This window comes from Malania oleifera, chromosome 12 (assembly GCF_029873635.1).
Source record: "Malania oleifera isolate guangnan ecotype guangnan chromosome 12, ASM2987363v1, whole genome shotgun sequence".
NCBI classification, from domain to species: Eukaryota; Viridiplantae; Streptophyta; class Magnoliopsida; order Santalales; family Ximeniaceae; genus Malania; species Malania oleifera.
In genome coordinates this window covers 13,525,884-13,597,972 of record NC_080428.1, presented here as the reverse complement: position 1 = coordinate 13,597,972, position 72,089 = coordinate 13,525,884, and the positions used below count along the sequence as shown (strand labels likewise).

The 72,089-nt window shown below is 36.0% G+C and overlaps 1 protein-coding gene across 2 annotated transcripts; it reads right to left on the bottom strand.

Moving 5' to 3' along the window:
• Positions 1-42,986: 42,986 nt before the first annotated feature.
• Positions 42,987-71,107, bottom strand: LOC131144379 (E3 ubiquitin-protein ligase DA2L-like). Of its 2 annotated transcripts, XM_058092990.1 has the most exons (10): positions 70,640-71,107; positions 70,008-70,403; positions 69,290-69,341; positions 69,166-69,211; positions 68,988-69,069; positions 68,726-68,870; positions 68,499-68,595; positions 45,051-45,117; positions 43,446-44,021; positions 42,987-43,342 (listed from the first exon to the last, which is right to left on the bottom strand). In XM_058092990.1, exons 2-9 carry the CDS (start codon positions 70,197-70,199, stop codon positions 43,461-43,463), a joined length of 1,242 nt encoding a protein of 413 aa, XP_057948973.1. In that variant the 5' UTR covers positions 70,200-70,403; positions 70,640-71,107; the 3' UTR covers positions 42,987-43,342; positions 43,446-43,460. The 2 variants fall into 2 exon arrangements, with proteins under 2 accessions (XP_057948973.1, XP_057948972.1); XM_058092989.1 differs by having other exon boundaries at positions 42,987-44,021.
• Positions 71,108-72,089: the final 982 nt, after the last annotated feature.

The following is a 72,089-nucleotide window of genomic DNA, read 5'->3' as shown; positions in this document are numbered from 1 at the left end:
GCTTCCCTCAGTAGGATTTGAATGGGGGAAGGAGCAAAATAAAGCCTTCGAACAGCTCAAACAGTATCTCGGCTCCCTACTTCTATTGACAAAGGCAAAAATAGGAGAAGACCTATACTTATACATAGCTTTGACGGCAAATGCGGTCGACTCGATCCTAGTTCGAGAAGAAGGCAAGTATCATAAACCCATATACTATACTAGCAAGGTGCTGAGTGGACCGAAAATAATTACAGTACAATTGAAAAGGCACCTTTCTTCATCATTTATGCCGCACGAAAGCTAAGGCCCTACTTTCAGGCCCACAAGGTAATTGTGCTGACCAACCTACCACTAAGGCAGATTCTTCGGCGTTCGGAGAGATTGGGGAGGATGATGAAGTGGTCCATTGAATTAGGCGAGTTCGACATACAATATCTACCAAGGCCTGCTGTCAAGGCACAGGTTCTAGCCGACTCCACTGCCGAAAGACCCCCCAAGATAGCAAGCAAGTCAGACATATGGACACTATATGTTGACGAGTCCTCTAATGCAGCCGGAGGAGGAGCAGGGTTTATCCTCATAGCACCAGATGGTACAGAGACTCTTTATGCGTTAAAATTGGAGTTCTCAACAATGAACAATGACGCTGTGTATAAAACTTTGTTAGCAGGACTACACTTGGCAGAAGCACTAGGGGTAGCACATATTAAGGTTTCCAGTGACTCTCAGTTGGTGGTAGAGCAAATGAAAGGAGAATTTGAGGCTAAAGATCAGAAAATGAAGAAGTATCTAGCCAAGGCCTAAGAATATTCTAAGGCATTCATTCAGTTCGATATAGAATGTGTGCTAAAAGCCAAGAACACCAAGGCTGATGTGCTCGTGAAATTAGCTGCAGCCACCAGCTCGGAATGGAGAGATGTTATTTACCTAGAGCGAGTCAGAAAACCCTCATATAAGGAGGATAGTGTCAACTTGATGGCCTTTAAAATCAACGAAAGGGACTGGAGGGCGCCTCTGGTGCAATATCTCTGCAATGGATCCCTACTAGAGGACAAGAAGGAGTCTCTAAAGGTGAGGAGGAAGGCGGCAAGGTACACACTCATAAACCAGGAGCTATATAGACAATCTCTAATGCTGCCATATCTTTGGTGTCTGAGTAATAAAGAAGGAGAGTACATACTAAGGGAAATCCATGAAAGGGTATGTGGAAATCATCTAGCCAGTAGGGCTCTAGCTCACAAGGCTCTGCAGTAAGGATTTTACTAGCCCATAATGAGGAAGGACGCGGTCGAGTTCATCAAATGATGTGATAGCTACCAGCGGTGCAGGGGAGTACCTCATGTTCCGTCCAATCCTCTCTCCCCTCTAACCAGTCCTTGTCCTTTCGCTTAGTGGGGACTAGACATCTTGGGACCTCTATCTCTAGCCACCGGCCAAAGGAAGTTCTTGTTGGTGGCAATCGATTACTTCACTAAGTGGGTAGAGGTCGAAGCCTTAGCCCACATAATCGAGCAAAATGTCACATGATTCATTTGGAAATCGGTGGTTTTCTGGTTCGGAATCCCATTAGCCATAGTCACTAATCACGGGAGACAATTCGACAATGAGTGATTCAAAAAATAATGTTCTGACCTATCCATTAAACTTTTGTTTGCTTCAGTGGCACAGCCCCAAAGTAATGGTCAAGTGGAGAACATAAATCAAATGATATTGTACAACTTAAGGACACAACTCGACTCTGTGCAAGGCAGGTGGGTAGAAGAACTCCCCTCCATCATCTGGGCATACTAGACTACCCGAGGAGTAGCCATAGGGGAAACCCCATTTATGCTTGTGTTTGGTGTGGAAGTCGTCATCCCCGCAGAAGTAGGGATCCCCTCTTGGTGAAGGCAAAACTTTGATGAGCAAAACAATAGTGAAGAGCTCAGGGCGGAGATAGACTTGCTAGAAGAGAGACAGGAGCAGGCAAGCCTAAAAATTGTGGCATACCAACAAAAGGTGGTGAAGTACTACAATACCCGCGTAAGAGTGTGGAACTTCCAACTCAGAGACCTAGTCCTCAGGAAGGCGTGAACCAGCCCACTAGAACCAACGCCGCACAAGCTAAAACTGACCTGGGAGTGACTATACCGGGTCACAGTGGAAATAAAATTAGGGACGTACAAATTAGAAGACGTAGAGGGAAAGAAGATTAAAAATACATGAAACTCTGATATGCTAAAAAAAATATTACCCTTGAGCGTTTCACACAACGTAGTAGTAGAATTTCCAATACAACAGTTGTAACGTCAATAAACTCAAAATGCATTACATCATTGTTGAATTAAGCTACAGATGAAATTATTTTAGCAGATCATCTTGACTTGCTCCCCTCTCCAGCTTACTCTTCCTCCCCCTCGTCCTCCTCATCCATCTCTTCCACGGAGTCGGGACTCTCATGACCGTACCCGTGTGAAAACACACCATCTAGGGGAAGGTCAGGGTGCATAGTCCTCACCTGCTCTCGGCACCTCCTAAATCCTACTTGACAAGTTTTGGCAATGTCCATGACAAACTGCGCTGAATCCTTGTACTCCCTTACTGCAGCTCGGGCGGCATCAGTAGCAGCAGTAGGTACCTCCTTTCTATGGATCCGTTCGATCTCTACCTAAAGGGCTCGCTCACAAATCTTGGCATTGCGGAGCTCATTTTGGGCAACAACATATTTTTTTCGGGGATCCAAGGTCTGCTGATACATCTCAGCAACCTTCTCTTCTTGTGCCAAGATCATCGTTGCCAGCTGAGAACAAACAAAGGGGAGAACAAGTTAAAAAAACTCCAAGGAGAAAAAAAAGAGCGCAGTCAAAAAGCATAAATTAAACAGATACCTGGTAGGTGGTGTGTCGGATCTTCACCGAAAGGACATTGGGTAAAGAACATTGGGCTTGAACAAAATCTTCCACATGGACCGCCCTGCGTAGTGCGGGAGCAGGATGGGTCAGCTCATGGAAAATTTCCTCATTATAAACCATAGGGATCGGGGGATGCGCTGCTACAACGTTCTCCACAGCAGCAGCCTCACTATTGCCTACAACGGGCGCTTCCCTATGAGACGACTCTTCTTCGAGCTTCCTTCTCTTCTTCTTACTCCTGCTCGCCCTTTGCAATAGGGTACCCTACATATAGCCCCTGCATACGCAATAAATAAATAAAGGGGAGAGAATGTCACCTCAAGAGAAGCAGACCAAATGCAAGATCCCGTATAATTCAACTCCCCGGACACAAAGAAGTACCGACACTTCCCAAGTAAAGAGTTTATAACTGGCCAAAGAATTGAAATAGTATAGCTCCTTATCTACATAGTGTGTCCTCATATGGAAGCAACTCCGAAAGAGAGGCATCGTGGGCTAATAACCTGGTCTGAACAGGAGAACGACAAAGCACACAAGAGAAAGGTAGGAGTTCGAAACAAGCTATAAGGGGGCTATGCGGTAGAAATGTAGTACATCAAAAATAAAAGGGGAAAGGAAGTCTAAGACCTAAGTCCAGGTAGTCCGTGTACAAGTAGAGCTTGTTGGGGCTCGGATCAAGGGTCAATTCCGAGATGGTGGGCATCCTAATAATAATGTTCACGAGAATAGCAAAAAAGTACCAAACATTTTGTATATCGGAGGAAGATAGGTCACATCGAGCGCTACTTACTGTGGCCGAAGCTCTCGCTGGGTTTGAGGAAGACTCCATCACAAAATCAGAATGCATAAAAAATGACACAAAGAATTCGTGCTAACAGATCAAACAAGCGAGCCTCCAACAAAAACAAGGAAGACAATGTGCCAAAAAAGATCAAACGGATAGACTTTGCATGAAAACAAGACATAAACTATACAAAAACAGATCAAATAGGCAAAGTTCTAACAAGAACAGTGAAGAACATGAAGAGCAAAACAAACATACAATTCAACACAAAAGCGGAGAAAAACAACCAAGGAAAGGGGCTGAAGGAGAGAGTACCTAGCGAAAAGAAGGAACCTTTGGATGAGATGAGAAGCGAATGAAGGAGCTCACACCTTTATAGAGAAAAATCTGCATGGATCCCCGAGGAAGTTGGCATCTTGAGGAGGCTCAGCTGCAGAAAAGGGATGTGCACCTCGAGGGAAAAAATATGAAAAATCCCTGCACATACACTGATGTGGTGCTAATACCAAGAATTTGTAACTTCCCAATGTACATTCTATTTAGCATGCATTCATTACACTTTTGCAGGAAGGAAGACATCGCGAAGAGACTAAAACGTCGCTTTGAAAAAACATCAGACTAACACCCCTATAAATGAGCACAACTCATTAGGCAGGTGAGGCCAAATTGAAGGTTGTCAGATTGACACCCCCATAAATAAGCACAGCTCATCAAGCATGTAGTAACCTAGAAAAAAAAATAATAGAATAAATAAATAAATAATTATTAATTATTAATTAATTAATTATTATTAAGAAAATTAAGATTAAATTAAGAAATTTGAGGATTATGGGTATATATATGTATGTATAAAAGTATATATAAAGTTATTATATAAAAAGTATAAAGTAAGGATAAAGGGAAAAAAAAAAAAGGAAAACTTAGTGTTTAAGTTTCGTGGAGCAAGCACGAAGAGGAAAGAAGGAAAAAAAAAAAAAAAAACTCCTTCACACGCGTAGAACAGGAAGGAAAAGGGGAAAAAAGAAAAACTATCTTAACTCAAGCTCCCCACTTCTTTTCTCTCTATAATTTCATGGTGGATTCTTGCCTAATTGAAAATCTGAAAATACCACTAGACTCCATTCTCTGCCACCGACATTTCTACCGAAGTGGATTTGTCGTAGGAGCAACGTAAGCATATCTCCTAGGGTAAGGCAAATTCTCATTCTTACCTCAATTTTTCTTAAATTTTAAGTCAAATTGAAGATCAGACACCACCACGAGAATCTAGGGATGATTATCTACAAGTCTAGTGGAGCAGATTTCTCGTGGGGTCGTTGTAGGCATAACCCAAAACTAAGATAAATAGGTTATTTAGAAATTAATTATTATTTAATTATTATAAATTAGGAAAGGTTAAAATAATATTTTATTGGGGCTGATTTGATTGAACTAGGGTTTGGGTGAGCATCGTGGGTGTAATTTTGGGAGCCCTACAGGCGTTGTTCAGGCAATCAGGTAAGGGGGAATAAAATTATATCAGTATTTTATTAAGGTGAAATGGTTATTTACGAGCATATGAAATTTATTATTTATCTATATGATTTTTTTAGAACAGCTTGAGTATTGGAAAATGATGATTTTGTTTAAGGTTTATATTTGGGATAATTATATAAGATATTAAATTCGTGTGAAAAATTTTTCCTAATAAATTGAATATGAATTATTATAGTGTTTGGATTTGCATGTGGAAATGTATTGATCTGTTGGACTACTGTGTAGGAATGTATTGATCTGCTGGATACCTGTGTGGTAATGCATTAACGCGTCTGTGTGAACTAACTAGTGTGGTTATTCGTATGCATCTCAATATAACATTGGCATGAGGAGGTTGTTATATTACCTAGATATAAATCATGATATAACGTTGGCAGGTTGAGGAGCCCGTCATATTGTCGTTTCTATAGGGCAGGTTGAGGAGCTTGTTCTACTGATGTACTATGGGTAGGTCATGGGGATTGGATACTGGTGAATAGTGGTGCTTGTGTGGGCCACATGTCGCGAAAGCTGGAGTGGTGCCTGTGTGGGCCACGTTATATCCTGTGTGGATAATGGCGCCTGTGTGGGCTATGTCATGTATCCTGTGTGGATGGTGGCGCCTGTGTGGGCCATGTTATGTACCCTGTGTGGGTAGTGGAGCTTGTGTGGGCCACATGTAGATAAGAAGTACATAGGTGCCTGTGTGGGCCACGTACTGACATGTACGTAGTTTCTCTGTGTGGGCCACATACTGAGAACTTTGGAAGATGAAGTATAAGTTGCATGATTCCTATGTAGATGTGTTGTGCGCATGTGAATTTTGTTATAGCATAATAATAATGATATAGCATATTGTGAATGCATGTGTGTGCATGTGGCGAGGTAAACATACCACCAGGGGCTTGTTAAGAAAGGCGAGTGTTCTGCTAAGTAGTTTCTTGGTATCAGTGCAAAGGGATGTTACTTGTATGGGTGGGTAGACATCCCGATCCTCGGAAACCTTCGCCTTTAAAATAATAAAGATGTGTATACTGAAGGCGAGATAATTTTCCACCTGATGGCTTACTGAGTAAGGTGAGTGCTCTGGTAAGTAGTTTTTAGTACTAGAGCAGAGGGAAGCTACTTGTATAGGCGGGTAATCTTCCTTATCCTGGGAGACTTTTGTCGACATAAAAATTATGTACTTGTGCATATTGGATGTGTGTATGATATTAGATGTCAGTGATGTTATTAATGATACATTTTCTCAATTATTATTGATGTTATTTGAGAATCAATTTATTTTGATATATAAATATTAAAACTCATTTGTCACACGCTGTTATAATTTATTCCACCTTTACTGAGAAGTGTCTTACCCTAATGGATTAACAACTTTTCAGGTTCTTCTGGAGATCGAGTTTGAAGGCCTAGGGTAGGATTATTTTTTGTGGTTTCTTTTTGGGATATTGTGAGATACTAGTATATATATATAGATATATTTGTATGAGGTTATGTTTTAAATACTGGTTGTGGATACAGATATCTGGATGTTGAAGTGTTCGTTTTTGGGTTGTTATATAGAACTCTGGTATTTATTTGAGGTCATTTATTTATATGTCGTTACGTATATGTTAATTATGGTATCAGATACAAGTGATTTGAACACGTGACACCTGGGCCCCACTTGGCGGGTTCGGGGCGTCACAAAGCAGGTAAGGCCTAACTGACGAGTATGACTTGTGAGACCATGCAACCGCCTAACAAATAATCACAACTCATTAGGCAGAACATGCCCAACTAACGAGCACGACTCGTGAGGCCACCAATAGCCCAAAAAATGAGCACAACTCATTAGGCAGAACAGGCCCAGTTGACGAGCATGACTTGTGAGGCCACTAAATAGCCCAACAAATGAGCACAACTCATTAAGCAGATAAGGCCAAACTTATGAACACTGCTCATAAGGCCACCTAGCAAATGAGCCAAGTGACCATACTAATAAAGAAGTGAAAGAACACAAATAAATCTTAATAATCACTTCCAAACACAATTTAAAAACTAAAACTTTAATTAAAATTTTACTAAACAAAATACAATTATTCAATTAATTAAAAGTAAGAACAAAATAAAACTAAAAGAAGAGAGAGGGAAAAAGATAAAAAGGAAGAGAGAGAGAGAGAGAGAGAGAGAGAGAGAGAGAGAGAGAGAGAGAGAGAGAGTAGAAGAGCAGGCTGTGGAGTTCAGGCAGCAGTAGGGGCTAGCCGTGGGCTGAAGTTGTAGTAGCACAACAGCAGGCTAAAGTTACAGCAGCACAGTAGTAGGTTCAGGTCCTTGGCAGCAGCTGCAGCAAGTTGATCTCAGTTGGCGGAGCTCACGTACAGCAACAAGAAGGGGAGGATGCAGTAGCAGGGTTAGCAGGAGGAGGCAGGGTCTTCAAGTGGCTAGTCGTGAACTGAAACTACAGCAACAACACCAACAGAGGGAAGGGCACCAGCAGCAAAGAGGGAAGGAGGGAGAGACCAAGAGGGGGAGAAGACGGAGAGAGAGAGAAAGAGAGAGAGAGAGAGAGAGAGAGAGAGAGAGAGAGAGAGAGAGCTGCAAGAAGGGAGCAAAGAGTTAGAGAGAGTTGGGGTTGGGTTCGGTAGCACAGAGAAGAGAAGAGGGAGAAAGAGCCGAGAGGGAGAGAGAGAAGAGACAGAGGGGAGCTGGGGGCTCAAACTGAAAGGAGAAAAGAAAAAAATATATATAGGGAGGGGGGAAAGGCCAACCCTAGCGCACAAAGGCCCTTCAAGGACCTAGTCCTAGCTGCATGGCCAAGTCACATCAGGTATTAATTTTTTTTTATTTTTTTCTTTTTTCTTCTTTTTCTTATTTTTGTTTCCTGGCGAACAAGCCCAAGTTTGACCATCTTAGAACCCATATCACTCAAATCTTAAAACACAAAATTTTTAGATAATCTTCTCATATTTCTCTAGAATTTTGAATCGTCTTGATCGGAACTCGGACAAAAACATTATGTATGAATTACGAAGCAGTGCTGGTTTTAGCTCCCAGTAATTGTCCTACGATAAAAATACAGAAAATTCATAATTTACTCAACAAAATCTAAATATTATAAATAGGACACAATGTTAAAATATTGAGAGTAATTAGGCATTTAATTAAAAATATAATTCGTAATACATGAATTAAAACACCTAATTACGTAGTTTAAGTACGTAATCACACCCCCCCCCCCAACTAATGTTTTGCTAGTCTTTAGCAAATAACGTGAACAAATTCCAAGATGGTATCCCCAAATACTAACTCCAATCAAACATAAAATGAATGCACATGCGACACAACCATACTGTTTCACATATAGGAATATAACCAAATTTCACACCAGCTCATTCATATTCAATGCACACATCTCCGAAGCACGTCACTCATGCAAGTTTCATCATTATATAGCAATTAATAACTGTATACTTAGATGAAGTTAACTAGCATTACAATTCGAAATTAATGCAGTCATATAAATTTGAGTATAAACAGGTGAAATTTTTAGGAATGTATGATGTGTGTGACTCGTTACGCCTAGGATACCAGTGAATACCTATAGAATGGTCGTTTTGACTCGGCCTAATTGGTATACCCTAAAAAAAACTCAAAAAGGATAGGTTCACTTATCATATGTGAGGAGGAGTGTCGTGATCAAACATCTCACATATTGCAAGGAACAAATGATAAATGTATGAAGTAGACTAATCTGAAAAGGATCTAGTCTATTTGTGAGGTGTCGAGTATAACGCCCCAACCTAGGTCTGCCAGGGAGCACTGCATCTCTCCTCCTCCGCCTTGACCAGACAACAGGGAGGCGGGCCTTATCGGACTAATGATTGGCCCCACAGATCAACACGTGACCATTTCAGTGTGTTTTGTCCTCACTCACACACTTCCTGAGAAAACTTTCCAGGAGGTCACTCATCCCAATATTGCTCCAAGGCAAGCACGCTTAACCGTGGAGTTATTATGGGAAAGCTCACGAAAATAAAGGTGCACCTTGTTGATATAGATAGTAACATATAGTCTTCTAAGCCTTTCATCTATGGGGTATCACATTCTCCCCCACTTATAGAACTCAATGTCCTCGTTGCGAACCCACATTTCCAAACCCAGGCGATGTGAATCTCATCACACTTCCGGCTAGGTGTTGGCTTTGATACCATCTTTAACGCCCCAAACCCTTATACCCAAGTCCGATGCGTTATACCTGATCATATCCTGATAAATCATAATCCATAACCTACGCTGCGGAAAACATAATCATAATCTCTATATAACATGACACCAGAGTTTACTAATTCTATCCATAGACCATAATATCCTTCAACACCTACATTTCCATAATAATTACATATATCTCCAAAACATTTCATTATGTTCTCAAACATTCTTTACTCAACAACCCCAAAATATAAACATTTACATTCCCCAAAATTAACATAGAAATATACCCTTTTCTTTTTCTATTTCCCAATAATGCTATAAAAACCTTGAGCTTTCAAAGCTTGATCTCGAGAAAATCCTAAAAAAGATAAATTCAAATTCGAGTGAGACACATCTCAGTAAGGGAAGAAATAATATATTAAAACAGTGTGTAGCCAACATGAGTTTATAATCAACATAATATTTAACATTTGAAAATCTTAACATAATTTCTGAAACCATTTTCTGATCCTATTCAAACATATGTAAGATATTTTACTCACGAGATTACCTAAGGATAGGGGTGATTACCCGCCCATATAAGTAGCACCCCTCTGCTCTGATACATTTGGCAACCCAAAGGTCACAACTAAAGCATACCAGGGCACTCACCTTACTCAGTAAGCCTTCAAGTGATAAATTGATCTCGTACTCACAAAGTTCATACAAAAGTTCACCGGCAAAGGCCCTAAGGATAAGGAAATCTACCCGCCCATACAAGTAGGCTCCCTCTGCCTTAGTACGTTATGCGGCTATTGTCACATTTGTAGCTACTAGTGCACTCGCCTTACTCAACAAGCCCTCAGGAAAAAGGTACACCTCGCCCAATGGTAACATGTTCTACGTACACGCATACTTCTAATATCATAATACATCATTATTTCTATCATTATTCAATCATACACATCTATTCAAATTCATGGCTTAACATTACATTGCATTTCACTTTAAGTGACTCTTTCCCATTTTACATTATTCACATTTCACATTTCATTTCCATTTCATTCCTTTCCCTTTTCATTTCATTTCATTTCATAGCCAGCATCTTTCAGCTGTTTTACCCAGCATCTTTCAGCTGTCATACATTTACCCAGCCACTTTCAATTGTTTTACCTAACATTTTTCAGCTGTTTTACCCAACATATTTCAGCTGTCATACATTTACCCGACCACTTTCAACTATTTTACCCAACATATTTCAGCTGTTTTACCCAGCATATTTCAATTATTTACCTAGCATATTTTAGTTGTTTACATGGTTGCATTAACACACACAAGCAGCATATTTCATTTAACATTTTCATACTCAGTTCATTCCCCGTATATCATGCATCTCATACATATAACATATTTCCACACAGCATTCCTATTTACTCATGCCACACAATTTAGCAATAAAATTCATACATTGCCTGAAAATAAGTCAACCCACAATTAACATTCATATACTAGAAAAATAATTTTAATTTCTTGCATAATTATTCTGAAAAAAATATTTCACTTTCATCAGTTCAATTTCACATATACATATCTAATAAACAATCCTAAACTCGGAAAAATATAATTTAAATGGTTGGCATTTTAAACCCATACCAAAACATATACACGTACATATAACACAATTTATTTTTTCATTAAATTCATAAAAATTCTGATTTAATATATATTTTTTCCCTACCTGATTTCTTGCACTATGCCAACAAGGACCCCGAAAAGATGTCTACAGCGCTCACCTGGACCCTGAAATTAAATTCCTAGTTCCAATAAATTATTCCTGAATAAAATATTATTTAAATATTTCCTAAGGTCATAATTCCTAAATAAATAGTACTACCTGCAAATATACACAAATTGCCAAATTTCCTAAATCCCACTCTTGGTTTGGAGTCAGGCCTAGAAAACCTCAATTGGAAGTTTAACTACACCAAAATGACGACAACCGTGATTAGGACCACGTGGTGGTACCCAATTATCGATTTAACTGCATATTAACAGTGAAATTGGAAAATTTGAGAAAAATTATCTTTCCCCAGGAACAGTGCCTAAGTCGTTCCCATGAAAAATCTGCTCCAGTAGAAATGTCGATAGCGGAACCAGGAATCCAACCGCACCTTCTGTTTCCCAATACACCACAAACTCGTCGAGAAATTGAGAGAATGAGAGAGACAGAGACGGAGGTGGCTGGTGCAGGAAAATATTTCGAGCGGGGGGGAAGCGATTATGTTCTTCTTCTTCTTTCTTCTTCTTCTTCTTTCAGTTACTCTATATATATATATTATCTTATTTCAATTAGTTTTTTTTTTAAATTCAATGTAAAAATGTTTAATTTAATAACTAATTATTTAATTATTTAATTATTTAATTTATCTTAATTTAATTTAATTTCTTTAATTTTAAATTTTTTAAAAATTTAATTTTTAATTAATTTTTTCTTCTTCTTTTTCCCACGCCATTCCTTTCATTTATTTATTTGTTATTTTATCTATTTTTTTTATTTCAATCATTTTAATTTTTCGGGTCTTTACATTCTCTCCTCCTTAAGAAATTTTGTCCTCGAAATTTGTTGTTCGATCTTTCATTTCCATAATTCTACGATTTACTATATCCCACACCATAATCTCAACAACATAATTATATACTTTAAATCCAATACACATCTAAGTTATCCATATAAGGACCAATCTCACGACTAGGAAACATCACCGTCGATGGATTTACTGTGGTTTTCTGAAACCGTCAATTGAATCAGAAAATCATAGAAGTCCGCCAAGGGATTTCTGCCTCCAAGCTATAAGACAAAATCCTATACTTCCCTACACCAAACCTACTTCTCAACACCTAACCTAATCTATCCATCTAACATCCTAATCCTAGTTGTTTCCTATACTCTGGTATAAATCATCTCTAACCTAATACTCTAACATTTTTATATCCAGGTAATGTGAAATTAATCACACTTCCGGCTGGACACTGCTCTGATACATTTGGCAACCCAAAGGTCACAACTAAAGGATACCAGGGCACTCACCTTACTCAGTAAGCCCTCAAGTGATAAATTGATCTCGTACTCACATAGTTCATACAAAAGTTCACCGGCAAAGGCCCTAAGGATAGGAAAATCTACCCACTCATACAAGGAGGTTCCCTCTGCCCTAGTACATTATGCGGCTACTACCACATCTGTAGCTACTAGTGCACTCGCCTTACTCACCAAGCCCTCAGGCAAAAGGTACGCCTCGCCCAATCGTAACATGTTCTACGTACATACATACTTCTAATATCATAATACATCATTCTTTCTATCATTATTCAATCATACACATCTGTTCACATTCATGGCTTAACATTGCATTGCATTTCACTTTAAGTGATTCTTTCCCATTTTACATTGTTCACATTTCACATTTCATTTCCATTTCATTCATTTCCTTTTTCACTTCATTTCATTTCATATCCAGCATCTTTCAACTGTTTTACCCATTATTTTTCATATGTCATACATTTACCCAGCCACTTTCAGCTGTTTTACCCTGTCATACATTTACCCAACCACTTTCAGCTGTTTTACCTAGCATATTTCAGTTGTTTTACCCAACATATTTTAGCTGTTTACATGGTTGCATTAACACACACAAGCAGCATATTTCATTTAACATTTTCATACTCAGTTCATTCCCTCTATATCATGCATCTCATACATATAACATATTTCCACACAGCATTCCTATTTACTCATGCCACACAATTTAGTAGTAAAATTCATACATTGCCTGAAATAAGCCAACCCACAATTAACATTCATATACTAGAAAAATAATTTTAATTTCTTGCATAATTATTCTGAAAAAAAATATTTCACTTTCATCAGTTCAATTTCACATATACATATCTAATAAACAGTTCTAAACTCGGAAAAATATAATTTAAATGGTTGGCATTTTAAACTCATATTGAAACATATACATGTACATATAACACAATTTATTTTTCCATTAAATTCATAAAAATTATGATTTAATATATATTTTTTCCCTTACTTGATTTCTTGCACTACGCCAACAGGGACGCCGAAAAGATACCTGCGGCGCTCACTCGAACCCTGAAATTAAATTCCTAGTTCCAATAAATTATTCCTAAATAAAATATTATTTAAATATATCTTAGGGCCATAATTCTTAAATAAATAGTAATATCCGCAAATATACTCAAATTGTCAAATTTCCTAAATCTCACTCTCACTTTAGAGTACGGCCTAAAAAACCTGAATTGGAAGTTTACCTACACCAAAATGACGACAACTGTGATTAGGACCATGTGGTGGCACCCGATCGTCAATTTAACCGCACATTAACAGCAAAATTAGGAAAATAGAGAAAAATTACCTTTCCCCAGGAGTAGTGCCTAAGTCATTCCCATAAAAAATCTGCTACAGTAGAAATGTCAGTAGTGGAACCAGGAATCCAACGGCACCTTCCGTTTCCCGATCTGCCACAAACTCGTCGAGAACTTAAGAGAAGGAGAGAGACGGAGATGGAGGTTGCTGGCGCAAGAAAATATTTCAAGGGGGTAAACGGATCTGTTTTTCTTCTTCTTTCTTCTTCTTCTTTCAGTTACTTTATATATATATATATATATATATATATATATATATATATATATATTTCTCTTATTTCAATTAGGTTTTTTTTTTTAAAATCCAATGTAAAAGTGTTTAATTTAATAACTAATTATTTAATTTATTTTAATTTAATTTAATTTCTTTAATTTTAACTTTTTTTTAATTTTAATTTTTAATTAATTTTTTTTCTTTTTCCCATGTCATTCCTTTTATTTATTTATTTGTTATTTTATCTATTTTTTTTATTTCAATCATTTTAATTTTTTAGGTCTTTACATCGGGTCCTCCGCCCTAACATCTTCTCACCTACTCGTCATGTCCAATCAAGACCACCCTACATCAACTTATTCAAAAACCAGACGTGAATACATTTGAGGCATTAAGCGATTGAAGAGTCTTCATATGTGGAGAACATGTGTCGTGTCCATAACTTTTTATGCATTTCTATGGAGTAGGTATTAATCTTTCATTTCATGTGCATTTCTAATTTTCTTATTCTTTCTTCTACTCATTCTTCAATTTTTGTCTTTTCTTGGTCAATGAGAACAATCATTACACTTCTTTTATTGTCTTCATACCACCAATAGGAATTAAGCTCGAACGTAGTCCATGAACTAAGTCTATTTCTAGGGGTGGTTCAGCCTTCACATCTTGAGTAGGCTACAAGACCTAAGTTTCTATCTCCCCACTGGATGTCACATCTAAGCTAGCAAGTAAAAAACCGAGACTAGTGTACAAAGAGTATCTAAAAAAAAAAAAGTTGAGTTTCATGAACTCTAAGCTGACGCCAAAAACTCAAAAGAACGATAAATGGCTCAACAATGCCTCACAAGGTGTCATAATCGTCACGGGCACTCTCTCAGTGCTTATAAGGAACCTTAAGTGCTACAAGTCACGTGGACGTGTACTTTTAGCCTAATGAGATACCATGCAAATACAAGAGTTTATATAGCCAAATTAACACGAGTGTACTACCAATCAATTCCTCATGGAATTATAAAATCATATAAAGAGAAACTACACATAAATGGCTCAAGTGTGTAATTCTTAGGTCATACGCAAGTATGTGAAGGGTATAAGTCAGTGTTAATCATGGCATAAGTCAGTGTAATTCCTCAATACTCTTTTTTTTCTTATTTTTATTTTATTTTATTTTTACAAAACCTAGCAGGTAGACGTGCATAGTGTCACATGCAAATTGTCACCCCCCTAACTAAAGTGGAACATTGTCCTCAATGTGAAATCATAAGAGAGATAGAAAATATGTGCATAGGAGAAGTAGGGCGTACCTAGGTGGAGAATTAATGGAAAACAAAAACTGAACTATAGGAAAATGTACCTGAAAATTAACTAAAAATAAAATAAGGTAAAACAAAATGAAAAGAAGGGAAAGAAAACATAATAGTCTTTCTGGCGGATTCTCTGAAGGAATTTCATCTAGTAGGTGCAGGTCCATAAATTGAACCAACGAGTCTCCAAATTTGAGACCCCACAATGAATCTGCCTTGTTACCTACACAAAAGTTAGCCTCAAATAAATCAATATGTTCTAAGGTACCATACAAAACATGTGCAGATTACCTTCCTTGTTTTAACAAGAAGGGATCATTATTCTATATATTTTCTAGGGATTTCACTTCTTTAAGAACCGGTATTTGAGACACAGATGTCAGAACAATTACCTTTGTTTCTTCAGAAGCATTAGCATTAAAAGTTTTACTTGGTTCCTTGAAAGTTAAATTCTCACCATTCTGCTCACCCTCTTTATCGAGTGTACCAATCATCTTACCATTGTAGGGATTTGCTTCAGCATTGGACTCCTTGACATTTATTCCAATCAGTGATGGTTCCACAGCTACCAAGCTCTGAGGATAAGGTACCACAGGTTGGTACTCCTTATTAGACTCAGCCTCCTCATTAACTAACTTCTTCACTTCTAGGCCCGCTTCCTCTACTTTTTCTTTGACTTCATCTATCTTAGTCGTAACTTCAGGTGCTGGGACAACTGGTTGTCTATCGATGAACATCTCAGGTTGGGAAACTTCTTTCCCACTTCTCAAAGTAATAACGGCCTCCGCTATCTCAAAAGAAACATTATGTATTTGTTGCTGTTATTGCTGGAATTCTTGAAGACTAGGCTGAGGTTCTACCAAAAATTTCCATTTTTCTAAGATATCCAACTGCGTGCTCATCGCATTAGCGGTGTTCCACAATTCATTTATGGTCTGAGTATACTGATTGTTAGTTGTGATTTGAATCTGCATAAACTATTGGAAAGCATCCTCAAGAAACTTTTTCGGTGGAGTAGGTGCTACATTAGATTGAAATCCTGACGGCGCACAGCTCTGAGGGATCTGTTGTGGCTGATACTGAGGCGGAAGAGCATCTGGATAATATGTTGCCTCATATTTATCTCACCACTGATAATAAGTTGTACTACCATGGGTGCCTGATCATATCGTGTATTCCATTGTTAGACACTTTCAACTAAGTAATCAAAGAATGATAGTGTCTGATCCAGTTCCTTGCTGAAGAGTTCTCCATTGCACATGGTCTGGACAAAGTGTTTGTAATCACGAGTAAGAGCTATATAGAAATAATTAACTAACCTCCATGATTCAAACCCATGATGTGGACAAGTACTTAGCAAATCCTTGAACCTCTCCCAACAAGCCCGAAAAGTCTCGTCACCCTTCTGCATAAACTGAATGATCTGTTCCTACAAAAATTGAGTTCTTCGTGAGGGAAAAAACTTACGTAGAAATTCACGTTCCATATTAGTACAATTAAAGATAGAGTGACGTCTCAAAAAATTAAACCACATCTTCGCCCTATCCTTCAAAGAGGCAAGAAATAAACAAAGTCTAGTAAATTCATCAGTTCTAGCACGAGAGAAAAAAATATTGTAAGTTAACTCAAACTCCGTCAGGTACTGATAAGGACACTCAGATTTCATCATGTAGAACTGAGGTATCAATGATGTCCTCCCGCACTGCATCATGAAGTCAAGTTCATTATTAGGTAAAATAATGTAAGATGGTGCAGTGGTGTATGTAAGCTGCAAAAAATCCATAAGTGTGTGTGGTGCAGATGCAGTCATATGTATTTTTTTTTTCAAAACTCAATTTTTTTTTTCACGAGAAGAATTAAAATGATAGGAAAAACACTAATTTGAAACTAAGACTGACATTCCCCCGCAACAGCGCCAAAAACTTGACTCACTCGAAAAAATGAGCAACTCGAAAGCTATCCCAAGTATAGGAGTTCTGTCGTGTAATATTTAGCCCAAAGGCCAGATCGTCTAGTAAATACTCGTGTTTTCACCGGTTGGAATTTATAGGGTTTTGTTGTTTCAAACCATTCGAGTTCGTTTTTCCGAAAAAAGGTAAGAGAATTTGCTTATATTAATTATTTTCAAAATCTAAACCAGTTAAACTGTAGCTTATGATTATACGAATGTGATGTATACTTATTTGGAAAATTTGACCGGTTGAATTGTCGATTTTTTCGAATTTACGGTTTTGGGAAAATTAGGTATGGTCTCCATTTCTCTTAAAACTCATTTATTTGTATTAAATTAAAGGTTGGAGATGCTTGAACTCTTATTTTTAAATTAAATTATATCTTTTCAAACCATTTATTATACTATTGCATATTAAATAAAATGAGTGTGGCATGAGATGTTAAATGGAAATAAACTGAACTTGTGGAATATTTGGTATGAAATATAGGAACTGGAGTTCCAATTTGTTTTCAGGAAATAAGTAAAATGATGTGCCAGTTAAATACCGAGCTATGTGCCCCAGGTTTAATACCGAGAGTTATGTGGGCCAAGGTTAAGCTGAGAGATATATGTGTTGGGATTAAACCAAAAGCTATGTGTGTCAAGTTTAATACTGAGAGCTGTGTGTGCCGGTTAATACCGATGAATAAATGATTTTGTGAAAAATACTGGAATTACTTAAATGCTTAATAAATGAAAATAGGTTACTGTGCTTTCGTGATAAATTGTATATATGATTATGAACCCTTGAGGAACTGGATACCATGAGAGTATGGTATCGTTACTAGTGATTGATACAGTGCAACCACACTGTACTATGAAGTGTGGGTATTTGGATAGTCGATTTGGTATGAAGGGTCGTGGCGTACGGACCAGGGTGGGGTTGTCTAAATCGAATGTAACTAAGTGAATTGACTAGCCTGGTGGGCCGCCATTGTTAGGTTGGGTCTTCGAACCGCACAACACGTACCATGGGGAAGTAAATGGTGTTCATATGACGTTTTAAAAGAGGGATAAGTTCGATATGCATATACCTTATTTAAAAATAAAATGAGTAAAGTTACAGTTTTGAGTACCGAGCATAGGGATTGTATAGTGTATGGGCATGTACCCTACGCCAACCTCGAGAACTTTCGCTCGTAATGAGCTGAACTATCTTTTACATAAATTGTATATATCTTCTATATTACAGGTTAGAGAATGTTTTAACTGTGTAATCCATTTCAGTTAAACTTACTATTGTTTTTTATTGGAATAAGCTCATGTGACCACACACTGATGTAATCTGATCCACCTTACTGAGAAATGTCTCACCCCAAACATACAAATCTTGTTTTAGGTCCTACAGGAAATCGGACCTAGTATTCTAGAGGTTTATGGAGCTTATTATTCTGTTAGTTTTGTAGTACTCGTGTAAGTATTGGGCCATTGTCAGGTTGTCTTTTTGGGTTGTAATAGAAATACTGGAGGTATTTATGTAATAGTATTGACTTAGAACTCTAGTATGGTGTTTTGAGAATGAATGCTTTTCGCTACTTTATTGTTTGTCAATCAAGGATAGGGCAACCGTGAACCCTTTGGGGTTGGACCCTCATATTTGTGGTATTAGGGATGTTGAATGATACAGGATAGGTACAAATCACACCTCGAGCCCCACCTCTGGGTTCGGGGCATGACACAGGGTATGTTGTGGGAGGGCCTATTTGTAGGAAGTCCAGGGTACAATCTCAGGTTGCATTTTCCATAATTGAGTCGATGTACTTGGCAGTGGCTGAGGCTGTTAAGGAAGCATTGTGGGTTAAAGGATCGTTCAAGGAGCTGGGTATTTAACTAGGTGGAGTTTCTGTTACCACGGACAAGTTCAAGCTCGCTTGGACTTGGTTTATGTCTCCAGATGCTAGATGGGAGGCGGTCCCAATCTGCTGTCTCAGGTGGAGCAGCGGGTTATGCTTTCATATTTCTCCTAAGTGATGAATATTCACTAAGATGGAGATTATTGGAGATGTGGGTCATATTAAGTGGAACATATGCACCACCAAAGCATGGTGAATCAAAGAACAAAGTAGCTGAGTTATAGGAAGAAACCTTCGATTGATGTGTTTAATTTCTATACAAGTTTTGTCACACTTTCACTCTTATTTTTATGCTAATTTGTGTTTAATTTTGTTATTTATTAGAGTTTTGATTTATTTTTTTTATTTTTGTTTACGAATAAATAAATTAAAGGAGTCATGGGAATTAAGGAGGAAACTTTCCTTTTCAAATTCAAATTCTCTTCATCAAGAGTCCTTTTCAAACTCAAATTCTTCACTTAAGTTTCTTGAATCACCCTTCCATATTTGGAGCATAAATTTTTTTAGAGAACTCCAAAAAGGGCAATCTGGGTATCTACGGAAAGTTAAGAAAAAATCTCACAACTTTTGTGTTGAAGATTTTCAAAGATGGGAAGATCTCGAAAAAGAAAATCACACATCAAAGTGACGGCAAATCTTATTTTGGGGAGATAAGAAGGGAGGATGACCATAGATTTATAAAAGGAGGGGATTAGAAGCTAGGAAAAAAAGGAGGATTTTATTCACCGTTAGAGAGAAATTCGAAGGTTGGAAAAAGAAAAAGAAGAAAAAGGCTGAATTTAAGTTGTTGACAATTGAGATTCTTGATCTACATACAGTTTCCTTTTTAATTCTTTCATCTTCTCTTTGTAGAATTTGAATTATGAATTCTAGAATTATTATGATTTATTTTGATTTTATTGTGAGCTAATTTCTATTGCTAAGGCTATAATGTAACCTCTCCATGACAATTCTGAATCTTAATTATATGTGATCATAATTTTATCATTCCTTTTGAGTATGCATCATTGAGTTTAATGCTTTCAATTATCTGGCCAATAGTTGAGTGATTTGTTGTGCACGTTAATTCGAGAGATGGTGCATGTAGTTTAGCTCCGTATGATGTATGCCATGAATTGAACAAAAATAGGAATGTGCCAACATGATATGTGTGGCTTTTATGCAAAATATTATTAATATTAATGTACAAAATATTTTTAAATTTGCATAGACATATTACGAATTATCGTATGTTGGGTAATTGTCAGCTTTGGTGCAATCCCAAGAGGGGGGTGAATTGGGTATTTAAAAATTATCGCCTAGGTCAATCGGTTTAACAACAATATTAAACAACCTAGGATCAGACTATGTAATCAATAAATAAACATACACGTGCAGTAAAGTAAAGTGCGGAAAAAGTAAATGATACACGCGATATGTTATCGAGGTTCGGCCAAAATGCCTACGTCCTCGCCTTGGCTAACAAGTACAAGGATTACCACTATAAACTCACTTAACGGGTGGAGCGGCACCTAACAACCAGGTTAATTAGCATAGGGCTGATCTCAACCTTTACAACCAGGTCAATTAACACAGGGCTAATCTCAACCTACACAATCCTTCCGGGCTGGATTACTGCCCCCTCAGGCCACGCCTGGAATACAACAGATTTTTCAATAAAATTTGTGTACAACAAATGTGCTTCTCAACTAAGCAGATATGTACTACAATATGCACAATATAATCAATGCACTACCAAAAGATAGGATTTGATAAGCTCAGTGTAGTCCAAGTGTCTACTCTCAAATATTTATGCAAATATTGCAATCAGTGCATGAGAGTGTAAATGATATGATCTTTGTGTCAAAATGATGATTTCAATGACAATGTACAAATAAAGATCACAAGCACATTTCAAATATCTCAACAAATAATTTTTCTTAATATAAACCACAAGAGATATTCAAACAATGGTTTGTAAAATATTTATTTGATCTTTGTAATAAAATGATAATCTCAATCAAAAGGTATAACAACAAAGATCTTTTAGCACTCAAGCAAATATCTCAAAATAAATTTCTCAAAGATAAGCACAAGAGATATTTTTGAAATTGGTTTGTAAAATAGTATTTATCTTCAAGCACACTTCAAATATCTTCAACAAATATTTTTCTTAAAATAAACCACAAAAGATATTTGAAATTGATTTGTAAAATATTATTTCACAACCAAAATACAATATGAACTCTTGAGTATTGTAATGAAAATGCCAAACTCAGAAGCTCTAAGAAGTTTTTCTACGGAAGGCTTATTTACGAAATCCCCTAGAAAAACCAGAAGCTTACTCTCTATGAAAAATAAATCTCAATCAGAACAATCAAGAGAGAGTTTAAGCTTGATGAGATAAAACACAAGAATACTCTTACAAAGAAGTATTTTCAATATGAATGAGTAAGAGGAGTAGTATATGGCTTGAATATGAGATTTTGGCTTTTTGAAAATCAAAGGATGTTTGCTAATTATTATTGTTAATTTCTACAAATGAAGGGGTATATATAGAGTTCCCCAAAAATATAACCGTTCAGGACATGTAGAGTATTATTAGGATTGTTTAAAAACATTTTAACACCATTAACTCTGTTTAAAAACTTTTACCCTCTCCAACTCGAGAACACCGGTCGACAGACTTGAAGTTCAGTTGACCAAGTGACTGAGTTCGGTCTACCAGGTAAAATTTGAACTGGAAGTTCGGTTGACCAAACTTAGTGTCCTAAGGGTGATTTTCCATTTTCGCATGGTTTAGTCAACCAGGTGACTTTGAGCTATGAAGTTTGGTTAAATTTGGTCGGTCGACCGAGAAGTCAAAGGTTGACTCGATGGGAGTTCGATTGACCAAGTCCTATGAACTTGGTACAGTACGGTCAACCGAGCTATGGTCAAAATGTTGACCTCTTGACTGGTTCAGTCAACCAAATCATTTACATTGTGCAAGTTTGGTTGACCAAACATGCATTTTTAATGCATTTCGATTCCAACTCCCTTATACATTCACCCTATTCATATAAGCATATATGTTTATGCATGCATGTGAATCCTGGGGTCATTCTAGGTCTTTTTTAGGATACTGAAAAAATCCGACGTCGAACGCATGCTCTACGGACATTTGGCTTCCCTATGGTCATTTAAGCTTATCCATCCTACCATGCAAGTAAGACCTAAATTATTATATACCATATCCTATTTACTATTATAGACCCGAATAAAACTCAAATTAAATTTCAACAAAATAAAAGGTTTGGGTATTTATCATCTTCAAGCCCATGTGCGTGTACCATATGATACTTCTTATTGGTCCTGCACATAAACTCATCAACCATTAAATATCAGAGTATTTGTCATAATCAAAACGAGATATGACCTATAAGGTCAACAGTAATTATAATTTTACTCGAGAGAGGGTCTTAGATAAGTTCAAATAATTTTCCGTAAAAAGGATGATAATTGATTGATTGCATGATTAGGATTTGGGATTGGATTGGTTAGGTGAGTCAGATGCCTTAGTGCTTTCTTCTTAGGTGAAATCTTCTTCTCTTTAAGTATTTAGTTGATTTTATTTTATTTTATTTTATTTAGATTTAAAATCCACCACTTTTCTTGATTTTCAAATAGTTTAGAATTAGAACAATTTCAATAGTTAATAGGTAAATAGTTCTTATGGGTCGACATCCTTCTTTATCACTATATTACTTGTTACGATTTCAAGCACTTGTGAATTTTCACAACATCAATGATTGGATCAACGATTGCAATCAACAGAAGGAATAGCTCTTAGTAGATAATCGTCAATGGTTTCATTCCATATTGTCGATGGTTTATTGAAACCATCGACGATTTTGTTCGGCGTTGTTCACGAGATTTGAATTGGGAAGATCTGTAGATTGGGGTTTTCAGAAAAATTTTCTCGGGGGATTGCTACAGGAGTGTTTTAGATATAGTCTATGTCTCTGTAAGCATAGGGTTGATATATAAAATATATTTGCAACCCTTGATGTAAGCTTGACAATCTGATAGTGAAAATTAGTCATTTGCTCCCATGGACATGGGCACATATTGCCGAACTACTTAACTTATTATGTCTTTGATTTTATTGCTTTCCTTTATTCTCATTGTGATTGTTTGTTCCGTATATTCATTGCTGAGTGCTTGCATTGCTTGTTTTGATTCAAGTTGTGTGTGTTTCTGTTGCGCATTCGAATCAACAAAAATGAACTACCATTAACTACCAATGATCAACTAGCAATGCCATTGCTTAACATGTGGTAAGCTTAAGACACATGGCGTGCCCAAATTTCCCAACTAATCATTAGAGGACAACTTAAAAATTCAAAATTTGCGAAGTTCAGCTAATCGCCTTATGCTGTCTTCTTCCTTATTTGTATTTTTGACCTAATTTTTCATATATTTAGCTTGGTCTTTATTTTATCAATTGGGTGAAAAATTACTATCATTAATTCTATTGCTTCTTATTCAACTAATTTGGTGAAGTAGTCAATTGTCATTATTGGGTATTGGCTTCCTCTCACTGCTATTGGTAAATGTTTGAGAAAATCTAGCCCCTATTGAATGAATAGCCATGGGCTCATGAGCAATGAAAGCTAAGTAGCATATTTCCTTAGTATATCCAAGCACCTTTGACATTTATCACATCTCTATACAAATTGTCATGCATCATCCTATATAGTAGGCCAATAATAGTCCTATCTTATAGCTTTATGTGCAAGAACTATACCTCATTAATAACCTCTGGATATGCCTTCATAGATTTCTTTTACACGTATTCGAGCTTAAAAGGTTTGAGGCACATGAAGCAAGGCATAGTAAACAACCTATGAAACAACACATCGTTAATTAATATAATTGAGCTGCTTTACTCCTTAGTTCCAATCGTTCCTTAAGAAGCTAATAATGGGATCTAGCCAACTAGGCTCCTCTTCCACAAGGTTCACCTCTTTAGGAATGAAGGTCAAATGGTTCAAGCATTCCATGTTGTTCTCAGTTTTTCCTCCTCTAGTTGAGTGGATGCTATCATCACCAGCACATTTTCCTTTTAGTTATTTCTTCGACCTAAATAACATATCTCAAATTTTTCACCCTTAACTTTACAGCAAGTTTCAGTCCTGCTACAAAGCTTTATACTCATCATCATTGTTATTCACCTCAAACTTTATTTTCAATGTGACTTAACTTTTTTCTCCTTCAAGAGTGGTAAGTACTAGTCTTACTCCACTGCCTTGGAGTTCAACAATCCATTTATATAGAGCACCTACATACAATACCTATCATTATATATTCTTCTCAAAGTGACCTATGCAATAAAATCAACCAAGGTTTGGACCTTTATAGTTAGGGGATGGCTGATAGTGAATGTCAAACTTTTTCAATTCCACATACTACTTTATTATCCAACTAGAAACCTCAAATGGATGAAGGGTTTGCCTAAGTGGTTAGTTAATAAGGATTGTTACCTTGTGTGCTAGGAATTAAGGTAATAGCATTGTGATTAGCACATAAACTATCTTGTCTATGGGTGGATAATTATGCTCTATGCCTTAGAGAATCCTGCTTATGTAGTAGATAGGCCTCTGTGGCTCTTCTTCTTCTTTCAGAAGTACCTAACTCACCACCTCCTTATCTGCTGCTAGGCATAACAAGAGATAATCTCCAAGTTAAGGCTTGGTTTGGAGAAGTGTTAAGCCCAGGAATTCCTTTAAATCATATAAGGCCTTATCATGCTCATCTCCCTATATGAATTTCTCTACACTTCTCAAAGCTTTGAAAAAGGGTAGACATCTCTTAGCCAATCTAACTATAGATCGATTAAGGACTTTCACTCTTCTTATAAGTTTTTGCACATCCCTTTTGGTTTTCGAAGATTTCATATCCACCAATGCTTGGATATTTTCCAAGTTTGCTTCAATTCCTCTTTGGGTGATCATGAAGCTAAGGAATTTTTTGGAGGCTACACCAAAATCACTCTCGTTTAGGTTTAGTTTCATCTAGTTTTTCTTTACTATTGCAAATGCTATTCTGAGGTGGTTAGGGTGATCGTTTTCCACTTTGCTCTTCACCAACATGTCATCGATAGCTTCCATGCTTTTACTAAGCTTCTATTCAAACATGTGATTGACCAACCTTTAGTACATTGTGCTTGCATTTTTTATCCTAAAAGGCATAACCCAATAGCAATATAGTCTTAGATTTGTTACAAAGTCAATCTTCTCCTCATCTTCTAGATGCATTATAATCTGATTGTACCTTGTGAAAGCATCTATGAAGCTGAGGAGTTGATGTCTCACTATTCAATCAATCGATTGATTTATACACAGTAATTGAAAGTTATCCTTTGGGCAAGCCTTATTCAAATCAATATAGTCTATACAAGTCCTCCATTTATCATTTAACTCTTTCAACAAGACTACATTTTCTATCCACTCCAAGTACTTGAACTCACAGTTGAATCCTGCATTTAAAAACTTCTTCACCTCTTTATTTACTGCCTCAGCTCGATCTGGTGCAAAACTTTTCTTCTTCTATTGAACTAATTTGCAGGTCAATTCCATATTGAGCCAATGTGAAATTATCTTTGTATTGATTCATGGTATACTGTGTTTTGTCCAATCAAATACATTTTAGTACTCCCTCAACAACTAAATTAGTGACTCTTTTGACTTGCAAGCTAACTCCTTCCCAGCTTTTATTTCCTTATTTAGTTCTTCTTTCCAAGGGAAGATCGACTCTAACTCTTCTATGTGGGATCCATTCTTAATATTTCCACCATCCTAAACATCTAGAACTTGCACCACTAAGGTATCCACCACTTAAGATTTCCCTTTCATAGCTATTATGTAATGCCACCACATTGCGACTTGATCCCCTCACACTTGACCCACCCCCTAGTCTATTGGAAATTTGATAAGGAGATGGTAGGTGGAAGTGAATGTCTAGATTGCATTTAATCTTGGCCTTCCTAAAATTACATTATACACATATGGTTCACCAACACAAGAAAATCCACCATTTTAATCACTTGCTTAGGGTTGGAGTCCACAATCATTGAAATTTAGATAATACCCACTAGTAGGACAACTCCTCCAAGATTAACCAAAGGTGCTTTGGTAAGTTCTAGTTGCTTCTTTGGGATTTTCATCCCTTCTAAAATTTAGGTGAATAAAATATCTACTAAGCTTCCACTATCTACAAGGACCCTCCACACACAATAATTCACAAATACTAATTAGATTACTAGCATAACAACATGTGAAGTTTCAATACCTTGCAGATTTGCTTCTATGAAAATAATTTCTTGCCCCCCTCTTCTTCACTGTGGAGGTGGCTTTGTTATGAACTTGAAGAACTTGTCATGCCACCTTTTTTGGCTGATCTTTTTCTTCTCCATTGGTTGCTCCGCCAAATATGGTAAAGATCTTTTTTGCTAAGGTTTCCTCCATTGTTTGCACCATCTTCCTTTCTCCTGGATCCCAAGCTACTCCTTCTTTGTTTTTCACATAGCTTTTTAGATAAATTCTTTGCACCAAGTTCTCTAGGAATATTTTAAGGTGGATATTGTCTTCAATACCACACCTATGATCTTTGTGGTAGCTGTAATACTTCGAATAATATTTTTGCTTCGGAAGGGCTTTCATTGGAGCTAGCCATTAAGCTCGAGGCATGCTCAGGGGAGTGAAATTTGAACGCATTCATGGTTGGTCTCTCATTTCAAATTTTCTTTTCCCAACATCCCCTCACCTATTTAGGTTACCCTACTTTGCACTTGACCACATAAATTCCTTTTCTTTATTCCACTCCTTTGTTTTTACATTGCCATCACCTCTTCAACATTTATGTTTTTACACACTTTCATAATGAGCACTCTAATATTTACTCATGGTTTTTTTACCAAATATTGGATTAATCCACCTAGTTTTAAAGTGCTAATAGAGATACTCTGAAATCCAAGTTCCTAACCTCTAGTGTTATCACGGTGAAATGCCTTATGAAATCATTTAAAGTCCCCCTAAACTAAGCTTATTAGGTTAGAATTTTTTTGCTTTTTTTTTTTTTTTTGTTTTTTTGCTACTACTAATGAAGTGGCTACAAATTTCTTGCTAAACTCCGTGAAACTGTTAATTGTATAAGGCTTGAGGCTCTGATACTAAGATCATGTAGAACCCTTCAACATCATTAAAGGTTCAACATATAATTTGGTCTAGGGCACCTTGGAGGAGCATGAGTGATCTGAAGGTGTTGAAGTAGTTGATGGGATCTCTAGTTCCATTGTAAGACTCAACTTGTGGCATTTTGAACTTACTAGGCAATAAGGCTTCTAAACTGCAGTAGTGAAAGGTGGATATATTTGCTCTCTACCTAGCAATTCAAGCTTCTCTTTCCCTTCATGCATCTTTTTGGCCATCTTCTCGAACCACTCATTCATTTCTTTAAACCTTCTATCAATGGCGGAAGAATGACTTGCAGCTATACTTTTTTCATCAAATTATTCCTACATCATAATAATAACCACTGGAGGAATCGGACTGATAGACAACTCTTCTTCTTCCATAGGAATAATGGTGAATATATGTTTTTTAGGTGGGGGCGCCTAATGGTTTTGGAAGATTTCCTCAAAGATTACTTCAATTCTTCACTAGAAAGTAATGAATTGGCTGTGGGTGATGGCAAGAGTCGTAAGAGTCCACTAGGCCCCCAACTTTAAGTGACTTGGATAAGAGGCAGGTTCAGTCCTTCAAACACAACCTTCTTCAACCTCGATGGGGGAAAAATTCAATGTCAAGTCATCTCTAATAGAGTTATCCAATTTTGTTGGTACTAGAAAAATGGATCGTTGTTTCAAAGGTTAATATAATGGAAGATTAATGAAGACTTGAGATTGCCTTTGGTATTTGTAACATGAAATAGATTCTTAGGAGGTCCTTCAGGGAGCTCTCCTACTCCTAAGTTAGTGAATAGGTTTGGAGAATTGAAGGAGAACGTTTTCTTAGAGAGAGAGAGAGAGAGAGAGAGAGGGTGAGAGAGAGAGAGTGTGAGAAACTTATGAGTTTGATTATGTGTGTGCCTACCATTAGAGAATGATTTTCCTCTTTAATGGCCTAAGTTCCTTGGATTGGCTTAACTTCCTCTAGGCGTGGTCCCCTACTTATTATGGAGGTAGTTACTGATAGGTTAATAACTAGCCACATGGGTGTGAACTTACATAATTACCTTATTGGTTATTTAATGAGTGGTCCCCACATGCTTCACTTTTTGAATAAGTGTTGAAATTAGGAATAACTTCCCAAGAGGGGGGTGAATTGGCTTTTAAAACGTTCTTTTTAAAGTCCTTAACTTCTTTTAATATTTAACCAATTCTTTAACTTATTTATCTATTTTGTCAATCAAACAAGAACTTGGTTTCTTTTAAACAAACAATAAGACAACTAATAAAACATTCAATCTTCAACCACACAAATAATTAAACTAGTCAAGCCAATCAACCACAATGCTTAAACCAACAACTAATTTGATTGCCAAATATAAATTCACTTCAGCACTATTAGATTGATGGAAGCATTCAAGATTAGTAAATGTAACTTTCAGCTTTTATGTTGTTTTCAGCCCTGTAGTAAATATGAGTTTGAACAAAGCCCTGTATATTTGAAATTTCTTCTTCAATATGATGTTCAATATAAAACCCAACTACTCTTTACAAACTTCAGAATTCAAATAAACTCTTAAGCTAGTTTATCTTTGGGATGTTTAGCCAAGTAACGTACTCCCGTATGGTTTCCACAAAGAATGGTTCAACCAACATACTCCCTTTCGGTTTTCGCAACCCAAATCAAAATCAAACTTTAAGGTTTACTTGATTTCCAAATATATGTAGTTTATATGGATTTCAAATTTAAACCATCCACGCAATTTAAATATGTACTGAAAATAAAGAATAGGGAAAGAGAGAGTGAGACGGAGATTTTTACGAGGTTCAGCTTATACCCAGCCTACGTCCTCGCCTTTGACAAACCACCAAAGGATTCACTAAACCTGTTCCATTGACAGATGGAACAAAACATTTACAAGCGATACCCCACGCTCAAACACTCCTTCACTAGGCTAGATCCCGCCTCTCCAAACGATGTCCCCTCGTACGGTCACTCCTTTAGGCTAGAGTCCGCCTCTCTAAGCAATATCCCTTTGCTTACCTAACAATCCAAACAATCCTTGGAACGTTAAAGAACTACAAGAAACAAGATATAATATGCGTTCAAATATACTCTCACAAAGAGCAAGTTAGTACAAGTTCAGCGCTATATATTTCAATGTAAAATATCAATATGAAATAGAATGAAGCTTAAGTGTAGAATTCACCAATATCCTTCTTAGATGAGGATTAGCAGTAGGAATTCAGAGAAGGAAGGATTAGCACTTCAGAAAATCTCAGCAAAAGAAATTTGCAATGAGTGAGCAACAGAACTTTGGAAGAACAAGAGTGCTTTCAGCTTCTTAAAACAAATTTTTTTAATTCTTGGTGTGTTTTTGATTTGCAAAACCATGTATTTATAGGCTTTCAAAAGTTTCCTTGTTGCTAAAGTTCCCTTAGATAATTTCTTAAGTTTTTAGAAAGTTTGGAGCACAAGAAACTAATGTTTAAAAAATAAATTTTGAACATTTTCTGCCCGTTAACAGTGTTCAGATGATTGAACTTTCGGGTTCAACTGTCTAAGGTGGTTCTGCCTCAAAAAAAAAATTAGCAAAAAATCTTCAGATGACTGAACTTACTCTTTGATTGTCTGAAGTTATTCTTCATATGTCTGAAGTTACACTTCGGTCGTCTGATGTGGTTTTTTGTGCTGTTTAGTCAGCAGAAGTGCCTCCCGTGAACAGTGTTTGATTAGCTAACGGTTGTGACCCCGCTCCAATAGTTTGGCCATAACTTTTTCTATATAACTCCAAATTAGGTTTTCTTGGTTTCAAAAGAAATCTAAGAGCAAATCCTATAACTTTAATGTTGAATACTTTTAAAATAAAGAGTTTTTGATAGATAAAAATACACCTCAATGCAGATGTATAAAAACTAACAATATTTGGAAAAAACTCTTTTTGGTGTTTTTCATTCCAAAAATGATTCTAACCTTTTTAAAATAATTTTTAACCTTATAAAAATATTTTCCAAGTATGTTAAAAGGTATCTATCTCCAAGAAGTTAACCTAAGAGTTTCAAAATATTTCAAACGATATTTTAAACATTAAAGCACTTACATAAGACTTCTAAGACATTAACATTCTAAACACTCAAGTCTTCATGCTTGTTTTGGCCCTTTCTTGGTCTTCAAGCTTTAATATCTTTTGAGCTCTCTCACTTTGCTTTTCTTTGACTCTTTTGACTTTAAACATTCCTTGGTTTTCAACAAATCATGCATGACCTCATATTCTTCAAGGTTTAATATATCATCTTTAAATCCATGTTTTGACTCATTTAAACTTCATTTGATCCTTGTGAGTACTTTAACCTTACTTTATCATATGTGAGCCCTGAAATAACATTACTCACACAAATATGTTAAATTCCACTTGTTTGTTAGTATCAAAACAAGATAACAAGATTTTAAGTCTTGTAAGGCCAACAATCTCCCCTTTTTGGATGATGACAAACAAGGAGCAAAAATTTGAGTAAGACTTAAAAAGGCTCCCCCTTTCAATAAGCTTCATCTTAATAAAATCAATATTAATTCCATCAATCATGCTCATCACTTTCTTTTGGTTTTACAAGCTTTTTCAATCAATATTAAATACTTAAATACTTCTTTTGAATAGATATAATGTTCATGCTCAATTTTTGCTTCACAACTTCTTCCCCTTTTGACATCAATCAAAAAGAAAAGAAATGATTTAAATTCAAATACAAATGATTTTAAGCATATCAATAACCATGTATTCCAAACATATGTACACACTCAAGTTATTATTTTTCAATATAGCATGGGTAGTGTGTAGCTCACAGCATTTATTCAAGATACCAACTAAAATTAATTTGATGGTTTTTTTTATTTTACCAATTTAAAATTTAAAATTTAATTCATGATATCAATTGATTAATGATTCATGACACTCCCCCTGAATTCAATACATTCAGTTTTGTTATTAATTTTATTTTTATCATCCCATGTAAAATATTGAATCATATCATGTATCAAATATCAATATCATGCTAAGATCATCAATGTCACATCATACTCATAGACATAATCATGCTCATAAATAATTTGACTTTATGATACCAAGTGAGCTTTTAGATTTGATATCTATTGAAATTTTTAACATGTGAAACCAAAAATACTTCATAGATACCAAAGCTTAATATCACATAATGTATAGTTCATGGATACCAATATAACTACTATATCTTTCATAGCTCATAAATAAAGAGCAGTATGTTTATCCATGTGATTCATTTAAAATCATGCATGTTCAAGAATTATCCTTATATCAAAAATTTATGCTTAAGTTCAATAATCTCATTCTCAATTTTCAACATAATGAGCCATACTTTTCAATATAAATCAAGTCAAGTTAATTAATACACATGTAGCATATAGCATATCAATACATCACATATAGGCAAGTAAGCATGTAGCATGTAACATCAAGGCGCTTATATAATAAGCTCATATTTGATATTTTCTTTATATTTTCTTAAGTTAAGCCTAGTAAAAAGTCATCCTATGATTTTGGCCAACAATGTCATTTTCTATTTTATATATGTGTGAAGTCATTATTTCATTTTTGGTACTCATACCTTCTTGAGTCCAATTGATTTGTCAAGATATGTTTCTTTTATCTTCCATACTTGTTTTGTTTTAACACATTTCCTCTTAAATGGACATTCAAATTTTATATGCCCCTTTTTCTTAGAAGACGTGTTTGCATAGTCTTTGAATCCTTTTAAGAAATATCCCATGTACAGACTCTTTTTCTTTTTATTTTCAACTCCATTGAAACCAATGTCTTCTTTGTTTAATGACATTCTTTGTGAGCCAATCATCTTATCAAGGTTTTCCTTTCCTTTTGTAAAGTTGTAAATAATTTTATCCTTATCTTTGATTTGATTCTTGAGATCATTTAACTCTATGTCTTTCTTGTTATCAACCTTCTTTAATGATTTCTCTAATTCTAGAAATAATTTTCTGATTATATTCTCTAATTCAGAAATATACATATCTTTCTCATTTACAATAGAGGATAAGGATCGAAAATCTTCTATCATTTGGTCATTCTTGCTTTCTAGTTTCTTAATTTTCAAGTTGTTTTCTTTGTCAGCAAGATTTTTGGATTCTATTTCTTTCATTGCTGATTCATACGTATGTTCTAATTGCTTGAGTTTTAAGTCTTTATCTCTTTCAACATATTTTAGGAATTCTAACTCTTTCATTAAACTTTCATTCTTATTCTTCAATGAGGTGTTTTGTTTATTTGCTTTCATCAGCATCTTATGTACTTTGAATAGATCATTTTAAAATTCATCATAAGATGGCATACCCTCATCACTTGATTCATCACTACAAGAATTATTTGAAGATTTAGTTGAGGAGCTTTTTTCGTTATCCCATGCCATAAAGCACATGTAAGCAACCTCTTGGTCACTTATTTCATTCTCCGAACTACTTGTACTATCCCAAGTAGTGGCTTTCATGGCCTTCTTGTTTTTCTTTTTAGACTCTTTCTTTAATAGTGGACATTCTGATTTTAAATGTCCAGTTTTATTGCAATTATAGCATTTATGAGTTTTATTCTTTGATTTCTTTTTGCTGATTTCTTTTTCTTCTGATTCGGAGTCTTGATTTCTTCTTTTGAATTTGTTTCTCCTTCTTAGTATCCTTGCTAGCTTTTTAGATATGAAGGCTTCTTCATCTTCATCCATTTCACTACTTGAGTTTTCTTTTAAGGCTTTAAAGGCTATTGTTTCTTGGGCTTTGGTTTTCCCACTCTTTTCATTCATTGTCATTTCGTATGTGATAAGAGAACCTACAAGCTCATCTAAGGAAGCGGTTTTTAGATTTTTTCCTTTCGTTATAGCAGTGGCTTTTGGTTCCCATTTAGGTGGCAACCCTCTAAGAATTTTCTTTATCATCTCATAAGCAGTGTAGGTTTTTCCTAGTGCATTTAGGGAATTGATTATGTGAGTGAACCTAGTAAACATATTTGTAATTGATTCATCCGAGTTCATCTTAAAGGTTTCATACTCACTTGTGAGCATATCAACCCTATTATCCCTAATATCTGTTGTTCCTTCATAAGTAACTTCTAGCTTATCCCATATTTCCTTGGCTGATTTACAAGTCATTACTCGATTAAATTCATTAGCATCCAAGGCACAATATAAAGCATTTATAGCCCTTGAATTTGTTTGGAGCATTTTATAATCTTGATCGGTCATATCTTTCTTCTCTTTTGGGATTTTTTTTCCATCTACTATCTTAGTGGGAATTTGATTTCTATCTATAACAACTTCCCATACTTTCTAATTCATCGTTTGGAGATGGATTTGCAATCTATTTTTCTGAAAAGTGTAATTCAAACCACAAAAGATAGGAGTCCTAGTTGAAGATTGTCCCTCTCTAAAGGGAGCTACGCCTAAGTTAGCCATTAAGATCTTTATACAACTACTTGTTAGGATTTGTTATAACCCCGCTCTAATACCAATTGAAATTAAGAATAACTTCCCAAGAGGGGGGATGAATTCGCTTTTAAAACTTTCGTTTTAGTTCTTTTTAAAGTCCTCTTTTAATATTTAACCAATTCTTTAACTTATTTATCTATTTTGTCAATCAAACAAGAACTTGGTTTCTTTTAAACAATCAACAAGACAACTAATAAAACATTCAATCTTCAACCACACAAATAATTAAACTAGTCAAGCCAATCAACCACAATGCTCAAACCAACAACTAATTTGATTGCCAAATATAAATTCACTTCAGCACTATTAGATTGATGGAAGCATTCAAGATTAGTATATGTAACTTTTAGCTTTTATGTTGTGTTCAGCCCTGTAGTAAATATGAGTTTGAACAAAGCCCTGTATGGTATATTTGAAATTTCTTCTTCAATATGATGTTCAATATAAAACCAATTACTCTTTCCAAACTTCAGAATTCAAATAAACTCTTAATTTAGTTTATCTTTGGGATGTTTAGCCAGTAACGTACTCCCGTATGGTTTCCGCAAAGAATGGTTCAACCAACGTACTCCCTTTCGGTTTCCGCAATCCAAATCAAAATCAAACTTTAAGGTTTACTTGATTTCCAAATATACGTAGTTTATATGATTTTCAAATTTAAACCATCCACACAATTTAAATATGTACTGAAAATAAAGAATAGGGAAAGAGAGAGTGAGAGTGAGACGGAGATTTTTACAAGATTCAGCTTATACCTAACCTACGTCCTCGCCTTTGACAAACCACCAAAGGATTCACTAAACCTGTTCCGTTGACGGATGGAACAAAACCTTTACAAGAGATACCCCATGCTCAAACTCTCCTTCACTAGGCTAGAGTCCACCTCTCCAAACGATGTCCCCTTGTTCGGTCACTCCTTTAGGCTAGAGCCCGCCTCTCTAAGCAATATCCCCTTACTTAGCCAACGATTCAAACAATCCTTGTAACGTCAAAGAACTACAAGAAACAAGATATAATATGCGTACAAATATACTCTCACAAAGAGCAAGTTAGTACAAGTTCAGCACTATATACCTCAATGTAAAATATTAATATGAAATAGAATGAAGCTTAAGTGTAGAATTTACCAATGTCCTTCTTAGATGAGGATTGGCAGTAGGAATTCAGAGAAGGAAGGATTAGCACTTTAGAATATCTCAGAAAAAGAGATTTGCAATGAGTGAGCAACACAACTTTGGAAGAGCAAGAGTGCTTTCAACTTCTCAAAACAGATTTTTCAATTCTTGGTGTGTTTTTGATTGGCAAAACCATGTATTTATAGGCTTTCAAAAGTTTCCTTGTTGCTAAAGTTTCCTTAGATAATTTCCTAAGTTTTTATAAAGTTTGGAGCACAAGAAACTAACATTTAAAAATAAATTTTAAAAATTTTCTATCCGTTAACAATGTTCAGATGACTGAACTTTCGGGTTCAGTCGTCTAAGATGGTTCTGCCTCAAAAAAAAAATTCAGCAAAAAATCTTAAGATGACTAAACTTAATCTTCGGTCATTTGAAGTTATTGTTCAGACGTCTGAAATTACACTTCGGTCATTCTGATGTGGTTCTGTGTGCTGTTCAGTCAACTGAAGTGCCTCCCATGAACAGTGTTCGGTTGGCTGACAATTGTGACCCAGCTTCAGTATTTTGGCCCTAACTTTTTCTTCATAACTCCAAATTAGGTTTTCTTGGTTTCAAAAGAAATCTAAGAGAAAATACTATAAATTTCATGTTGAACACTTTTTAAAATAAAGAGTTTTTGATAGAGAAAAATACACCTCAATGCAGATGTATAAAAACTAAAAGCAATTGGAAAAAACTCTTTTTGGTGTTTTTCATTCCAAAAATGATTCTAAGCTTTTTAAAATAATTTTGAACCTTATAAAAATATTTTCCAAGTATGTTAAAAGGTATGTAGGTCCAAGAAATTAACCTAAAAGTTTCAAAATATTTCAAACGATATTTTAAACATTAAAGCACTTACATGAGACTTCTAAGACATTAACATTCTAAACGCTCAAGTCTTCATGCTTGCTTTGGCCCTTTCTTGGTCTTCAAGCTTTAATATTCTTTGAGCTCTATCACTTTGCTTTTCTTTGACTCTTTTGACTTTAAACATTCCTTTACTTTCAACAAATCATGCATGACTACATATTCTTCAAGGTTTAATATATCATCTTTAAATCCATGCTTTGACTCATTTAAACTTCATTTGATCCTTGTGAGCACTTTGATCTTACTTTCTCATATATGAACCTTGAAATAACATTAGTCACATAAATATGTTAAATTCCACTTGTTTGTTAGCATCAAAAAAAGATACCAGATTTTAAGTCTTGTAAGGCCAACAAGTGTCATATTAAGGGTAAGGTTGCCCTCTTCTTGAGGTCTATAAGCAGCTCGCCCATGTGCCCTACACGTGGATGACCTACTCAAATCAGGTTTGCTTATTCACATGCCCTGCACGTAGATGACTTTCTCAAAGTAAACCAGCTCGCCCATGTGTCCTCCATGTGTATGACCTATTTAGAACATGTTTGTTTGCCCACGTGCCTTGAACATGGATGACCTGCTAAGATTAGGTAAGCTTGCCCACATGCTCTGCATGTAGATGACCTACTTATAGCAGATCTACTTGTCCACGTGCCGCGTAGATATATGATCTGCTTAAAGCAGGTCAACTCATCCACATTTCCTTTACATTGATGACTTGCTCAGAGCAAGTATGCTTGCCTATATACCTTACATGTGGGTGACTTGCTCGAAGCAAGTAAGCTTGCCCATGTGTCTTGTATGTGGATGAATTGCTTGGAGTTGGTTAGCTTATGAACATGTCTATTTGCCCATGTGCCTTGAACATAGATGACTTGCTGAGAGTAGGTAAGCTTGGCCACTTGCTCTGCATATAGATGACTTGCTTGGAGCAGGTCTACGTGCCCCATAGGTAGATGATCTGCTTAGAACATGTCCTTTCCATGGATGACTTGCTCAGAGCAAATATGCTTGCCCATATACCCTACATATGGGTGACCTGCTTGAAGCAAGTAAGCTTGCCCACATGCCTTGTACATGGATGACTTGCTTGGAGTAGGTTAGCTCATCTATGTTCCCATGAATAAACTATTTGAAGCAGATCTACTTCACATGTTTGGCATGTGAATCACTAACTTGGAGTATATCTAGCTGCCCACATGCCTTGCATGTGAATGACCTAGTTGGAGTAGGTTAGCTTGTGCGCGTGCCTTGCATGTGGATAACGTACTCAGAGCAAGTATTCCTGCCAACATGCCTTTTACGTAGGTGACCTACTTGAAGCAAGTTAACTCGCACTAGCTTGTGCGCGTGCCTTGCATGTGGATAACGTACTCAGAGCAAGTATTCCTGCCAACATGCCTTTTACGTAGGTGACCTACTTGAAGCAAGTTAACTCGCACATGCTCGGAATAGAAATGCTTGCCGATGTGTCTTGCACGTAGCTTACCTGGTCCAAGCAGGCCTGCCCACATGCTAGGCATGTGGCTCCTTGGCAAGGCTCACCCCTTATTACTTATAAAGGAGATTTATTCCCAACAGTTATCAATTTTTTGTTGTACTTAATTAGATGCCTTAAACTTCATAATTGAACTTTCTTTTAGTGGTGTCTCCATTTAGAAAAAGATAGATAGTAACCTTAGTTTCACATCGGTTCCTCACCCACTCTTTTGAGGTGCTGCATCTCCAAGCCCGCACATGTTGACAATGACATGGTCATTATCTAAAAGTCAATGTGGACTCCTTATATTCATGTTTTGAGAATTTTATTAATTCCAAGATAAAACTCAAGTGCTCTTTAACATTGTTTGCTATCATTGACGCGTTGAAAAGTACATGGGTGAACAACTCAATTAACATTTCCTATATTATGGTAAATATAAAAAAATATTAATAAGAATTTAAGATAAGATACACACATATCATAACAATACTCACAAGAGATATCTATACAGATGTACTAATTAAACATTATAAGGTTACACAAATACTAAATCACATAAAGAATAAAAATGAGTCGTGTTTGAATTGACTCATAAATTTTTTTATAAGTCTTATTGTTTATAATTAAATTAATAGCTATTATAACCCCACCCATGCTAATTGAATTTATAAGAAAATAATGAATTTATTTATAAAATAATAATTATTGAAATTAATTTTTCATTAAAATAATCCAAAAAGAAAGATGTGAGTATTTTGCAATGCAAATTAATTCTTCGCACTCTAAATCCATCAAGGCTTATCATGTGTATTGGTAAATTTGGATCATATACAAGTTTAAAATATTAATTATTAAAATGCATTTGTTTTTCATTTAATAATATAGAAAGAAAGATGTGAGTATTTTTCTATGCAAATCAATTCTTCACACTCTAAATTCATCAAACTTGTCATGCGTATTTGTAGATTTGGATCATAATAATTATGCGAGAGTTCCTGCATCATTTTAGACGTAGACAGGTAAAGACGTTAGTTCGGGAAATTAGGATTAAATTAGCAACTTGAAATAAAGGGACACTTATGGGTAAAAGCATGGAAATTGTGGATACAATGATCAGAAGAAGAATTAATATAATTTGCCTTCAAGAAACTAAGTGGGTGGGGGAGAAAGTTAGAGAAATTGATAAATCAGGATTTAAACTTTAGTACACTGAAAAAGAAAAGTATAAGAATAGAGTAGGCATTATTATAGACAAAAACTTAAAAGATAACGTTGTAGAAGTAACTAGAGTAGGGGATAGAATTATAAAAATCATGATGATATTAGGACAAGAGATAATAAATATCATTAGTACTTATGCTCTTCAAGTCAGTTTAGCAAAAAATTTTAATAGACAATTTTGAGAAGATATGGACAATATATTATACAAGGCATACTAGGGACTAAGAAAATATATATAGGAGGAGATCTGAATGGATACATTGGAAGAGATAATAAAAATTATAAGCGGATACATAGAGGATATGGATATGGAGACCAAAATGAGTCCAGAGAGATGATCTTAGACTTTGTTATGTCATATGATTTTAGTGTAATGAATAATTGCTTTGAGAAGAGAGAAGAACATTTAATAACCTTTAAAAGTGGACAAAATAGAAGTCAAATAGATTTATTTTTAACTAGGAGGGTAGATCGTTTATCATGCAAGGATTGTAAAGTTATTTCAGGTGAAAGCCTAACCACACAACATAGAGTCTTCGTGTTAGATATATGTATTAAAAAATGGGAAAAAAAAAAAAGGATAAAATAAATCAGTGTAAGAGAACTAGATGGTGGAACCTAAAAGGAGAAAATATAATAAAATTTAAAGATAAAATGATCAAAGATGGAAATTGGACCATAGAGGATGGGATAGATACAAACACTCTTTGAAATAGATTAATTAACTCTATTAAAAAGATAGCAAAAGAGATTTTAGGTGAATCAATGAGAAGATTCTCGAATAGCAAAGAGAGTTAATGGTGGGATAAAGATGTACAAAAAATCATAAAGACAAAAGAAATGTGGTATAAAACGTGGCAAAAATGTAGAAATAGAAATAACTTTGAAAAATATAAGGAGGCGAGAAAAGATGCTAAAAGGGCCGTTAGTGAAGCTAAATATAGATCGTTTAATAGTTTGTATGATAGATTAAATACAAAAGAAGGGGAAAGAGATATATTTAAACTTGCTAAAGTTAGAGAAAGGAAGAGTAAGGACTTAGGAAACATAAAATGTATAAAAAATGAGGATGATATTGTCTTGGTTAGGTGATAACAAAATTATATGGTTAACTAATTTATTTAATACAATTGTAAAAAACTAAGAAAATGCAAGATGAATGGAGGAAAAGTATTTTAATACCTATATAGAAAAATAAAGGAGATATTCAAAATTGTAATAACTATTGTTGAATTAAACTTATGAGTCATACGATAAAACTATAGGAAATAATAGTTGAACAGAGATTAAGGTTAAAAATGAAAGTCTCAGAAAATCAATTTAGTTTTATGTCTGGGAGATCTACCAGAGAAGCTATTTATCTTTTAAGAAGATTAATGAAAAAGTTTAGGGAAAAGAAGAAAGACTTGCATATGATATTTATTGATCTTGAGAAAAACATATGATAGGATACCTAGGGAAGTTCTATGATGGGTTTTAGAAAAAAATGGTATATGTAGTAGGTATACCGATGTTGTTAAGGATATGTATGTTGGAGTAATGACTAGTGTAAGGACAATAGATGGAGAAATTAGAGATTTTTTTATCACCATATGTACATCAAGAATCTACTTTTGAGTCCTTATCTTTTTGCTTTAGTGATGGACCAATTGAGTAAGAATATTCAAAAAGAGGTTCCATGGTGTATGTTGTTTACAAATGATAATGTATTAATTGACGAAACTAGTGACGGAGTAGAGACTGAGTTAGAATTTTGGAGAGAAACTTTGGAATCTAGAGGCTTTAGGATAATTAAAAATAAGACATAATATATGAAATGTAATTTTAGTAATGATAGGAGAAATATTGGAGATAAAATTAAACTTGATGATGAAGAAATAAATAGCACTTGTAGATTTTGATACCTTAGATCTATTATGCACACTGAAGGAGAAATTGAAGATGATGTAATGCATAGAGTTAAAATAGGTTGGGTAAAATGGAGAAGTGCTTCAAGTGTGCTCTGTGATCGTAGAATACCCTTAAATTGAAAGGGAAGTTTTATAAGACAGTTATAAGACCAGCTATGCTATATGGATCGAAATGTTAGGCGATGAAGAAACATAATATCCAAAAAGTAAAAGTTGCCGAGATGAGAATGCTTAGATGGATGAGTGGTATATAACATTAAAAGATAAATTAAGGAATGAACATATTCGTGGTACGTTAGGTGTAAGTCTTATAGAAGATAAGATAAAAAAAGGGATGACTCAGATGGTATGGACACTTGCAACGTAGGCCACATAGTGCATCTGTAAGTAAGAGTGACTTAGTTACTGTAGGGGGCAATAGAAGGGGTAGGGGTAAATCTAAAATAACTTGAGAAGAGATAGTAAATAAGGATTTAATATCCTTGAATCTATCAAAAGAAATGGTCCATAATCGCATAAATTGGCGGAAAATGACTCATATAACCGATCCCACATAGTAGGACTAAGGCTTGGTTTTGTTGTTATTTTTGTTGGATCATATTATAGTTTCAACTAAATTAATATATACATGCATACTATTATATTAAATAAACCGATGAGCTTTTACATTTGTAAAATAAAATATGAAGTCTCTAAACATTGTTTCTTACCTTGAAATTGATAAATTACCCAATTAACAGTGTGCATATTAATGGATTGTGATAAAAATAAAAAAAATATCAAAAACTATAGCTATAACTATATATATATATATATATATATATATATATATATATATATATATATATATCTAAATCACATCCACGAAAGAAGATATATCACCACTAACAAGATATATCTATATGTAGGCTCCAAATATTAGGGGTTAACTGCAAATGAAATAAAAAAATAAATGGTTTAGAGGAGAATCATTTTTAGTTAAGACAACCTAACAATACAACACTTTAGACAACCAAACAAACACTTAGATTTGGAATGATTGCGAAAAAAATTTAATTAAAATGCATAAATATAAATTAAAAATTATTAAAATTCAAAGATTTTGTTGACACAAAAAAAAAAAAAAAGGAAATGTGTGCCATCATAACTTCTCTTATATTATGTTGTAATGTGGGCTTGAGATGTCACGGTTGAATCATTTTTGCGCAATTCAAAATAATAATTTCTATTTTTGTCAATCGAGCATCTCCAGTCTGTCTTTGTGTGCAGGCACCCGCGAAATAAGGAAGGAAGCCATGAATGTGAAGGAAAGAATGTTGCAGAGGAAAGCTTGCACCAACTCCATCGCCTCTCTCTCTCTTCAATCCCTCTGAACCTCTCTCTCCTCCCACTATGCCTTGTAACCTCACACCACCATCAATGCTCAAGTGAAAAGGTTAATTTTCCATCGTTATTTGTGAGGTGAGATCAATCTTTGGCTTACAATTTTTTGATGATTTTATGTCCAAAATTGCCAAATTTAACTTGTCCAAGTGCTTGATTGCATTCGACTATCGTATAGGGAATATTAGTTTAAGCCACCCCGCCCCTCGAATACCTAAATATGAAACCCTTCAAGCTCTTATTTCCAAATTCTCATTGTTTCTTTTTAATTTAAATCTTAAAAATCAAAATTGATAAGGTGAGGATTTCTTTAATTTTGTAGATTGTCATTAATATAGATGAAAGGCCTGTAGTTTTCTTTTTCTGTTTTTTTCTTGAGGGGTGCGGGTGGAGGCAGAGGTGTTCGGGTAGGTTGCCTTAATTTGAAGATTACAACAAAGGTTGAAATCTATCAATTGAATTTTTGCTACTTATCCCTCTCTTTAAACTTTTGCTTTATGCTCAGGTATGCCATGATAGGGTAGATAACATATTGTTTGCAGTTTGTTATTTCCTCTAAAGCTTTTGACAAGGAGAGATCCATAGAGGTCATTCAGTGACTGAAAGGGAAACAAAGTGATGTCTCAATTGCAGAGGAAGTCAAGTAAATACACATTATCCCATAAAGAGTCTTAAGTCTCCAAAGAAGAAATGTAATTATGCATGCCTTGCAAAGACAAGCTTCTATGAATACATAAACAAACTCAAGACTAATTAATCAAAATTATTTTTCTTAAATCACCTGCGCTATCAGCCTATAAATATTATAATTGTAAGTAGTAAATTTGCTGAGGGATAAAACATAGGTTGAAAAACGCCTCCTCTCTCCTTAATTAAACCTATACAATGGCTCTAACATGAACATGCACGTGTATACCAAAATTCCACCTCACCCGCATCCCCCATACAATCGGAGGGGCTCCCAACCCAACCACTCTTTTTTTGGAAGATAACCACCGACTCACAGGCGCAAGCCCACTCACCTTATTACATACAGCAATTTGGGTTCACTTCATGGGATAAGAATTCAGTCAACAAGCAGTGTATATAAAACCTTTTAAGTCAAATGTAGAATTTCTTTTGAAGTTACATTCAATTAATTCATTTTTATCAAAGTCGAATGCTGTTCATGCTGCCAATGAAGAGAGATTACAGAGTAAATTGGGGGGGAGGGGGTGTTGTAAAATAATCTTTTGGCTCTGATACCAAACAGATTGATTCATGAGGGGGGTGACAATAGGGATAAAGCAATGGGAGAGAAAATAAACAAGACAAAAAGAAATGCAATGAAAAGATTTCAGTACCCGTGCGTCAACAAGCTGGGGGGAAAAATTACCCTCTCACTTTTCGCAAAGCCTTGGCAAGGAGGTGATTTGAATCAATGCAACTTGTTTATAGCAGAATCCAACAACTGTCCGTCCATTAAAATCGTCATTTTTTCTTTTTTCTTTTTTCCGTTTACATCCGTATAAGACAAGCAAGAGGAAGGGGGGAAAAGAAAACTATATTAGTACCTTGACCATAGAGAATTACTGCCAGGCAACTCCTTGCGCATTTGTCCTAGCTCGAGCCTCAGCTAGTGAGACAGCCATGGCCAGCATCATCTGTTCCTCAAAACTCTCGGGAATGATGGGCCCTGTCATAGTTTGAAAAGTGGCGCCATTGTCATCTGAAGTTGGTAACGCAACAATTTCCCCAGCATCTTCTGTAGTATCAGAAGTTGCATAGCTGGTTCCTGCTTCTGCTACCTCAGAACCACGCTCAATACACCATTGTCCATCATCTCTTGTGGCAGCCATACCACTGTCAGAAGACAGCTCAACAGAATTCTCTGGAGGGTAGCTCTCCCCTACTTGTTCCATCCTGCTAGAAAACCTGCTATCACCCGGAAGAATGTTGAATGCTGAAATGTCTCCATTGTTTGTAGTGGACTCTCCACCCATTTGCTGGCGCTCAGCTAGGGCAGCAATTGCACAAGCAAGACCTCCAGATGGGGATGAGGATGATTCGGCTACAGCTGAGTGATCCCCAATGCTGTCTTCTTCAGGACTAGTTTCACCATAAACTAGATTTCTGTGCCTTCCACTCGCCTGCCATAACATTTTTTTGTCAAATCCAAAATAATAAGCTGGGATAGATCAAGATTATTAAACAGAATGTTAATCAATTGCAAATTCTGATCTTTTACATAAGCCTACATACCCAATAATAAACCATTGGAACATGTTATCAACAGTACTTATCATATTATATGCTGAAGATGAGTGCGTTCATGATGTTTGTGTTTCAATGGATGCCATATGAAATATCACATCACTGCGGCAATCTTTAAATGCCTGAAGGTGTATGAGCAAATGTTTTCATGGCTAGCTTTCTATTTGCTTGACATTTCGTAAGACCACCAGCTTTGATTTGTGTATGTATGCTCCCAATGCCAAAGTTAGTATGGAGTCCCACAATAAAGGTTCACAGGTGGACCTTCTGAAAATGGAAAATGAAAATTGTTTTCCACAACTAAACAAGCCCTTAATATTTCCAAATTTTTGTACTAGACATTTCATACGTGTTTGACTTCATAAACTATTATTATTTATTATAGGATAAAAAAACCTAAATGGATCAACTGGTGTCAGCATTTTTGTTCTCTCTTTTCAAGAGGTTCCACTTATTAACATTCTACTTGATTCATTAGATAAACTTTCAGCACATTGAATACCTTTAAAAATCTAAATGGATCCATTAATGTCGGCATTTTTGTTCTCTTTTCCAAGAGGTTCCGCTGAATAAATTTCTACCCAATTCACTAGATAAATCTCTGGCACATTGAACACCAGTTTATTATAGAGAGTTCAATATTACCCTCCATTAATCATTACCGTCCCTAGGGTGCATTACAGACCAAGTGTGTCAACATACAACTCAAGCAAACACAACAAATAAATGTTGCTTTTCAATTTCTCAATTATTAGATTTTTTCAAGTACAATTGTAAGAAAGATTACCCAAAAACTTGCAGACGATTCATACTTTGCCTGATTTCTATTTAAGTTTTATCCAAAATGGCATCATTTTAGTGTATCTACTACATAAATGCTTAATACATCAATTTAAAGCAGTTACCTGGATGGAAAGCCAAATTGCTTCCATGACCATTATGTCCTCTAGATCCAGGTCAAATTCATCGTCCCTGTATTTTTAATTACATTTAGAAAAATCAATTAGGCACGCAAATCATCTAATTATAACTGTATCAAAGCATTTTGTCAAACACAGTACATATTAATTAGCAACAAAGCAGACAGAGCAACAGGTTCAGCATGTTAAAGAAATTGCATATACAACAAAACCAAGCTTTAGTCCCCCACTAGGTGGGGTCGGCTATATGAATCATTTTCCGCTAATTTATGCGATCATGGACCATTTCTTTTGATAGATTCAAGGATATTAAATCCTTACTCACTATCTCCTCCTAAGTTATTTTAGATCTACCTCTACCCCTTCTACTGCCCCCCACAATAACTAATTCACTCTTCCTCACAGTCACAGGTGCACTATGTGGCCTACGTTGCAAGTATCCATACCATTTGAGAAAAATTGAGGAAAATGAAGCCAAGATATCTATATTGATCAAAATAACAGTAAAGTATTAATTTTACAATTCCTGGATGCCTATCCGGCTATCCCTATAAAACTTCCAACAATATGAGCACATTTCTGAGCAGTGCATATCCAACGCATTATATAAAGTCAGGTTGGTTAGTATAATAGGTGAAATAGCTATAATCCGATCCCAATACTCTACATTCCAAAATTAAGCCAAGATATCTATATTGATCAAAAGAACAGTAAAGAGTATTAGTTTTACAATTCCTGGATGCCTATCCCTATAAAACTTCCAACAATGAGTACATTTCCAAGCAGTGCATATCCAGCGCATTATATAAGGTCATGTTGGTCAATATGATAGGTTAAATAGCTATGATCCGGTCCCAATACTATTCACTGCATTCCAAAATTTGGTCATATTTTCTTTGGTGAACAATTAATTTCAAATTCTCACTCAACTGTATTGATGGAACATTTCTAAATAGCAAATATATAATTTTCCATTCCATTTATGCTTATATTATATGCTTTTAAATTCCACCTGAATAAATTAGTGGGGTTACTGATGCAGTACAAGATATAATTTTTTTATTCAGTTCATTACATAATTAACTTCAAAATTCCACCTGAATAAATCAGTGTAGTTCCCGATGTAGTAAAAGATAATTGTTTAAATTTCCCATTCATGATTATTATGATTGGAGACAACAAGAATTCTAACAGATGACATCCATTTCAGATTCAGAATCACACTAGTGCAACAAAGAAATTTTTTTCAACATAAATTATCAACACAAAAATCTAGTATTTATATTGACCCAAAATGTAACAGCTTAACCTTTTAGGTAAAGTGATAAGAGAGAATCAGTTACCAAGATATCTTAGGTTCTACTCTTGATGCACGCAGTTATTGTTTGGCTGTCAAAAACTTATCTTAGTTCCCGTAGTGATATCATTCATAATTTATTTCTCTCCATGTGCAATTGAGCTGGACATCTGATGTAGCATTAAGGCTTAATAGACATAGTAAGCCCGCAGCCTAACAGCTTAAGCTTTTAGGCAAAGTAGTGCCTTTGCATGTTACCAGAGCCATGGTTGCCAAGAGATCCTTGGTTGGAGTCTTCATGCCCGCATTTATTGTATGGTCATTAAAAATTTGTATATTTTTTGAATTAAGTCATTCATTTTATCCATACTTTTAAATTAATACCCTGATAATAGGTTGCCAAAACAATTGAAAACCATAAAATATAGTTTTTAGTTTTTCCATAGACGGATGAAAACTGTCAACAAAAATAGAAAACTAGCAACATCAACAAACGCTAATTAGTTTCTTCACTATAAGAAACTAAAATAGAAATTGAAAATAGAAATGATACCAAACAAGCCTTTAGATTTTAGGTAAAGTGGTAATCTAACAAATCTAAAACTAGAGGTTGCAGAAATCACACAAACGCTGAGAACCCAAGTTTAACGGCAGTTTATACAATGTTTTAATGCCAAACAAGCCCCAAAAAATTTAAATAAAAATATCAAATTAGTACACACACCTCTAAGGTAAACAAATTCTTGTCAAAAGTCACCTTCAATTTGATAACACCATAATGCAATTAAACTATCTTCTCAAACAAAATTATCCAATTTCCAGATTCACTATCAAATTGATCACAATGAAGGGAATAAATCACACTTCTCTCTCCACATCCCTGTTTTCCTTTTTGTGTGTAAGCCTGCAGCTACCACATCATATCACGTGTCTGCAGAGAGCATATAATAGACGCCCTTAATTTTGAAATATTCCAGATACTAAAAATTATCTGAATTATCCCATCTCCATATTGACCAACAAACTTTTCTTCTTAGATAATAAAAGAAGCTATATTAGTTAGATAGAAAAAAGATAAGGTACAACGTGCAGGGACAAGGGGTCCAACGAACTGATCAAAATGAAGGTGATAATTTACTTATCTCTTTCTCTTCCCCTCTCTACATCCCCAATTTCCTTTTAGTACATGCAAGCCTGCAGCTCCTGCATAACGTCAAATGTCTGGAGAGGGCAAAATATACACGTCCTTAATTTTGAAATATTCATTCTACATGAAGTTAATTAAATTACAATTAAGGGATCTCTCTCTCAACCCCCCCCCCCCCCCCAAAACCCCCAAACAACAAAAGTTAAGGACCATTGATATTCATATAAATCTTTAGGAAACCTCATTAATCTTTGAAATTTTATTAATTTTTATTTTCCATAATTTTTATTTTATTTTTTACTTTAGGAAAAGTGATATTTTGGTATAGTTAGGCCCTAGTTGTTCTGCTTGGTTCTGAAGATTAGCAGTTTATAAATCAGGCCTTGTCATGTGTTTTTGTTATAATTTGGAAATGAAACTTTTTTCTGCACAGAATGTTTGCCCCCACATCAATTGGCAATGAAGCACAGTTGCTGAAATGCTGCAACCATTGTCTGACTGCCTGCAAAAGAATCCTAGCTGGCTAGCCCCATCATCGGTTGCCACTGCCAACACCATCAATTACCAAAGCCAATTGGTAACTTCAAACTAGAAACCTTAACCCTTTATTTGAAAACCCCCCCCCCCCCCCCCCCAAAAAAAAAAAAAAAACCAAAACACCTACTTTAAATCCAAATTCCAAACATGACCTCTATCAAAGCCCCAGGCCTCTATCAAATTCCCAATTTATCAATTTTTGAGTTGTAGACCCTTTACACCACCCAAATCAAAATCCTTTCATTCATGCACACCCCATTGCACCTTGTCTGGCACAACATCAAATCCTCCCCCATCACATCTTGTTGTCACATATTGCAGGATCCATGTCACCGATGCAAGCAACCAAAACAAGACAAGAAACTTGCCAACATGGCCCTAGCACCTTCCACATCATGGGAGCTCTAAAACCATGAGTGTATCTTTCCCTCCTCCTGTCTTTCGAATTGCAGCTGGCTAAACAATCACAAAAATTGAAGGTGGAGCAAGGATGTCACATACAGCACAAAGAGAGGTGATAAAATGAATCCCTGCTGAACAACTTCATGTGTATATATGGAAACATTAACGACCCCACTTTGGCGTCAACTCCCCCCCCCCCCCCCCCCCAAACAAAAAAAAATCCATGTACAGATATTGGTTGAATAGTAAAGCTAATGGAATTTTGAAAAATAAGATATTCTACAGCTAATCCCTAACTACTTAACTAAGGCAAATATCTCATAACTCATAACTGATGCAGTACTGCTACACCTGTGAAGCACATTAATAGTCATGTACTTATGCTAGCCAAATAATGAATAGGCAGTTTGTAACGGTCTTGGGCCCAACTCTGGTGAGGTGTTGTCCGCTTTGGTCCACTGGCTTCACAGGTATGTCCTATAAAAGGCACCTCAAACAGTTGGAGTCCAAACCAGCCTTTATAAGCCCAAGATCTCCCTAGTACACATCCGATATGAGACCATGACAGGATGTCTCGTCTGATCTCTAACGCCCTCGTCAGAGTAACTTACACCTCTGTTAAGATCCACCCACATGATAGTACCCCCAAGGTGGCTTTGATACCAAATGTAATGGTCCTAGACTGAACTTTGGCGAGGTATTGTCCACTTTGACCCACTAGCCTCGTAGGTTTGTGCTATAAAAAACACCTCAAATAGTTGGAGTCCAAACCATCTTTATAAGCCCAAAAAATCTCTCTAGTACACATCTGATGTGGGACCGTGACACTGAAGATTTTTTCCTTCCATTTTGGTTATCAATCTGATCTATTCAAAATTTTCCTGAACTTGGAAGTGTGGGTAGAGGATTCACCAAATAGCACCTTCGAGACCCTCTAGCACTGTGTTTCCATGCAGAGGATCCCTCCATGCCACAGAATATCTTTGCAACTTACTTATCTGTCAGATTTCTAATCTAAGGATCCTTATAATCTTTCCTCCAACCAAGCTGCATCACCAGCCCACAACCTACCTAACATAGTTTCTATGGTCTCTACTTTTTGACATCCTAAAAATTGTCAATATAAATTCTAAATTTCAATCACAAAAATTACTATCTTTTGACAATATTTACCTAGTATCAACAATTATTCATAGTGTACTAGAGAGGAATCATTAGAAACATGGAAGAAGAATTTGATTAAATTATAAAAAATAAACAAAAAATAAAAACAAAGAATTACTTAATCTGAAAAATTAAATGAAGATATATTACACAAGCGTAATGTGTGTTGGAAGACTAGTGTCATTAGGACTTCAATTGGCAATTCCATGTCAATAGAACTAGGTTGGATTTTTTGGACAAGCGGAAAGAGTATGCACGTCTACTATAGCTTCTCCTATAACTCATAATGCACCTTAAAAAATATGATTATGGCATCAAACTTGGACAACTTTTCAATGGTGAAAGCAAGCCTAGTATCTTGTTAGATTGATTTAGTGGTAGAATTTTTATTTTATTTTTTTTATTTTATTTTTTTTTGTTTTTGTTTCTGAATTTTTTTTTTTTAATTTTTTTTTTTTTTTTTTTTGCCTTTGAGAAAGATCCAAATGGGGGGAAAAAAAACGATTGAGAGCATGTATCGGCTCATCTCTATGGATGAGTTGAGAGCATGTATTGGCTCATCTCTATGGATGAGTGTCAATGGTGGCAACAACTGCAATATCTATGTATGGGATGATATCTGGCTGCCATCACAGAGCAGAAACAAGGACAACATTCATGAGAATAAAAAAATTGAATATTAGTGGAATTCAGCCTCAACCTGGAGTTCGGCGATGATTGGAGGCTCATGTATTGGCAATGCTTCTTATATTTGTGGGAATTAAAAAACCTGGTGAGGCATGTGGTCAATATCAAAACAGACCCCTAAGGAGTTTCCAATGACTTCTTTTCCAATTGCAAACTTACCTATATTTGCATACAATTATATAGAAATTCATAACTACTTATTACTTTCAGTATTTAAAAAAAATAAAAAAATTATACAACCCAATGATGTAGCCTGTTTCCTGGCGAGTTGTAGTCACAGCCCCTAACGATGCTCCTAAGGTGAGTGACCTTTACTCACTCAACTTGGAGTATTGATGGCATAGTAAAGAACCAAAAATACTATTTGGTGAATAAAAAAGCATATTATTTTCTAAAGGGAACAAGGGCTAATTTCAAGAACTATTTAGCTAATCTTAGAAAGGAGAACTTGCAAGTTAATTGGTAATGTTTACGGAACGGACCCTCAGGGTGCTATTGAACCTATACTTTGTAAATGCAAACCGTCCCCTACCATTTGGCATAATTAGGTTGACTTTTGACCTTGCTGCTAAAGATCCATAGACGAATTAGGTCACAATCACAACTACGAGAATTTTTATAAAAATAAAAAAATAGTTGTGGCAGCTCTAGTTGTATCACACAATAGTCAGGGATAAAGGCATGCACAATGCAATAAATTGGCACCTCCCAAAAGAGATTGTATAGTCAAACCAAGAGATTAACTGGAAGCTATCCTAACCTTGATTAGGTGGTACTTTGAACAACTTATTCCATCTCAGCTATCCCAAGGAATGAACAAATGATGAACTTACGAAATGAATTTCCAAGGGCTCTCATAAGTGGCAGTATCACTATTTAAGGCATCCCGGCCAATTGAAAGAACTCCATATTTACTTCAAATCGCCTTATGCAAAATGGAGTCATATTCCCAAGAAAAGCATCAAAACCATTTACCCACCAAGGCAATGCTTTTAGAAATTAGGCACCCCAAACCCAACCCCCCCCCCCCCCCCCCTGACTTTTCAGTTTACAGGCCTTCTCCCAATAATAAGATGATCCCATTACTCTCATCCACCCATGACCACAAGAAATCCCTCATGAATTTCTCAAGCTTACTAGCAACATGCCTTGAAATCTAAACAAAAGAAACATAATACAAAGGAATAAAGGACACGCAAGCCTAAATCAACATAATCCAGACCCCCTAAAGTAAAATATGCAACCTTCCAACTATCCAACCTCTTTTTTGATAAGTAATAATTTATTGATAACAAAAAGAACACCAAGTACATAAGGAGTGTACACGGGGAAAACAAATCAAAAACAGAAATTACAAGAATCTAGTAAATCAAAAACATAAGAAAATGATTGGTTCTGCAAAGCAGCCAACCAATCCATCAAAGTTGTAAAGAAAAATAGCTTCAGGTCCAAAATGGATCTTTCCTTATCTTCAAAACACCTACTATTTCTCTCCCTCCAAAGACACCACAATAAACAATGAGGAACTATCAACCAAATAAACCCATTTCGACAACGACCAAATATGCCTTGCCAACATGCTAGAAGTCCCACCACAGATTGCGGCATAACCCAGCTCACTCCAAACAAACCAAACACCATAACCCACAATTCCATTGCAACGGGACAATGAATAAAAAGATGATCAACTGTCTCATTATTACACTTGCACATGTAGCACCAATCCAATATCCAAACTTTCTTTTTCGTAGTCAATCATTAAGCATTTCCCTAAAGCAGCAGTCCAAACAAAAAAAAGCTACTCTAGATGGAATTTTCTGTTTCCAAATACTTTTCCAAGGAAAGCCACATTCTTTGGAGCCCATTAAAATACCATAATTTCCTTTAACCAAGAAGCCCTTCTCTCTATCAGATTTCCAGCACATCTTATCCTCACCGGACCTCTTCACCGATGCACCATATATGGTATCCATAAAACCAGCCAAGGCCTCTAATTCCCAAAGATGCATACTCTAAAGAAACTTACATCCCAAAACAAGACTCCATTATCAAACTTCATAAGCTCAGCCACGCTAGCTTCTTTATCTCGGCAAAATCTATACAAATCAGGATAGCTGACTGCAAGAGACGTCTCACCACACCAATGGTCTTGCCAAAATTTCACCTTAGACCCATTTCCAATATCATATAGAACGTGGCAAGAAAAAGAAGACCATCTCCAACTGATATTTTTCCACAAGCCAACACCATGTGGACCATTAACAGGCCTAGTACACCAACCACCCCATTCACAGCCGTATTTCACCTCTATCACTTGCCTCCAAAGAGCAGCCTTCACCATCCCAAATCTCCATAACCACTTCCCAAGCAAAGCTTCATTAAACTGTCTTACCTTCCTTATCCCCAAACCACCCGAAGAAATGGGAGAGCAAACAGTATCCCATTCAACCAAATGGAATTTTGGTTCATCACCAATGCCACCCCATAAAAAATTCCTTTGAAGTTTCTCAATATGGTTAGCCATAGCAGCAGGAATAGGAAATAAAGATAGAAAGTAAGTGGGTAAATTAGATAGCGTGCTTTTAATTAACATGACTCTACCTCCCTTAGATAAGTACAAACGTTTCCATCCCGCTAACCTTCATTCTAACTTCTCCAAAATTGGGTTCCATATTGTCTTATCCTTGAATTTGGCTCCCAAAGGAAGACCCAAATATTTCATAGGAAGATTACCTTGTTTACAGCCAAGGACGTGCAAGAATAAGTCAAAATTAAACACCGTACCAACAGGAACCAACTCTGACTTGCCCAAATTTATCTTTAAACCAGAGACTGCCTCAAACCACATAAGTATCACACGGAGAAATAAAATCTGATCCAGATCAGCGTCACAAAAAATTAGAGTATCAACCGCAAAGAGAAGATGAGACACCAAAGCTCTTCCCTCTATACGTCCCACACCAAAGCCTGACATGTGACCGTCATGGACAGCTTTATCCAACATTCTCCCCAGGGCTTCCATAACCAAAACAAACAACAAAGGAGACAATGGGTAACCTTGTCTCAACCCCCTAGAGCTCTCAAAAAACCCACAAGGAGTGCCATTTATCAGAATGGAAAAACGAACTGTAGATATACAAAAGAAAATTCACCGCCTCCATTTTGCAGAGAACCCACCCCGTTCTAGTAACTGCATAAGAAAACCCCAATTTACATTATCAAAAGCCTTCTCAAGATCTAATTTGCAAAGTAGCCCTGGCACCCCATTTTTCAATCTACTATCAAGGCATTCATTAACAGTAAGTACAGGGTCAAGAATCTGAAGGTTCCTCACAAAAGCATTCCGTTAAGTTGAAATTATATCTTCCATAACCGTGCGAAGTCTGGTGGCTAAGATCTTCGCAATGATCTTATAACCCCCCCCCCCCCCAACAAGACTAATAGAAGAGAACAGGTCACCACATCTACTCGACCTATGCTCTCATACCAAAAGGCCTTTCATAGCATACCTGAAAGTGACGTTAATCTGCACTTGAGAACAGGATCAACCAGTGCTGCTGATTGTGTAATATGTTTCCTCTTAGCCAAAATCATATATCCAGCATGCATGAAACTTTCTATGCTTTCTTTGTTTTGATACGAACTTACCTTTCCTGTGTTTCTGCAGATCAAGCACTAAGTTTGCTTTCCATTACAGCTACAACTGGTTGGCAAGCAGAATCCACTGTACCACCCTTTAAGAGTCCTTCAGAGCCTCTTCAATCTCCTTTTGATCTATCTCCCCGATGACATCATCTTGATTCCTCTCTGTCACCGAGCTAAGACCCAAAGCAATTTTATACCCTCTCCAGCCTTCAAAACATCCCTTATGTTCCACTGAAGAATATGAAGACCTGCTTCCCATGGGCTTGTAACATTTCAACTTTCTGATCAGACTCTCCCAGCCTATTACCTTCTTGTTCAGCCCAGTATGACTCACTGGATGAGCAGGTCTAGCTATAAGGCCTCCAAGTTCAAAAATGTAGCAACATGCGTTTGGCCCATTTGTGTACAACACATTTGCACCCAATCAAGAATCTTTTATGTTAGTTGGCCCCATCCAGATTTGAGTTCAAACAAGATATATCGCTGATATTTGGCAAAGAATCATGACCCCTCCATTTGCGTTTTCCTTATAAAAACTCCCCCAACCTTAAACTATCAATGCTCACTGGAAAACCTCCAATATCACAACTGCCCTGCACCTCCATCACTTTCTATGATCCACAAGCTCTGCACATCAAGCCTGTCTGGATGGAGCTCCACACACCTGTCCTGAAGAACTTCCACCATCCTACAGCCCCCTCCCGTCTGGGATCCTCAAAGACTTGATGCCTCACGGATCAAAGGATTTTTTTCAACAATGATAATGCACCCATTTGCATTAACCAAAAGCCTCAGAAGCAACAGATATCCCCAAGCCCTGGAAAGTTCTCACCAAGGATTCCCCTTTTCCTGCCAAGAAATTCTTCAATTCAATAGCAACCCATCTAAAAGACTCATCTTACACCAAGGAAATTTCGTAGCTCGAAGCGAAATATTAATGGTGCCTAATATTGAAAGCGAAAACCTCTCTCTTGGCTCTGATGGTCCAAAGCATCCTTCACGATTCATGAAAGGGAAGCAATGGGCTCCATTAAACTTCATTGGTGTTGCCCATGTGCTTTTGGTGCTTCTTAGCTTAACTTCTATTGATGTTCACGCTTTTTAATTAGAGGGAAAAAAAAGAAAATGAGGAAGATCCTTGGCAACCAAATCTTCATAATCTCATAATTCTTGTATGTGAGGCACTTGCTTTATCCATTCGATTTTGACCTAAAATAATAGATATACTTAGTTTCATCATCCATGACATTCCCTTGGACAAACAATCATTCAATTCACAAGGTTTCAAATTGATTCTCAACCATTTGACAGAGGACTGCCTATGGTAAATTTTAGGTCCTTATATTCTACTTGAAGATTTAGAAATTCGGACTTCTATTTTAACTAGAGAATTTCTAGATATTCTACAAATTTTAGTTATTTTATAGTTATTTCAAATTTTTTTAGTTAGTTTTGGACTTCTTCCTATTTTTAGGGTTCTTAGGTTTCTTATTTGCCTACAAATATAGGCTTATGGATATAATGCTCTCTTTCTCACTCTTTCTCTCTCTCCAAATGTAATGAATTGGTGTTGGGTCTGGCAACATTTCTTCCAAGAAGCATGAAGGGGAAAACAACTAAAAAAAGCTGCTCCAAATCTATTTTCAAATCATTCAAAGACACACGCCAAAAACCACAAAAGCCAAAGCCCAAGTGGAAGCGAGAAAAGCCACACTCTATCTCATAACAAATAAGAAAGCAAGAATTGATCTTTGAAATCCTAGGATTCCTCTCCATCCATAAAGTCCAAAGAATGACATGCGAAGCACAATTCACAACACCTTCGCTTTCTTCTACCAAACTTCCAAAAGTTCAAAAAAATAAATAAATAAAATCATCTTGCCCAAGGAATCACCCACATCTCACAAGCAAATGAGAAAAAGCTTACTCCGAATCAGCCAAGCCACTGGACAAAGAAGAAATAAATGCTCACATGCCACGTGACAAGCCAAACTCATCACACAAATATCTGGACTGGTTGCTTTATTAAATCTCCTCACTTGCAACAAGTCGTTAATATTAATTTTAATAAGAACCCAAGTCAAGGTAATTGTTTTGATCTTTGAGGGAACTACAACCTTCCAAATTACATTCTCCACAGGGAAAGGAGAAGGGATCGGGGATTTCGATAAATTCATTAGGAAAGGTTTACAAGTTAAAGTATTGGAAATATCCCCAAGCCAAATACAAGTATTCCTCCACCAATGAGGAACAAAAGAATCCAAAATTGCAAATTAAATGGACAAGGTCTGTGTTCTATCCTTAATATGATTTTTGAAGAAATGGAAATCCCAATGAAGGAAAACCACCATCCAAAGAATAAAAAATAAGCAATGGGAGCATCATGCATGAAGGAAAGTCTAAGACGCCAACAAACCAAGACTGAAAAGGAGTTTTCACCAACCCAAAAATCCTCCCAAAAACAAACCACAATGCTTTACAACCTTCTAACAAGTGGTGGTTGAAGAAGGGGGGTGGGTGAGATATATGAGACAAATATCTGAAGGCTCCCGTGAGTAGCATAAACACTTACTATGACATCCCAATCAGTATGATGAAAACCATACTCTTAATAAATTTCTACCGGGAGGAGTCGATCTCTGAAGGAAACCTTCACAACCATTTTTCCACTAAGGAATATTTTTGGACGTCATATTTCCAAGTCCCAACACCCTTGACTATCACTTGAGCCAAACTGAAATCTCCCATCATCCTCCTTGGCCTGTCTACATCTAATAGGACTGTCCTTGACCTTTACCATCTAATAGGACTGACACAGACAAGACCTTATCAGCTTATCCACCTCACTAGCAAACCTAGTATCCCAAATAACAAGAATTCCCCTCGGTGAATCAATAGAAACTAACCATACCCAACCCATAATAGGACTGTCCTTGACCTTTAACATCTAATAGGACTGACACAGAATAAGACCTTATCAGCTTATCCACCTCACTGGCAAACCTAGTATCCCAAATAACAAGAATTCCCCTCGAGGAATTAATAGAAACTAACCAAACCCAACCCATAAACCTAGAGTCCCTAATACTAACCAACAACCCATAAACATCTTCTCATTAGATTCTTACAGCAAAGCAATATGAGGAGAGGCCTTGCAAATAACCTCCTTAACTTTATGACGCTTTAGAAGAATATTCAATCCCCTAAAATTCTGGCTAAACAACTTCACCTTAGAACCTCATTATCCCCATCTATCTTAACCTTCACTGCCACCCCCGCAATGGGCCACAATTTATGACATGCTAAATTTTATAATTCCTTCTGGACCTTTTTTCTTTCTTTCTTTTTCCATTCTTAAGCCTCAAAAATCACAAAAACCCTCAACTCCAAAGTCCAAACCTAGAGGATTCACTACCCCTCTCTTCAGCCAGTGCTTCTGTATTCAGAGTCTTCCTGTTCAACCTAACTCACTTTGGCATAAAAGATAATCGTGTTCATTTGCAGCCCCAACAGATATGAGCAAAATGCCTTTGCCAAAGTTGCATCACCAACTTGAGCACCTGAGAACTAAATAAAAATTTAGAAACATGAGAGCTGGAAGCATAAGGCAAAGAGCAAAAATTATAATCAGGATTATCAAAACTGTTTCAATAGCTAAGATCACCCCATACAGTAGGCTCATTTTCCCATGCCTCTATTTTATCAATACCTCGCTAATCAGGATTGAAAGAATCATCAAGTACACCATCAACCGTCTGTATGCTCAGCCACCAGACTAAGGGAACCACAAAAGGGTCAGCAACCTCATGGTTCCAAATCTCATTAAATAGAAAATTATGTCCTCTCCATACACCTCCTCAAAGTCTTGTTCATTCTCAAAAATTTTGTGCATTTAATTGGAGAAGAATGCTGGAAGTTTTAAGGTAATATTACTTCTCATAATTTGGTTTTGGTTAGAGTGGTCATTCTTGCACCGAGCACTCGGCAAATGCCTAATTTAGGGTGTCTCTTCAGATGATGACATGTGGTGAGATTGGATTGCGTTGCTTTGGTTTTTTTGTGGGTTTTTTACCCTCTTCTTTTGTTGTTTCCTTGAGTTGTTGGAGGACGCCTCGTTCTCTATGTGGATTTCTCTTTTCTACCATCTCACGTTGACCAATGCTAACACCATATGTAGCCATATTATTCTTAAAACCTAAAATTTTCTCAAGAGCTTTTTACCAAATCAAGCCTCTAAAACCATTCTACTCAACATATCCATGACAAGATTAAATAGAAAAGGAGAAATGGTCCCCTTGCCTCAACCCACGTGAAGCAAAGAACCGGTCACTAGGCTATAAACACTGAAATATTTGCAGAAGGCAAACAAATTTCTATCCATTTCTTCCAAATGACCCAGGGCCCTTCTTTTCTAGCACCCTGTCGAAGAAGGCCCAACAAGCAAACCAACCATAAGCTTTCTCAAAAATCCAATTTGAAAACAACACCCTTATTTCCCTTCCTCCAAGCATCATCTACCACCTGATTAGCAATTAACACTGCATCAAGAATCAATCTATCCATAATCAAAGCATTCTCCAACATCATCAACGTCTTATGTCTCACCCAAAACCTTCCTGCTTATTCTTGATAATGATAACACCTTATGCAAATCATCATCAAGGGTAGTAAACAAACCACTAGGCATCTAGTCTTTCACCTTGCCAAAAGATTCCTTTTAGGAATAAGGGCAATAGAAGTGGAATTCATGCTACTCCTAACCACCCCATTACCATGGAAATCCTGAAGAAACCACATATGATCATCCTTAATCACCTCCAAATTCATAGCAAAAATCTATTAAAACCAGAAGGATAGGAGCCTTACCTTCTCCATCTCAAAGATTGCCACTTCAACCACCTACGCGTCAAAAGTCTCCCTAAATAAGTAGCATTTTCCCCATCATGGGACTCTAAATCAGGACTTCAATCATCAGCATGTCTTAAACCTCCTAAGCATACACTTCTTTATAGAAACCAGTACTTGGGAGTTGGCTAGAAAATCAGAAAATTAAACCAAACCGAACTAAAAAATTGGTTAACCATTCTTTCTGTTTGAGTTTGGTTCAAATTTTCCATATTGTTTCAGTTATTGATTTGGTTAAGGTTCAGAAAATTCAATAACGTAGATTAACTGAACCAATATACATTTTTTTTTAATCCAAAAATAAGAATATTATTAGAAGAGAAGGAATGTTCTAAACAGGAGAATAAGGAATACTATAAAAGAACAAAAAACTAAAATAGAAAAGCAAAAAATAGAAAATACAAAACAATGTTTTAAAAGGCTCGCTCAAGGCAAGGCAGCCTAAAATGCCAAGAGTTTCAATCTAAAATACCTACTCCAAGAGAGACTAATACATTCCGTTATGGGGTTTATGCATTTGGACAAAAGGGACGCCTTTTGCGACATTTTAGTTGAGGTGTATGCTTTTTGGGTGTGTGATTCTCAAGTTAGATTTGGCTCGAAATTTTTGACTACATGCATATATAAAAGGAATGTGGTAATATGAGTTGATTTCTAAAAATCCTGAACCTCAACCTTCCCAAAATAATTGAGAGTTGTATCTTAGATCTCGCAAATAATTTGAATGCAATAATGTTATTGCCACTTTTGTCATGACATACATAATAAGTTCAAAAGTTAGCAATTTCTGAATGGCCAGCAAGTAGTTTTACAAGTAATATTCGATATTTCTTTTACATGCTATTTGCGATGTTCTTAATTTTTTTTTATTTTTTAAAATATGTGCAATTTATTTACATATTTTATCTAAAAATAAAATTCTCAAAAGGCTTAAACCTCAATACCTTAACTTTTAAGGCTTACGCCTCGCCTCTTAAGGGTTAAAACGCCTTACTTTATGCCTTCGCCTTCTAAAACATATATATTGCAAAACAGCAAACCAATCACACTAAACATCCTCAAAACATATTTCCCTTAAAACAACTAACAACAAGTGGATAAAAAACTGTGGGAGAGTATCTTGCTTGACTTCATCCCCAACCTACCAAGAATTGAAGAAAATGGATCTGAAATTGTGGTTATAGACAGAATTTTAAATTATGGGAAATTTATACCCGCACTGAAGTACAGTTGGGCAGACGAGACAACCCACTTGTTTTTCAAACATGTGGTCAAATATTAGGGTGTTCCCTAAGTTATTGTCGATGACCGAGACTCGAGATTAACAAGCAACTACTACACAAACTTTTCAAAATCCTCAACTCACAATTTGACATCTCTTCGAGCTCCCACCCACAAACAGATGGATAAATAGAGATATTCAACCGGCTATTAGAATAGTACTTGTGCCATCTTCTCACGGCCAATCAGAAATTGGGTGCAGCTGCTCAACATGGCTCAGTTCTATTTCAATGCCCAAAAGAGCTCAACAACCAAAAAGAGTCCTTTTGAGCTTGTTACGAGCCAACAACCGATGTCAGCTCACACTGTGGATGAGTTGTACAGAGGAAAGAGTATGACAGCATAACTCTTCACCAAAGAATGGAGACAAGATGCAGAGCTTGCTGAAGATTACCTCGAGAAAGCTCTCACGCGGATGAAGAAATAGGCAAATTAGGATAGAAGACTGTTGCACTTCAACATGGATGACTTGGTGCTTGCTAAGCTCCATCCAGAACAAATCAAGTCCCTAAAAGGTTGAGATAAGAGACTACTTCGCAAATATGAGGGACCATTCCCCATATTAAAAGTCAGGAAGGCCTCTTACGAAGTTGATCCTCCAACTTAGATGAAAGTGCATCATGTGTTTCATGTGTGTTACCTCAAGCCCTTCAATGCTGACACTGAAATCTAAATAGAAGTCAATTAACTAGAGCACCACTGAGGATAACGCAACCTAACATAAGAGAATTTGAAATCATCCTTGTAGACAGAGAGCTCACATAATCAAGGAAGAAGCGGCACAAGTTCTTAGTAAAGTGGACAGGCCTTGGAGACGAAGAAATCAGTTGGATGTCATTAAAAGACTTGCAACTATTTCTGGACAAAGTTGAAGAGGATCTACCGTCAAAGTCTACAAGGACATCGATTGCATAAGTGGGGGAGAACATCATGAGCCAAGCTTGTTCAGGGCATTATACCTGCCTGTGACTACTTGTCTTGTGTGCATGGGATGGGTTATCATCACGTAAATAGCAATATCTGTTTTTTTTAATAGATTGTATCAATGCCTTAGTGTAGAATGGGAGTATTGACTCTTCAGTCATTTCGATGTTCCCTAGAGCCAGGGCTAAAATAGCATATAAAGCTATTTAGGAGAGGATGAGTGTTCATCAGCCTTGTAAAATTCACTAGCATAGAATTTGTAAATGTGTTTAGGCTGCTTGCTTCCCTTGCCAAACACATGTTGCCTACAAAGGTGTTGTTCATGAATTATATTGCTTCAATGTTTACCGCATGCTTGTCATTTTCTTACGAGAATTGCTTACTACTTCTGCTTACTTTTTATTCAATTGCTATTAATGTGTTCTTGGGGTAAACTGCAACATACTTTGATTGACTAGTTAAGCAAAAGTGCTTTAGCTAATGCCGCACAGCCCTTCACAAGGTGTGAAATGTTCAGCCCATGAAACCTTGCCATACCACTTGACTTCTTCCAACAAAGGTAAAAATGTACCATAAGACTGCAACCCTCCCTTCAAAGTACCATATAGACTAAGTGTCATAATAGTGTAATGAAAACCATTAAATCTCACAACTAATAAGAATAGTTTGTATTCACACTTTAAAGGAAAACTTACTTCATTCCATTTTCCACGCTACTAACATTATTTTTTACGAAAAAAAATTATATTTATGTATACAAGAGAGAATTACATAGAGAGGAGGTTAAGCTATGTATGATATATTAATGCAATTAACTCCATATACACCCAGATTTCGTTAAACTGTATACAAATTAATGCACATTGCACACACATACTTTCTAAACATCTTGATATAGGATGGGAAACGGGTGTTTGGAATGGATCATTTTTATCCAATTTGGAGACCAATTCCAAATAATAGGGTCCAAGGTTTATGGGCCCTAAATTCAAATCTGTTCAGTTTAATTGTACTAGGCTTATGTATATTTGGCAGGTTCATTTCTAATAAACATCCTGACATAGGATGGGAAACGGGTGTTTGGAAAGGATCATTTGGATCCAATTTGGAGACCAATTCCAAATAATAGGGTCCACGGTTTATGGGCCCTAAATTCAAATCTGTTCAGTTTAATTGTACCATGGTCTTAAATTTCCACGAAATTGTCAAAATTTCCAATTTCCGTCACCCTCGAAATCGAAATGGCAGTCAATTTCCGCCTTGCATAATTTTCATCAAAATCTCAATGAATCATCCGAAATTTTATTGAAACCTCGAAATTTTAACTATACAATGAAATTTCGTTGATATTCAAACAAGAGATTCAAGAGTGAAGTGAAATTTCTCTTTTAATTTATTTTATTTCTTTTATTTATATTATTGAAACAAAAGGTTATCACAAGTGCTTTTGAAATTATATGAAAAAATAAACTTATAGTAATATTTTACTTAACCATTCATGTCTAAATTATCAATATTTGTATAATAAATAATATTTAATTGATTTATGAATTTCATTTGCATTAACTGAATATGTTTAATGTACATTATCTTACAAACGTGTTGGATACGCATACTATTTTACAACTTTTGCACCTCATACAAAACATAGATGTATTTAATTTGTAATATATTAAGCTTAAAACTTATATTATTATGTTTGTTAACCATTTCTAAAGTTTCACAAAGAATTCCATGCTTTGCTACTAGTTTCCATTATTTTTTCAAATCGAAATCGAAATTGACATCGAAATCGAAATTTCTGTACTTTTGGAGCTTTGAAATTTGAGTCGAAATCAAAATTTAAGACCTTGAATTGTACTAGGCTTATGCATATTTAGCAGGTTCATTTCTAATATATGCTTGTTTGGGCGTCTGTAATTTCATGGGTCTTTAGGGGTATATGTGTAATTTCTTGCATTTAAGGCTTTCTGGTATGTACGGTGTGAAACCATGTAGGAGTTAGTTTTTTTCCGTTTTTTGGATGAATTTAAATTAGGAAGTGAACGTGAGTGAGTTCCCCCCAATTATATCTCCTTATTCCTCTTCTTCCCCTCTCCTCTTCCTGTTCTCCTCTGGGCAGTACCCAAGTGCTGTTCAGTTCATCTCTTTTCTCTCCTACATCCCTTCCAAATTCTCTCTTGGTAGTAAACATACATTCTTGTAAGTAGGGTGTGAAACCATCTATACATTCTGCATATTTAAGGCTTTCTTGTAAGTAGGGTGTGAAACCATGCAGGAGTTTTTTTTTTCGGATGAATTTGAATTAGGAAGTGAACGTGGGTGAGTTTCCCCCAATTATATCTCCTTTTCTTCCCCCGTCCTCTTCCTATTCTCCCCTGGGCAGTACCTTACTGCCATTCAGCTCATCTCTTTTCTCTCCTACATCCCTTCCAAACTCTCTCTTGGTAGTAAACATACATTCTGCATCATTTGGTATCAAATCCCAACCAAGATCTCTACCATTTTCAATCCCCTAATTTTCCTTCTAAATCATTCCTCTTCTGCCTCTCTTCTGTTAACTCCCTGCCCTTTTTGCCATCTGCAGTTCCAATTTTTGCGGAATCCTTAAAACTTCTCTTCTTCCTTTTGTCCTCTTCTCCTTCCCTCTCCTTCCTGCAATTTACAATTACACCGTTCACTGCCAGAAACTAACCAAAAATAAAATAAAATTACAGTCACTGCCCCTTAATTTCAAACATCATTTTTCAAGCACTGTTTCATGACTCCACCACTGCCATCAAAAACAGGAATTGCTAATCAGCCTTTCCCCCCAAATTTCATTGCCGTCGAACAAGGCATGTGGTCCCACACACCAGCAAAATACTTCTCAGTCATCAGCCTTTCAAGATCCCCAATTTCCATTGCTTTTCTCATCGCACCAGCACTACCACTGGACTTGCTACCCTTTGGTCTACCTTCATACCAAATTTCATTGCCAGATTATAACCACTGGTGACTCACACATCTCACACACCGGTAACCCACATGTGGGAAACTTTTCCATGTTCTACAACTTCAAACATACATATTTGTTTCAAGCCATAGTATTTTGAATTTTTCTCGACACCAGCCCGACACTCCGCAACACGTATCCAACATATATTAGAAATTAATCAATTTATTTATTTTTTATACACGGTTGAGTTACTTCCCGACATGGTAAGGACAACTCCAGCAAACTTCTTGCACCAAAGTCTCTGTTATGTGTCCCCTTTAATTTTGTTAACAAAACCCAAAGAGAAAAAAATTGAGAAGTTGAGAGACTACAAGTTAAGAGGTTCTATGACATTGGAGAGGTTGGAGTCACTGGGACTTTGGAGCCCTAGTGCCACTATGCCAGCCTTATAGAGCACCACCGGAACTTCTAGCCTGTAAAATTACCCCTCTCTAAAGCCATTGCCAGTTTGTCACTCTCTATTAATCCTTTCCTTTTTAAATTTCTTGATGAGCCATGCCCATTGCATACCATCAGCCATGCCCATAAGTATTTTTTTTTTTTTTTTAGGACCAATATTCCATAATATGAATGTAGTTGATGATTGAATAGGTGTAGTTTGTAAACTAAAATGTGTAATTGGTAATTTGCATGAATGGTGCTTATATTTCGTTTTAAATAAAATTTACCACAATATTTATCATGTAAAAGGAAAAACATGGCTAAATATATATATATATATATATATGAATAATATTAATTAATTAATGTATCCCTGCCATGTCATATCCTCATTTGTTCAAAACTGTCATATCACCATGTCAATATCGTGTCGTCTCCGTGTCTCACGTCAGTATTGATGCTTCCTAAAAAATGGTGACTAATGTTGAGTTGTCTGCAAAAGTTAAACTGATATCTAGTAGGGTACAAAATATGGAGAATGCTTTGGAGACCATTACTAATTCTTTCAATAGGCTAACTATTGAAGTTGCAGCCTTGGGTAAGGAGCCCATCAATTTCCTACCAAACAGGAAAGTAGTATAGATGATGTGGCTCCTCATGCGTCTAAGTTGTGTGAAGGCCAAAATGATCATTTCAATAAGGTAATCAAACTAGAAATCTCATATTTAAATGGTGATGGTTTTCCTAATGAATTTGATGATTGGATGTATTCTTTGGAGTACCATTTCTAATGGTATGACATGAATGAGGCTTGAACATTTTTCTGAATCAAAATTGAAGGGAACTACTCAAACTTGGTGGATTAAACAATTGGAGATCCTCAGAAGGAGGAGATTTAGTGAGATTAGAACAGAGGATGAGATGAAGTGAGCCATACAAGAGCAGTTTGTAGCTCCAATTCACCAGCAGCGTGTTCATCTACAACTCTTTTATTTGAAGCTAGAAAAGACTGTGGCAAATTACACTAGTAAGTTTTATCACTTGGCTACTCATGCTGGCACAAAATGGAAGGTGGATCTGATGATTGCTTTGTATAAAAAAGGGTTAAAGCCACCTATTGCACTCCAAGGTTGCTGCATGTCATTTCATTACAGGTGGAAATGTAGTGCAGGTTGCTACTCAGACAGAAGAGGAAAGCTGCATAATCTTCCCAGAGCTACATCAACCCTTCAAATTGAAAAAAGTAATAGTGGAGTTGTGCAAGAGATTTCAGAGAAATTGGGTAAAACAGTACAGCTTACTCCCTTGGAAGATTCCTTAAATATTCTGGAACAACTTCAAATGTCAAACAATCAACCAAGTGCTTCATATGTCAAGGCTAAACAATTTAGTACCCCGATTTATACTCTTCCCACAAGGTTGAAGAAAAAGAGGATTGGAAATGTACCATGATCTTTCAAACTCAAGTGATTTGTCATAAGCAGCTTTGTACTACAAATGTAGTTTCTGAAGAAGCCATGAAAGAAGCTAAATTTGTAAGTTCAACCCCATCTTTTCCATACAGAATTGCTTGGGCAAACAATAGCAATTCAAAGGTCCATGATAGTTGCTTGCTTACCTTCAAGATTTGGGTTGTACATGGTCGTTTGATAGGAAGATTAAGCATGATGCCAATAAAATTCTTATACACCTACATCAACAAGAAGTATAGACCGATGCCAGTTCCGGTCCACCCACTCACCAAATTGAAGCGTACATCTGATTCCTTTTTTATGAAGCGAGATGGTTCAATTCATGGTGATGGACTCCTTAGTATTCGTTGAATTCTTTTCAAATGGAGGGAATTGATGTAGGACAGAAGTAGATATCAGGATGGATCATTTTGACCCAATTTGGAGACAAAATTCAAATAATAGGGTCAACGTATTGTTGGTCCTAAACCCAAATGTGTTTTGTTTGTTTGTAGAAGGATCAAGTGTACTTGGGGGTTCCTTGGTAATATATCTGTTTTAGGAGTTGGTTTGTATTTTCATGTATCTTTAGACATATATGTGTAATTTTTTGTATTATAAGATTTCTAATAAGTAGGGTGTGAAAGCTTCGCAGGAGTTAATTTTTGAACAATTTGATTTCAGAAGTGAACATACATGAGCTTCCTTCAATCGTATCTCCCTCTTCCTCTTATTAGCCTCTCCCCTCTTCCTATTCACTCCTGGGCAGTACGCCAGTACGTTACTACTGTTCTGTTCATCTCTCATCTCTACTCTCTCTCCCCCAAATTCTCTCTTTGCAGTAGACATACATTGCTGCTCTTCATCACATCCTCTATCTCAAAAACAAAATAGCCCTATTAGCAAAGACATTCCCAAAAAACAGGTGTGTTGAATCTCCATCCTTCAAAAAGAATCTCCAACCCCCAAAAAGAGGCAGGGGGCAGAAAAAAAAAAGCTCTTTTCACCAATACTTGGACTCTAAATAACACTGCTTTAAGCCACATTTCCATCTTTCATTTCATTACTGCAAAATGCTCATTTCACCAGCACATCTAACTGTTCATAACAATATTTTGTGTCACAATTCTTCTACTTATTTTCTTTATTTCCAAGCCACTACCTTGCCTCTGCAACTCTTAAGTGAACCAACAATGAGATGTTTTAGTAAGCATTTAAAGTAGGTTATATTTCTTCATTACAACTTGTAATATTTAATAGAAAATAAAATATTGTTCACTTGAAAGGGGATGGCATACAAATATTCATCATCTTCCAGCTAAATTGAATGATATTTCGTTTATTTTTTAATTCCTAAATATTTATACACAGCTATACAAATGTAAAATATGTTGTGGACACATCTGTGTCCATGTTTCATAGTTTGTACATCCTGCACAAAACCAATCCTAGCCAAATCTAGTACGCAAAAAATTTGTCCATTGAATCTTTGCATTCTCTTAATGAAGAACAGTTATAATAATATAAGCAGCAGCAATAAAGGGTAAGAGCGCAGTCAGACCCAAAACAAATAAAAACAAAACAAAAAACCAAGCCTCAATCCCACTAGGTGGGGTCACCTATATGAATCATTTTCCGCCAATTAATGCAATCATGGATCAATTCTTTTGATAGATTCAAGTATATTAAATCTTTACTCACTATCTCCTCCCAAGTTTTTTAGGTCTACCCCTACCCCTTCTACTACCCCCCACAGTAACTAAGTCACTCTTCCTCATAGGTGCAAGTGTCCATACCATCTGAGTCGTCCGTCCCTTACCTTATCTTCTAAAGAAGTTACACCTAACTTACCACGAATATGTTCATTCCTTAATTTATCTTTCAATGTTATACCACTCATCCATCTAAGCATTCTCATCTCGGCAACTTTTACTTTTTGGATATTATATTTCTTCGTCACCCAACATTCTGATCCAAGAGTACAGTCAGACCCATTTAAAAAGTATTTATTTTCATAAATTCAGTAAAGCTATAATCCCATATCAGAAAGTTTTCTTAAAATTGTATGAAAGACTTGAAAACCACTGAAAGTTCCGCCAAAATCCAAATATCTGAAAAGAAAAGATCAGCCATAATATACAGCGATGCTTCTTTATTATTCAACTGGATTCTAGTAAAAGCGTCTCACGCCAGGTTCTAGTTCATGAATCCCATCAGTAAAGTAAGATTTAATTAACAAACCAAAAGATTTTTTTTCCAACAACAACATGTTGTTGTTGTTGTATTTTTTTTCCAAAAAGATAAATTAAGTGAATGTTATACCAACATGAAAAAGGCATGACAGATAAATAGTAATCAGGGGAATCACAAAACAACTGTGTTCCTAAATGTAGGCCAAAACGAAATCAATATGAGAATCAGAAGGGGAAAAAAATGCATTATTAAATGTGAAATAAAGCAAAATAAAAATAAGAACAATTCACACAATACTAATGCAAGCATGGACTTTTTTCCCCTTTTATTTTCCACAATAACCATGCAACTGAATTTAATTAAAGAATAAGCATAACATATCAATATTGAGGGGAAAAGATGTCTGAAAAATACAGCATACCTATTCTGCCTCGCTCGTGGAGGTTGTCTAGCTAAGAGAGCAGGTTCATGGGAGGACATGATTTCCTCGCCATCTACGAGAGACCTAAAAGATGGTCCTAAATATGAAAACACAAAAAATAGCATAGCCATCAGAAAAACACAAAGACAAACAAAATACATAAACCTAAGCAACCACTAGAACACATTGAGGTGCAGATAAAAAGAAAAACCCCCAATAAAGCATACCAGCTGTTGAGCTGTGTTCAACCTCCCCTTGTGTGATGATCTCACTTGTAGAACTCATCTCCTGCCTTTTCTGCATTCTCACTTCATCGTCCTGAATTTCTTGTTGCCTCATCCGTATTTTTGCTTCTATAACCCGCTGTTCTTCCTGTCCATGCAAGAATGTAAACAAATAATGAGATGACATCATGTACTAATTTAAGCAGCACAATCCCAGTTTTTCTGTCCCTAGAGGCAATGTGAGGTATTTGAAAGAAAATATTACAATTTGTTCCATGCCCTTTTCCTCCTTTGATTTCATACCCCGATACTCCACAGCATAATTTGAGGTTTTACAAAAGGGACACCTGATTAGATTAAGTATGGCAAGCATAGAACTGGAACAAGAAATGTATAAATACATTGCAAAATATAAATTCATATTTATAAGAATGGAAGGATACTGAGTAGGCCGAGTTGAATTAGGGGTTTTCATCTGCAGAAAACACTCTGTACAAAGAAGATAAATCAGAAGAATCCTGACGCTGACAACTACATCAATCATTACCAAAAATACCAAAAACATACCTGTACAAATTCCTTTCATACAACATCTCGAGCGGTTGAGACTAGGATAGTACTAAATGAAAAAAAGAAACAAAACATCCATAAGCATAATTGAAAACTATTGCACAAAAAATCCTACAACTAAAAGACTAAGGTTGTTTTTGTCAGCATAGATTTCATACCTAAGATTTGGATTTGTGTGGACTTGATGAAACTCAATAAAATTTTTATTGTCTTTTATTCCAATCCATACAAATCCAAATCCAAGGTCTCAACTCCAAGTTCCCAACATAGGATAAGCTTTCAAGAATTCTTCTTCTAATTTGTGAGAAAATGAGCAAGAGAAAAAACAAAGAACATGACAACTTTATATTGCTTGTTGTTGCATTCCAAAGTGCTAAAAAAAATAACACAATTTTACAGTCAGTTACTAAAATAATAAATGGAATTAAAGTTTCCCTTTTTTTGTTTTTTATTTTCTTCAGCAACCTTTTAATTAGTATCCCGAAGGAACTTGTCAGCATTTAAAACCAAATACTCTATTCATTTAGCTCTTGAAAGCAAGCAAGTACTTTCCAATGCTAGGCTAAACAGAACAAAGTAAAAACTTATAACGTTTAACCTTTCCTTTACCTCCATTTTCTCACATTCCATACAGAAGAAACAAAGAATCTAATAAACTCGATAAACAAAATGCCATGATTTAGAACATAGGAAGTCATATAGCTATGTTACAGACCAAAAAGCAAATTGGGCATTCCTCAAGATCGTAGGTATATTCTTCATCCCCAGGATAGCAAGGAGCGAGCTTAGAGTCAAGAATGAGCTTTCGAAGCTTTTTGTGATCAACTTCCCTGTGCTGGTACAACCCCTGGGGTCTTGTATACTTCTCATCCACCACCTGTCGCCTTCTCCCCAGTTTATTCCCCATTCCAAAGTCTATTTCTTCTTATTTAATTATCTCTTGCATTCAATAACATCTAGAAGTAACAATTCATAGAAAATCAACATATTCGATAGCCAATTACATAATATCAAAAACCCTAGCTCTTGCTTTACAATGAAAAATCCACACTATAGCATGCTGCCACTCCAATTGACAACAATTTGCCGCTGAAGAACAACACTTGCGCACCTGTAAATCAAGAAAATCAAAACAAAAAACACAAAACTTAAAGAAACCGTCCAGGGCCTCAAATCAATCACTCGTACAAGGCGAAAAACAACAAAAGCAATCGAAGAACGCAGGAAACTTTCCAAAACACAAAAGCCAGTTTTGCTTTGAATTCGGACCAGAAAAAAAACACAAGCAAAATAGAATTAAAAGATATCTTCATAAATTTTTTAAAAAAAAAAAAAAAAAACCCAAACCTTCTAATCTTATGGAGATTATTGTGGACCAATGACGACAGTAAGATGGCTGTAGAGAACAAAAGAGAGAGTAGCCTGGACAAGGAATGAACTGAGAACAGAAGCGGGAGGTCTGTGCTCTGCAACTGCCAGAGAATGGAGATCCAGAGATTCGTTAGCAACAGCAGCAACACGATCAGAACTTTCTCTGATGGCTTCTTCTCTTTTTATGTTATTTTTATTTATTTTTATTCGTCTTCGTTTCGTTTTGTTTCGTTTCGTTTTGTTTCTTTCGGCCTCCTTGCTCCATCCGACGGAAACCTTTTTTTAAGTCGTAGAGCGTAGAGAACAAATGAATGGGAGAGAGAGAGAAGGGGAGGAAATTGGTGCAAAGAGGTAAGGCACGGACGGTAGAGTAGTAGCCCCGGAAAGAATCAACCAAGCTTAGAGAAGACCGAATTTCTTTAACCTATCACGCGTTGTCAGAGCGCGTGTAACTGACTGATTTCATATGTTTTGTTTCCTCGTGTTTTTACATTCAACCCCATCCCTAATTAACATTGAACGCACCACATTTTTTTTAAGCCGATTTCTATATATATTTAGATAAAAATATAATATAAAATTATATTAAATTTTATCAAAATTTATCTAAATTCACTTAAATTCAAATCTAATTTTAAGATACAAAAATTTATATTCCCAATCATAGTGTGAGATCATTTCAAAAACACCTGAAAGGCCGAGTATGATCAATCACTTGACAATGACATAACAAGGAGATCAAAGAATAGATAACACAACAATAACAAGTGGACATGAGTGAAAATTGCCACCCTTCGCAAATATAGAAACGCAATGTTAAAGATGAATAATCGGCCAAAGGGAAATACAAAGAAATGATTGTGCTCATAGTAATTTCACCTAATTTGCACCGAAATTGTTATTAAAATTGAATACACAACAGAATACAATGATCTTACAAACACAGCACTCAATGGTGAAATATATAGAACAACAATCACACATATTATAATAAAAGCAATAACAATGACAAAATAAAAGTTAGAACAAAAGCACAATTCATAGAAGGAGACTAACCTATAATAAAACTTAGATGAAATGTTATGCCTTAACTTTTACTTTCGCAACAATATCTAACAACACTTGGAAACTAAGAAAACCCTAATCTCCCTAAAATTACTCCTATATATGTAATAATATTTCACTTCATGTTTTTACCCACACACTCCTAGCAATTGAACGTGTGCCTATCCCAAAATCCTCCTCTAATGGGTGTTCTCTCTCCCCCTAGATGTTGAACATGAATATCCTCCAAGCTCTCAATGTGTTTTCATCTCTTAGGTTGAACATAAGTGTATGTGTGTGCGCGCGCGCTAGGGTTTTACCTTAATATCTCAATTTCCCCAAAAAAAAAAAAAACACCCTCAAACAACAAGAATGTTGGGGA

What these genes read in the sequence shown, in the direction of transcription:
- LOC131144379 (XM_058092989.1), bottom strand. Translation starts at nt 70,199, where the DNA reads ATGGGGAATAAACTGGGGAGAAGGCGACAGGTGGTGGATGAGAAGTAT. An exon ending in AATGCCCAATTTGCTTTTTG is followed by an intron (nt 69,342 to 70,007) that starts GTCTGTAACATA and finishes TTTTTCATTTAG; the next exon opens with TACTATCCTAGTCTCAACCG. An exon ending in CAATTTGGCTTTCCATCCAG is followed by an intron (nt 44,022 to 45,050) that starts GTAACTGCTTTA and finishes ATGTTATGGCAG; the next exon opens with GCGAGTGGAAGGCACAGAAA.